The sequence below is a fragment of the Cetorhinus maximus genome, chromosome 27 (assembly GCF_964194155.1).
Source record: "Cetorhinus maximus chromosome 27, sCetMax3.hap1.1, whole genome shotgun sequence".
NCBI lineage: Eukaryota > Metazoa > Chordata > Chondrichthyes > Lamniformes > Cetorhinidae > Cetorhinus > Cetorhinus maximus.
In genome coordinates, this window is record NC_135905.1 from 2,082,829 (window position 1) to 2,152,664 (window position 69,836).

The 69,836-nt window shown below is 46.8% G+C and overlaps 1 protein-coding gene across 2 annotated transcripts; it reads left to right on the forward strand.

Moving 5' to 3' along the window:
* Positions 1 to 28,528: 28,528 nt before the first annotated feature.
* LOC144668503 (leucine-rich repeat-containing protein 20-like) lies at positions 28,529 to 59,884 on the forward strand. 2 transcript variants are annotated; one of them, XM_078530540.1, is made up of 5 exons: positions 28,529 to 28,570; positions 42,243 to 42,353; positions 49,962 to 50,111; positions 55,592 to 55,759; positions 59,174 to 59,884. In XM_078530540.1, the coding sequence occupies exons 2-5, from the start codon at positions 42,284 to 42,286 to the stop codon at positions 59,305 to 59,307; spliced, it is 522 nt and encodes a 173-aa protein (XP_078386666.1). In that variant the 5' UTR covers positions 28,529 to 28,570; positions 42,243 to 42,283; the 3' UTR covers positions 59,308 to 59,884. The 2 variants fall into 2 exon arrangements, with proteins under 2 accessions (XP_078386666.1, XP_078386665.1); XM_078530539.1 differs by lacking the exon at positions 28,529 to 28,570 and adding an exon at positions 39,917 to 40,061.
* The last annotated feature ends 9,952 nt before the right edge of the window (positions 59,885 to 69,836 follow it).

The window sequence follows — 69,836 nt, forward strand, 5'->3', positions numbered from 1 at the left end:
CGATCTGGGACCAATGTTCTAGCGAAAAGGGTAAATAGGGTGGTCAACAGGACTTTAAACTAGAAAGTCGGGGGGGTTGCAGGGAAGGGTAAAACTCCAAGAAATATGACTAATGGGAAACAAAGCAGCAGGTTAGCGTGTGGGGGGGGTGGATTCAACTTCATGGAAAATTATGAAAAACCTGAAAAGAAAGGAGAGCCCAGGAGAGGCTATTAAATTCTCCAGAACACAGAATAGGACAGAGTGTTTGGAAAGGGCTAGGAATCTAACTTCAAGCACATCAGATAAAGGGACGACAATGAGAAAGGGGACGGGAAATACAGGACTGAAGGTGTTGTATCTGAATGCACGCAGTATACGAAATAAGGTAAATGAGCTTGTGGCGCTGATTGAAATTGGCAGGTATGATGTTGTGGGCATCACGGAGACATGGCTGCAAGGAGATCAGGACTGGGAGCTAAATATCCAAGGATATACATCCTATCGAAAAGATAGGCAGGTTGGCAGAGGGGGTGGGGTTACTTTGTTAGTAAGAAATGCAATTAAATCGATAGCAAGAAATGACGTAGGGTCAGATAATGTAGAATCTGTGTGGGTAGAGTTGAGGAACCGCAAAGGTAAAAAAACCATAATGGGAGTTATGTACAGGCCTCCGAACAGTAGTCAGGATGTGGGGCACAAGATACACCAGGAGATAGAAAAGGCGTGTAAGAAAGGCAAGGTTACAGTGATCATGGGGGATTTCAATATGCAGGTAGACTGGGAAAATCAGGTTGGTAGTGGATCCCAAGAAAAGGAATTTGTGAAATGTCTACGAGATAGCTTTTTGGAGCAGCTTGTGGTGGAGCCCACTAGGGAACAGGCAATTCTAGATTTAGTGATGTGTAATGAGGCAGATTTGATAAGGGAGCTTAAGGTGAAGGAACCCTTAGGAGGAAGTGACCATAATATGATAGAATTTACCCTGCAATTTGAGAGGAAAAAGCTGGAATCAGATGTAACTGTATTACAGTTGAATAAAGGTAACTACAGAGGCAATGAGGGAGGAGCTGGCCAGAATTGACTGGGAGATGAACCTAGCAGGAAAGACAGTGGAACAGCAATGGCAGGAGTTTCTGGGAGTAATTTGGGAGACACAGCAAAAATTCATCCCTAGGAAGAAGAAGCATATTAAAGGGAGGACGAGGCAACCATGGCTGACAAGGGAAGTCAGGGACAGCATAAAAGCTAACGAGAAAGCATACAATGCGGCGAAGAGCAGTGGGAAACCAGGGGATTGGGAAGCCTACAAAGACCAACAGAGGACAACTAAAAAAGAAATAAGGAGGGAGAAGATTAAATATGTGGGTAAACTAGCCAGTAATATAAAAGAAGATTGCAAGAGTTTTTTTACAAAAGGAGAGGAGAGGAAAGGCAAAAGTGGACATTGGGTCGCTGGAAAATGACACTGGAGAAGTTGTAGTGGGGAACAAAGAAATGGCGGAGGAACTGAATAGGTACTTTGCGTCAGTCTTCACGGTGGAAGACACGAGTAACATCCCCAAAGTTCAAGAGAGTCGGGGTGCAGAGGTGAGTATGGTGGCCATTACCAAGGAGAAGGTGTTAGGAAAGCTGAAAGGTCTGAAGGTGGATAAATCACCTGGACCAGATGGATTACACCCCAGAGTTCTGAAGGAGATAGCTGAAGAAATAGTGGAGGCGTTAGTGGTGATCTTTCAGGAATCACTGGAGTCAGGGAGGGTCCCAGAGGACTGGAAAATTGCTAATGTAACCCCCCTGTTTAAGAAGGGAGTGAGGCAAAAGATGAGAAATTACAGGCCAATTAGCCTGACCTCAGTCGTTGGTAAGATTTTAGAGTCCATTATTAAGGATGAGATTTCAGAATACTTGGAAGTGCATGATAAAATCGGGCAAAGTCAGCATGGTTTCATCAAGGGGAGGTCATGCCTGAAAAATCTGTTAGAATTCTTTGAGGAGGTAACGAGTAGGTTAGACAAAGGCGAGCCAATGGATGTTATCTACTTGGACTTCCAGAAGGCCTTTGACAAATTGCCACACAGGAGGCTGCTCAGTAAGATAAGAGCCCATGGTTTTAGAGGCAAGGTACTAGCATGGATAGAAGATTGGCTCTCTGGCAGGAGGCAGAGAGTGGGGATAAGGGGGTCCTTCTCAGGATGGCGGCCGGTGACTAGTGGAGTTCGGCAGGGGTCAGTGTTGGGACTACAACTTTTCACTTTATCCATTAATAATCTAGATGAAGGAACTGAGGGCATCCTGGCTAAGTTTGCAGGTGATACAAAGATAGATGGAGGGACAGGTAGTATTGAGGAGGCGGGGAGGCTGCAGAAGGATTTGGACAGGTTAGGAGAATGGGCAAAGAAGTGGCAGATGGAATACAACGTGGGGAAGTGTGAGGTCATGCACTTTGGTAGGAAGAATAGAGGCATAGACTATTTTCTAAATGGGGAGAGAATTCAGAAATGTGGAGTGCAAAGAGACTTGGGAGTCCTAGTCCAGGATTCTCTTAAGGTTAACTTGCAGGTTGAGTCGGTAGTTAGGAAGGCAAATGCAATGTTGGCATTTATTTCAAGAGGACTAGAGTATAAAAGCAGGGATGTGCTGCTGAGGCTTTATAAGGCTCTGGTCAGACCACATTTAGAATATTGTGAGCAATTTTGGGCCCCGTATCTCAGGGAGGATGTTCTGGCCCTGGAGAGGGTCCAGAGGAGGTTCACGAGAACGATCCCAGGAATGAAAGGCTTAACATATGAGGAACGTTTGAGGACTCTGGGTCTATACTTGATGGAGTTTCGAAGGATGAGGGGGGATCTGATTGAAACTTACAGAATACTGAAAGGCCTGGATAGAGTGGACGTGGGGAAGATGTTTCCATTAGTAGGAGAGACTAGGACCCGAGGGCACAGCCTCAGAATAAAGGGAAAACCTTTTAGAACAGAGATGAGGAGAAACTTCTTTAGCCAGAGAGTGGTGAATCTATGGAATTCATTGCCACAGAAGGCTGTGGAGGCCAGGTCATTGAGCGTATTTAAGACGGAGATAGATAGGTTCTTGATTGGTAAGGGGATCAAAGGTTACGGGGAGAAGGCGGGAGAATGGGGTTGAGAAACTTATCAGCCATGATTGAATGGTGGAGCAGACTCGATGGGCCGAATGGCCTAATTTCTGCTCCTATGTCTTATGGTCTTATGGCAATAAATGCTGGCCCAGCCAACGATACCCACACCCCATGAATGGGTAAGAAGAAAATCTCATCCACACCAGCCCTCCAGTCAACAGGCCCACCAAGCAGTCTGAGTTGGTGTGGAAATTTGCACTTTTTCATGCATGTTGTAATCTGGAGCTATGGATAGTGATGGTATTTCCATCACATGGCTGACCAGGTACCTCCCTTGTTGGGCCTTGCCATGAATGCACTTTCCTTGGCCATCAAGTCCTGGAGTGAGACTTGATGCCGCAGCTTCTGGGTGATAGGCAGTGATGCTACCCACTGCACTACAAGACTTCCATACACAGAACATGCGGCACAGAAACAGGCCATTCGGCACAACCAGTCCATGGCGATGTTTATGCTCCAGCTGAGCCTCCTCCCATCTTTCCTCCTCTGGGTGCCCTGGCACATGAATCACAAAAAGTTAGTATGTAGGTACAGCAAGTGGTTAGGAAAGCGAATGAAATGTTCTTGTTTATTGCAAGGGGAATGGATTATCAAAGCAGGGAAGTTTTGCTAAAGTTGTTCAGGGCACTGGTGAGACCAAATCTGGAGTATTGTGTGCAGTTTTGGTCTCCTTTTTTAAGAAAGTACATAATTGCATAAGAAGCCGTTCAGAGAAGAATTGACTGATTCCTGGGATGAGGGGGTTATCCTATGAGGAAAGGATGGACAGGTTGGGCCTGTACACTTTGGAGTTGAGAAGATTGAGGGGTGATCTTGTTGAAATATATAAGATCATCAGGGGACTTGACAGGGTGGATGTAGAAAGGATGTTGCCCCTTGTGGGAGAGACTAGGTGGTTAAGGGGTCTCCCATTGAAGACAGAGATGAGAAGGACTTTTAAAAAAAATCTTTGGAGCTCTCTTCTGCACAGCGGTGGAGGAAGAGATATTGAATATTTTTAAGACAGCGTTAGATAGATTCTTGTCAAAAGTTATTGGGAGTAGGCGGAATGTGGAGTTGAGGCCACAACCAGAGAAGCCAGGATCTTATTGAATGGCGGAGCAGGCTCGAGAGGCTGAATGCATTCTGAGTTTTGAATTTCTCCACAAAAGGTCAAAGTGTTGTGGTTGGTATAGACTGTGGTCTCTCTGTTTCCATGTCGGACATATATCTCAAAGTGTTTGATGGCCAATAATAAACCTAGGGTTTCTTTTTCTACTGTGGAATACCATTTCCAATGTTTGTTCAGTTTTTTGGAGAAGTACCGGATTGGTCTCTCTATTCCTGATTCATTGCCCTGGAGAAGGACAGCCCCTACCCTGAGGTCACTAGCATCGATGGCTACGTTAAATGCTTGGTTAAAGCCTGGAGCAGCTGGCACTAATTCGTCTATTATAATGGCTTTCAGTTTCTTGAAAGCTGTTTAGCATTTCTTGGTCCATCCTACTTTTGCTTTTTACTGTAGTAGGTGTGTCAGCGGGACAGCTGCTGTGCTGAAGTTTGGGACCAACATGTGGTGGAACCCACACATCCCCAAGAATCTCGTGATTTCCTATTCTGCTTTGGGAATGGGAAACTGTACTGCTGCTTGTAGCTTTGCAGCTCTGGGCAGTACTTGCTCTTCATCCACCACAGGTCGTAGGTAGGTCACCTGAGCCTTAACAGACTTGCACTTTGTGAGATTGACCACAAGGTCAGCTGACTAATTTCTGGAAGAGGGTGAAAGGTCTGAGGAACACTCTGGTACAAAATTTCAACACTCGGAGTCCAGATGCAATATTCAAGTGGTTCCTTTATTACATAGGCGGAGAGCAAACACTGGGCAATCCAGGCGCTTCTCCACCAAGGTTCAAATGAGCACAGTTTATATATTTTTTTACTATCAGTTACAACTTAATGGTACTAGTTAGACAAAGGCCACAGCACAATGACCCTCACCCCGGTGGGCTGATAATTGTGTCGTTGTACAGTAATTGCAGTGCAGAGACTAAGCATTGTCCTTTTGAAGATGGAGATCAGATGGTGTGAAATGGGCTTCCCCATTTCTTGATTGAGTTATCCCATGTCCCCGCCCGTGTGTCTCCCATTTCTTAATTGCAAATTTACAGCTGAGCCCTTTGTACAAGTTTTTAGCTTTCGTGTGTAAGGCTGTGATTGTCTGTGTATGCTTTGGCGCCCTAGATTCTGGTCCTGGCTGGCACTTTAAAATAAATCCACATTTTCTGCACCTTCAGTGCCCCCTTTTGGGTGTGTAGCCGTTAGGTTAAACTAGCCAATTAATCTGTGTCTGATGGTTCTGCCATGGCTCCGGTGGTACCGGTCTGAGCAAGTCCTACGGGCCATGGCATCACCCGGACCTCTCTCCAAGTTTTTAAGCGTCCTAATGTCTGACACTCCTGTCTTTCCGGTGGTGTGTGGCCATCAAGACAGGAGGCTGGGACCCTACTACATTAATATTGTGTCCTGTCCCAGCAGCCGTTGTTGCTCCTTTAACATTATTTTTGTCCTGTGTCTAAGGGCTTTCTTCGTACAGGTGCGAGATGCTGCAATTCCCCACGCCAATGCTAACACTAGCTGCACTGCGGCGAGTATATGAGAGATTATTCTTATCCAGGGGTGTATATCCACACAGCCCCCAGACCCACACTTGCTCCCACCATGTCCGATTTCTCAATTGCTATTGTGTATCATTGATTAACCTTTTAAAAACCACCTGTAACACTAATACTGTTTCATCACCTTTCGTAAGTCACCTTTAATCTTTGTCAGAATTTCGGGAAGGTGGGAAATTGGGGCCTGTTTAGGTTCCTCATAGTGTTCCAGGGTATGGTGGAGTGTGTTGGAGGCATTGACTGAGACCTGACCCCTTTGTTGGATGTACAGCATTCGCGTGTGTCCTGTAGTAACTGGGAGCCGGGGTTTAAAGCAGGGGACCTAGCACAAAGGAAGATGGTTGTGAGTGTTGGAGGTCAATCATTTCAGTTCTAGGACATCACTGCAGGAGTTCCTCAGGGTAGTGTCCTAGGCCCAACCATCTTCAACTGCTTCATCAATGACCTTCTTTCCATCATAAGATCAGAAGTGGGAAGGTTCGCTGATGATTGCACAATGTTCAACACCATTCGCTATTCCTCAGATACTGAAGCAGTCCATGTCCAAGTTGGGGGTGGCGATGTTGCAATGTAGGCCCCTGTACGTGTATGACTGTTCAGTAGTTGTCACACAGTATTTCCCCTTTCCCTTGTATCCTGAGCGGGTGTGATGGTTTTCTCTGTGGGTCATTTCTAACATACACCCCTCCGTTCGGTTGTACCCGCCCCGTTCTGACTGGATGGGGGCAAATTGTGAGGCTACCTTCCCTCCTGCACCCGCTCAGTGATACCCTGTGTATGCCCTCATTCTTGTGTATGGCATGAATGACTGTGGGGGAGTACCGGAGGGAGTCATTGTCTTGGATTAACCCAAAGTTGGTACTGAGGGTGTGGGCCCATGTCTGCTGTGACTGAGGGTATTGCCCATTCCATGCCTATCACGTTCATTTGGTTTGAGGTGCACTTCTGAATCACCGCATACACCCTGGTCATTCCTTTCAATGTACAGGCGTCAATGACACCTGGATTCTTGGCCATCCCCCACAACCGGGCACTGTTGATCCAGCCCGGTACCTCCCCCCTTTGGATCTGGCCCAGATTGTGTCTTAACTGCCCGATCATCCACTGGCCGTAAGTGTGGCACAGCTGGCTTTTTTTTTGTGTGCTGTCCTCTTGTCGTTCCTCCCTTTCTATTAATTGATTGGTGGTTTTAGCATGGGTCTCTATAACGTGTACACTTTCCAATACAGATGCCACACTCTTGCCCCCTAGGGCCGCTGCTGTTTCTCTGCCACTTGTTGCTCTTATGAGCAGCTGCCTCTTGATCCCTTTAAGATTCGTGACCTCGGAGTTGATTTTTTGAATGTTGAGAGAGTTTACCAGGGAAGTCCCTGTGTTCACCCCTGTCAGTACATTGTTAACTAACTCTCTTCTGGCGGTGGAAAGCAGGATGTCCCCTGAATCTAGTGGCTCCCGTGGCGTCGGCCGCCTGATTAATCACAGCCTTACTCAGTCATTTGTATAGTTTTCGTCGGGGCGCTTGGTTACTGCAATACTCAGGCAGTCGCATACCTGCCAGGTTCACAATTACCTGTACAATTTCATGTTTAACATTATCATACAATAGTTCACCGTCCGTATACAGTACCAGTCCATTCTGTGGTCCAGTGGTCATGTCTGGGCAAGATAGTCTCTGTGGTGTCGTCGTGTCCTGTGATAGCGGGGTGGTGTCGGTCCGGGGGTCCGCCGTTGCAGTCAACTCTCCGTGTTTGGCCCTCAAGATCCAATGCCAGGTATCTGTCATTCCCAAGTCCTCCTCCCCGGGACAGTGACCCCTGTTGTTGTTGTCCTGGGGTGTGAAGGTAAATTGCGAAATCTCTCACACACTGTATCTGGACCTGTGCCCCCTTCGCGCATGTCCAGGGTCCGTCCGAACCATCGCTGATCTGGAAGCATAGTGGGCCCTCATTTTTCCATCGGAGTTCCGTTCCCGAATGCGAGCTCTGCCCTAGGCTCTCACCATCGCTCATTCCAATGGATAGTTGCATAAGCCCCGGTGCCACACTTGAAGAGCATTGACCTTTCCGTTGTGATATTCACACCTCCTTTCACCCCCTGTCACTGACATTCTTGTAGTATAAGCCCATACCGGCCACTGCTTCACGGTTTACATTCTGTATGCTGGTGGCTGTGATAGCCAGGGCCCTGGTAACGATCATCGACACCCAGCTTTTTCCATCTTGGCGTGGAGGTTACCCGGTTATTGTTATTTCTGGAATGAAGCACACTGCTGGTGATCACCAGGGTTTATAAGAGGCAGCTTTCTCCTTTTCACCCCTCCTTGTGCACAGCCCACGGTGACCCTCCCCGTAGTTGAGGATTCCCCCTTTTGTCTTTCAGATGGCCAGTCCTCCAGATCGGGGATGAATCCACTTGGCTGACACAGTATGGACTGCTCATTGCCCGTTTTCCCTCCACTGCCTGGTAATTCACTCTTTCTTATTTACATCATTTACATCCACCTTTTCAGTTGTGACCTGTGTTTCCACCTACCTTCTCCCTTCATATTGACGCAGGCACATGAATTGCTGGTCAAAATAATTTTGAACAGTCCAGTCCATTTTGGGGCAAGACCTGGTTGGCTAGGGGTGATTTGAACAAACACCATGTCTCCGACCTCAGCCAGTGGTGATGGGGTCCTCCTTTTGTCCTCTCTTCTAAATCCCTGATAGTCTGTTGGTCCTTCACTTCCTGTTGTAATTCCTTTAGCTGTCAATCCAATTGCTTGATATAGTTTTTAATTTTATCTCTGATGGGTCCCATATCCTCGCAAAAACAGAATTACCTGGAAAAACTCAGCAGGTCTGGCAGCATCGGTGGAGAAGAAAAGAGTTGACGTTTCGAGTCCAACATGACCCTTCAACAGAACTGAGTATAGTTAGGAGAGGGGTGAAATATAAGCTGGTTTAAGGTGGGGGGCGGGGGGAGAGAAGTTGAGGGTGGGGTGGTTGTGGGGACAAGCAAGCAGTGATAGGAGCAGATAATCAAAAGATGTCACAGACAAAAGGATCAAAGAGGTGTTGAAGGTGGTGATATTATCTAAGAAAAGTCCAGTTTCACAGTGAAGCCCAACGCAAACTGGAGGAACAGCACCTCATCTTCCGACTAGGCACTTTACAGCCTTCCGGGCTGAATATTGAATTCAACAACTTTAGATCTTAAACTCCCCCTCCCCCCATCCCCACCCCGTTTCTTCCCCCTCCCTTTTGTTTTTTTTTGTTTGTTTTTTTTTCAATAATTTATATAGATTCTTCTTTTCCCACCTACTTCCATTATTTTTAAATCTACAACTAATACCTTGTCAGTCTTTCCACCCCACCCCCACTAGAGCTGTACCTTGAGTGTCCTGCCATCCATTCTTAATTAGCACTTTTCTTAGATAATATCACCACCTTCAACACCTCTTTGATCCTTTTGTCTGTGACATCGTTTGATTATCTGCTCCTATCACTGCTTGCTTGTCCCTACAACCACCCCACCCTCAACTTCTCTCCCCCCGCCCCCCCACCTTAAACCAGCTTATATTTCACCCCTCTCCTAACTATACTTCAGTTCTGTTGAAGGGTCATGTTGGACTCGAAACGTCAACTCTTTTCTTCTCCACCGATGCTGCCAGACCTGCTGAGTTTTTCCAGGTAATTCTGTTTTTATTTTGGATTTCCAGCATCCGCAGTAGCTTTTTGTTTTTACCCATATCCTCGCTTCCGGTGGCTATGCCCCCCCTGGCAAGTGCATAGCCCTCCCGGTCATCAACTCATAAAGGGGTTTATCTTAAATCTAGCATTTTTCAGTGTCCTTAAGGCTATCAGGAGAGCTCCAATGTGGCCCCTTTCTGATTGTGACGATATTAGGATATCATCTACATGTTATAAGATTGTACTGTTGTAAGAATCTACGTCGCACTGACTCAGCTTCTCACTCGTGACCAGATGGAAGATGTTGGGGCTGTTGTAGAATCCCTGTGGGAACCTCGCCCAGGTATACTGTCTCCCTCCCACTGTGAAAGCGAATTTATCTTCGGATTCCTGGTCCAGTGGTATTGACCAAAATCCATTGGATACATCTAAAGCTGTAAGTATTTTATGTTTGGGTTTTTACAATTAAAGCACGCCTCGGGTTTAGGAATGGCTGTCGCAGTGGCCACTGTTTCAGTGGGGTCTGTAACCCCCACTGCCGACACTTTATCTTAGTTTTCCCTATGTGGTTATTTACCCCGGTGGCCCATCTTTCTAGCTCATCATATGTGTTCTTGTCTACTAGCCCGGTGTCTAGGATTGCCTGGTGGGCCCAGGTCCGGTGTCTAGGATTGCCTGGTGGGCCTGGGCCTGGTGTCTAGGATTGCCTGACAGGCCTGGGCCTGGTGTCTAGGATTGCCTGGTGGGCCTGGGCCTGGTGTCTAGGATTGCCTGGTGGGCCCGGGTCTGGTGTCTAGGATCACCTGGTGGGCCTGGGCCCGGTGTCTAGGATTGCCTGGTGGGCCCGGGCCCGGTGTCTAGGATTGCCTGGTGGGCCCGGGCCTGGTGTCTAGGATCGCCTGGTGGGCCTGGTGTCTAGGATTGCCTGGTGGGCGCGGGCCTGGTGTCTAGGATTGCCTGGTGGGCCCGGGCCTGGTGTCTAGGATCGCCTGGTGGGCCCGGGCCTGGTGTCTAGGATTGCCTGGTGGGCCCGGGCCTGGTGTCTAGGATCGCCTGGTGGGCCTGGTGTCTAGGATTGCCTGGTGGGCCCGGGCCTGGTGTCTAGGATCGCCTGATGGGCCCGGTGTCTAGGATCGCCTGGTGGGCCGGGCTAAGGCCATCCTTGTACAATTGCGTAAACTGTACATCGTCTTGGTTCAGCGCAGCACCTACACCCCCGTAGTTACAATATGCCTCAAACTTCCAATTGCCATATTCATGGGCACCCTCACCCTTTTCTTGTTTTACTCCTGTCACTCTGTTCCGATTAACTGGGGCTTGCCCTAAGACTTGTGCTGTTTCTGCTCTAAAGGCTCGGAAATCGGCTTGCTGCTGTGCCTGGTCTGCCTGGTTGTCCGGGCACCTACTCTATCTTAATTGGGGCCACGGGTTATGGGGGTGGTGATTCCCAACCCGCTTCCCGTTGTTCCTCATATCCTGCTGTCTGTTCCACCAGCCCGTTCCAATCTGTGTATTGTGGAGCTGCTGGTGACTGTGTTACAGCTGGCGAAACTGACACGAGATTTTTTGGCTGTACTCGCTCTTCATTTTGGGATTTGTTGGCCAACATTCTATTTACTTTCTTATTTAACTCTGCGTGTTGCCTTAACATTAGGATCCAGGCTTTATCATCTTTGTCTTTTTTTTAGATTATCCCACCATTTTCTCTGATCAGTGGGTGAGTCAGATGGGTTCCAATTGTCCTTTATCATTTTGCCTATCAGTTTCTTATTTTGTAGCTAAACGCTGTGTCAGGGATCCCTCTGGTCCCCACTCGAGTTTGTCACTAATGGCCATCTCTGGGTCAGACAGTTGGGGTATAGTTGTCGTCCGCGGTACGGTTCTTACCTGGGTCCTTTCTGACTGAGCTCGTTACTTACAACTAATACCGGATGTGATTATAACGATCTATAATACAAGCGTTTCTACTCCACCCTTACCACCCCTTGAACCATTGCCTAGAGCCCAGGTTTCGGATACGTGGGGCGCCTGACACTTCCTGGGTCTGGACAGAGTCAGATTTAGTATGAATAAAAATGTACTCACACTGTGACTCATCCCGATTCCCCATCGGAGTCCTGTGTCCTTTGTACCCTGCTTGTAGCGCCAGTTGAAAGGTCCAAGGAATACTCTGGTACAAAATTTCAACTCTCGGAGTTGCAATTGCAATTGCATCTCCAGATGCAATATTCAAGTAGTTTCTTTATTACACATGTGGAGAGCAAACACTGGGCAATCCAGGCGCTTCTCCACCGAGGTTCAAATGAGCAGAGTTTATCTATTTTTTACTATCAGTTACAACTTAATGGTATTAGTTAGACAAAGGCCACAGCACAATGACCCCCTGGTGGGCTGATAATTGTGTCCTTGTACAGTAATTGCAGTGCGGAGACTAAACATTGTCCTTTTGAAGATGGCGATCAGATGGTGTGAAATGGGCTTCCCAATTTCTTGATTGAGTTATCCCATGTCCCCGCCCATGTGTCTCCCATTTCTTAATTGCAAATTTACAGCTGAGCCCTTTGTACAAGTTTTTAGCTTTTGTGTGTAAGGCTGTGATTGTCTGTGTATGCTTTGGTGCCCTAGATTCTGGTCCTGGCTGGCACTTTAAAATAAATTCACATTTTCTGCATCTTTAAGGGCTTCTAGTTGCTCTAAGTGAGTTTCCCAGGTGTCGTTGTACACTGGGAGGTCATCTAGGTACACTACACAATTGGATAAGCCGCCACTACCTTCTTCATCAGCCTTTGAAAGGTGGCTGAGGCATTTCTGGGTCCAAATGCCATTGGCATAATCTGGAGTCACAAAGGTGGCATTTTCCTTCACACGGGCAGGCAGGGGAACCTGCCAGTATCCCTTGAGTAAATCTATGTTTGTAATGTCGGTTGCTTTACCTACCCTATCTATGCAGTCTTCCAGGCAGGGTATTGGGTAGGAGGCGACTCTAGTCACTGAATTAACTTTTTGGTAGTTAATGCAGAACCTGGCTTGGGTAGGAGCACGACTAGGGAGCTCCAGCTGGGCTCTGTTAGTTAGTGCTCCAGCATGTAGTTAATCTCCTCCTGTGCCTGGGCCAGCTTTTCTGGGCTGAGACAGTAGGAATGTTGCCTTATGGAAGGGGACTCTCCCACATCCACATCATGTAGAGTGTGAGTGGCGCAGCCTGGCTTGTCTCTACAGATGCAGTGCAGTGAGCAGCCTTGTCAGGTCTCTTTGCTGTTCTGTATTAAGATGGGAGAATTGGGTGTCCAAATTCATTAGAATTTCTGTGTTCACTAACTGAACAGACGGGGTTAAATTTGGCATCTCCCACGTCTCCCTCCAATTCATTCTCACTGTTCCTCTTGCCTCCAGGTCTATTGTTATTGAACAGACCATTACCCATTTGACCCCATCTTGGCTGTGATATTGCTTTATCATGTTGACACAGCCTTTGATTTTTTTCCCCCCGGTCTGGGGTGTCAATTAAATAGTTCACCTCCCTGAGCTTCTTTGCTACTCTGTACAGGCCACTGAACAGGGCTTTTAAGGGTTCACCTGGAATTGGTAGGAGCACTAACACGTCGTCTCCTGGCTGAAAGGTTGGGGCTCTGGCATGTTTGTCTGCTTGTTTTTACATAGCTGTCTGGAAGATTTTTAGTTGTTCTTGAGCTACATCACAGGCTCTGGTGAGTTGCTCATGGAACACAGTTATGTAGTCTAACATGGAGACTACCTCCTTCTGTTCTCAAAATTTCTCCTTGATAAGTTTCAGGAGAACTCTCACTTGGTGTCTGTGAGCCAAATCAAATGGGGTAAAACTGGTGGACTGATTGGGCGAGTCCCTGGCAGCGAACAGAAGAAAACCTGGTCCTTTACCCCAGTCGTGGGGGTACCTGCGGCAGTGTGCATGATCATTGTTTTTAGGGTCTGATGGCAGTTTTGCAGTTGGTTTGGAGACACTTGGTTCTGCAGGGTATTTGAAGAAGCTGCCCTATATCCTTTTTGATTGTGGCTTCTGCTAAGCCTTGCCTCCAGCAACAGAGCGAGAGAGGGAGAGAGACTCCGCCTGGAACTGCTGGGGTGGCTAGTTGATCTTCCTGTTGCTGTCACATACACAGCGCACACTGAACTGCTCGGTTTCTAGCTATTAAACCCATTTTCCCTGTGTATTCCTATCAGCGAAGAAACCCATGTCCTGTGCCCAGAGTCTGTTTTCTTTCATCTCCAACCATTTTACAGATTCTGAGATAAATCAACAAGAGATGGATTTTAGATGCCGACTGAGAATGGTAATCAGTCTTTGTCTCCACAACCACAGGAGATTAAAGTTCAGTCTTTTGCATCTTTCCTAACTCTCTTTCAAGTGTCTGTTTGAAGAAGGCCACGACACCTTCTCAGGTGCGACATTCCATTTCCTCTCAGGGCAGGCCTGTCAGTATAATCCACATAGGAATTTTCCGGAAAGTGGTCACTTTACATTATCAGCCATCTTTTGCTGCCTGTCTTCCCTTGTACGTCTTTAAAAACAAACACACATCTTCCTTAAAATGTTCAGTATGCCTCTAGGTGGTGGTGATCAGCTCTCCATGACAATTACCCTGCACCACAAATGAAATAAGATTCATTCTCATTTCATTATAAAGGTAAAAAATAAATAGAACGCACACACTCACTCTCATTCTCTGAGCCTTGGTCGATATTATCTCTTCAGTTCTAACCGGGACTTTAAGTTCTGGACAGGATGTCTCCAATCACATTTGATTTTTCAGCAATGTGGGTGGTTTTTAGGTGGTATGGTCAGAGAAACAAACTCCAACAGGATAATCTTGCATTCTGTGTTTCAAACTTTTTTCACAAAGGTTACATTCATTTACAGTTTAGCTTGGGATCAAGGTTTCAAAATTTCTGTGTTCCTTGTGGTCATCCCTATGGTCAGTGACCCTGTGTTTATCTCTTGCTGTAACGCTGGGTTAAGTATCATCAATGGGGTTTGGGTGTTTTGCCTGACTCTTCACTCCCAAATTGCTAACAATAGCCAAGCTGTTCACTCTGTGCTTTTCCCTGTCCCCGGGCCATCTTCTACAAAGGCTGCTTCTATGCAAATTTGTTTGGCTGCCATGCTGAGCTGCTCTTGTCAGGTTTAACTCTTTGCCTAGCTCTGTAACCCATGAATTTACTGGCTCAAACCCAGGCCCTGTTACAGGCCTAATTGCCAGGAGGTTAGTGGGTTGTGTTTTGACTTTTACTCCCTGTAGGGATTCGGGTTCAGGTCCTTCACTTTTAATGAGTTTTTCACCAACACCGAACTGGTTGAGGTCTTCACCTGGCTGATCAGGATTTACCCTTGCGTGGGCTTCCCTGCTATTCTCCTTGTGATCTCCACAAGTATGACCTCTTTTGGAAACAAAAACAGAATTACCTGGAAAAACTCAGCAGGTCTGGCAGCATCGGTGGAGAAGAAAAGAGTTGACGTTTTGAGTCCACATGACCCTTCAACAGAACTGAGTGTAGTTAGGAGAGGGGTGAAATATAAGCTGGTTTAAGGTGGGGGGCGGGGGGGAGAGAAGTTGAGGGTGGGGTGGTTGTAGGGACAAGCAAGCAGTGATAGGAGCAGATAATCAAAAGATGTAAATGGAAAGCAATGAAGGTGAACAAGGCAGAAGAGACAGGCGGAAATCCTGTCGGAGAACAGAGCAATACTTCTTCAAGGAAGGCATTTCTTGAAGAGAAGTGGCAGTCAATTAAACACAGAGATAAAAACAAAAAACTACTGCGGATGCTGGAAATCCAAAACAAAAACAGAATTACCTGGAAAAACTCAGCAGGTCTGGCAGCATCGGTGGAGAAGAAAAGAGTCGACGTTTCGAGTCCAACATGACCCTTCAACAGAACTGAGTGTAGTTAGGAGAGGGGTGAAATATAACCTCTTTTGGAGTTGGTCACCTTCCCTTTCTCCTGTACCTGATTCCTATGGCCCTTTATGCTGCACTTATCTCAGGCAAGAGGCTGTAAAACCTGTGAGAGCTTTTCCTGTCTGCTTACTCTGTAACAGCAGGGAGCAGTGTTGGATTGGTCACTTGAACTGTTGAGCTAACCTTTCCAAAAGATAAAGAGGACATCAGCCTCTTCTTCATCAAACCTCGGGATTAAATGGACGAACTTGAATACCTCAGCCCTTAACTCTGAGCTAGGGGTTGTTCCCTTACCAGGGGTGTCTTCAATCAGCACAATGGGTTCCTTCTTTCTCAGCCCAAGCTGTTTTAATTTAAACTCCCTTTCCCTTTCTCATTCCTTTTCCTGAAATTCTCTCTCCTCCTTCTGTGCCTGACTCTCTCTCTCTCTTCCCTTTCCTCAAATTCCAGTTCCAATTCCTGCTGCTCTAATCTTAATTTCTCTGCTGCTAATTTATCTGTTTCAGTGCCTCAATTTCCAATCCTAGATGTTTCAGCCCACTTTAAAAGTTCAGTTTCTCTGGCTTTCAGGTCTCTAAGTGCCGAGGTACACTTTCTAATTCTTCCAAGGACAGTGCCCTTAACTTCTCGCCAGTTATCTCACCCTGTTCTATGCAGGCATTGACATCAAATGCGGACATTTTAGCATTTTAGTATTACCGGCCCAAGAAAACCTTTTGCAGTTTTTAAATTACTTTTGAAGGGACAATTTACTTTCCAACTCCAATTCTTTCATCAGTCCGTGGGAACAATCTGGACACGAGCTCCCAATGTTGTTACGACCAGGTGAGAAGGAGTGAACTGGCTCCCCTCTATTCAACCTCCCCGGTCGGTTGCAACAAAGGTTTAAGTTTCATTTTGGTGCCTTTTCCAAATCAGGGTGCATTTAACTATTTAAGCTATTAGCAATAAGGAGCCAATGAAACAAGGTTTTCTTGAGTCAAAGAAAGAGCAAATTTATTAACCGCTAAACCCGTGGTCCTTCTCTGCCTTTCGCTTCCCTGACGTATCTGTTTCCACTTCTGGGGTAGGCTGTGGACTGCTACTCACGAATAACCCACGGACTCCCACTGCTACCTCAGCTACATTTTCTCAGACCCTGCTTCTTGTCGAGGCTTCATTCCATTCTCTCCGATTCTCTGTCTCTTTGGCTCCCGTTCTGGTGATGCAACTTTCCTTATCAGTGCTTCCGACAGGTCTTCGTTTTCCCTCAACTAAGGATTCCCCCAACCAATGGGTGACAGAGCCCTCGACTGTGTACATTCTATTTCACGTACTTCTCTCACCCCCATCCCCTCCCTCCCAGGACCATCCCCTCCTCACCTTCGACTCACCACCCCAGCAGACGGGTAGTGCCAAATTTTGAGGTGCCGGAACACTAAGAAAATGTGTTGGCCACATCATTTCGAAATCTACTATTACATTGTTTTCTTATGTATTAATCAGTTGAGTCCCCAAAAGTTTTTATTTATTCATCTACAGCATTTGGTCTTCGCTGGCTGGGCCACTATTTATTGCCCATCCCTAATTGCCTTTGAGAAGGTGGTGGTGAGCTGCCTTCTTGAACCGCTGCAGCCCCTGTGGTGTAGGTACACCCACAGTGCTGTTAGGGAGGGAGTTCCAGGATTTTGACCCAGTGACAGTGAAGGGACGGTGATATATTTCCAAGTCAGGATGGTGATTGGCTTGGAGGGGAACTTCCAGGTGGTGGTGTTCCCATCTATCTGCTGCCCTTGTCCTTCTAGATGGTAGTGGTCGTGGGTTTGGAAGGTGTTGTCTAAGGAGCCTTGGTGAATTCCTGCAGTGCATCTTGTAGATGGTACACACTGCTGCTACTGTGCATCGGTGGAGGAGGGAGTGAATGTTTGTGGATGGGGTGCCAATCAAGCGGGCTGCTTAGTCCTGGACAGTGTCAAGCTTCTCGAGTGTTGTTGGAGCTGCACTCATCCAGGCAAGTGGGGAGTATTCCATCACACTCCTGACTTGTGCCTTGTAGATGGTGGACATGCTTTGGGGAGTCAGGAGGTGAGTTACTTGCCACAGTATTCCTAGCCTCTGACCTGCTCTTGTAGCCACAGTATTTATATGGCTAGTGCAGTTCAGTTCCTGGTCAATGGTAACCCCCAGGATGTTGATAGTGGGGGATTCAGTGATGGATTCAGTGACTTAATGTCAAGGGGTGATGGTTAGATTCTCTCTTGTTGGGGATGGTCATTACCTGGCACTTTTGTGGTGTGAATGTTACTTGCCACTTGAAGCCCAAGCCTGGATATTGTCCAGGTCTTGCTGCATTAGGACATGGACTGTCTCAGTACCTGAAGAGTTGTGAATGGTGCTGAACATTGTGCAATCATCAGCGAACATCCCCACTTCTGACCTTATGATGGAAGGAAGGTCATTGATGAAGCAGCTGAAGATGGTTGGGCCGAGGACACTACCCTGAGGAACTCCTGCAGTGATGTCCTGGAGCTGAGATGATTGACCTCCAACAACCACAACCACCTTCCTTTGTGCTAGGTATGACTCCAACCAGCGGAGAGCTTTCCCCTGATTCCCATTGACTCCAGTTTTGCTAGGGCTCCTTGATACCACACTCGGTCAAATGCTGCCTCGATGTCAAAGGCAGTCACTCTCACCTCACCTCTGGAGTTCAGCTCTTTTGGTCCATGTTTGAACCAAGGCTGTAATGAGGCCAGAAGCTGAGTGGCCCCGAACTGAGCGTCAATGAGCAGGCTATTGCTAAGTAAGTGCTGCTTGATAGCACTGTTGATGACTCCTCCTATCACTTTACTGATGATCAAGAGTGGACTGAATGGGTAGTAATTCGTCTGACATACCACCCTAGTGACAATACCACTACGCCACTATGCTTTTTAAGTGAAAAATATTAGTGCCCCCACTGCTACCAACCTCTTTCTCACCCTGCCTCCAACAACCTCCCCCACCCACAACCTCCGCCAACCCCTCCCCCAGCTTCCAACTCCATCCCAACCCCAAAACCTTCTCCCAGCCCCTCCCCTCAATGTCCCACATGCCCCCCTCTCTACCCACTCTCCAACCTCTCCACCCCTGCCATGACATCTCCGCCCTCCAACTCCCCCTCTCCACCCCCCAACAACCCCCGTCCTCACTCCCACAACCCCCCAACCTCCCTGGCAGCAGCACAACAACGAGTGAAACTGACCTGGGCTTCAACAAGTCGGGACCCTCAGCCTGAACGCTCCGAGCACTTTAAAGCCAGTCTGGCAGGTTCTCAGCTCTGGCTGTGATAAACACCCGGTTTAAAACGAGCTTGTCCAACCTTTTCGCTTGGGGAGTGGGGGCGGTGGGGGGGGCACATTTCCATTTTCGCTTGGGGAGGGGAGGCACATTTCCATTTTCGCTTGGGGAGGGGAGGCACATTTCCATTTTTGCTTGGGGAGAGGGGGGCACATTTCCATTTTCTTCTCCCTCCAGCGGGGCTGAATGAGCAAATTTCACAAAGGGAAGGTTCGGCACAACTTTAAACTGAATTTCAAAAGAAAAGTTGAGGTATTAAGAAAAGAAACAGTTGCTGAGCAAAAATAAAGCAATGTCATAGCAATAAAGTTGTTAAGTTTAAAAAAGAGCATTGCTGCAAAAAGACGTTTCGAATCTCGACATTTTCAAATTTTGAACAAAGACATATTGAATTTCTGCACGCCTATTAAACCCAAGACTGTGCCCATTTTCATTTCCAAACATATCGATAATGCTGAAGGGAAACACAGTCCCAAGACCGGGCAAGTGTTTATGTGAGATGGGATTGAACAGATTGGTATTAGGGCTACTAATTTACACCATGCCCTACACTGCACTTATTCTGAGGTGCGCAAATTTCTTTCATTTTTTGATTCTATCCGTTTACATCGCTATATTGCTTCAATAGGTGACTGCACCATAAACAGTTCCCTTTTCAAACACATTCGCATCATAAACTCACTTAACTGGAAGTGGTTTGGCATTGCAATTAACGATGCCACTAACCACTTAACAAATCTCTCTGACCGTGTACTCTCAGAAAGTGAGGAGTTTGTTGTTGCGCATGGATTAAATTTTGGTGTGCCTTCATCACAAATCAAATGGGAAGCGCTATTTGGGAAGAGCTTCCCACTGTCAGCATCGCGGTGAAGGAGTCCGGGAAGAGTGTCCCGCAGTCAGCATCGCGGTGAAGGAGTCCGGGAAGAGTGTCCCGCAGTCAGAATCACGGTGAAGGAGTCCGGGAAGAGTGTCCCGCAGTCAGCATCGGGATGAAGGAGTCCAGGAAGAGTGTTCCGCAGTCAGCATCGCGGTGAAGGAGTCCGGGAAGAGTGTCATGCAGTCAGCATCGCGGTGAAGGAGTCCGCGAAGAGTGTCCCGCAGTCAGCATCGCGGTGAAGGAGTACGGGAAGAGTGTCCCGCAGTCAGCATCGCGGTGAAGGAGTCCGGGAAGAGTGTCCCGCAGTCAGCATCGGGATGAAGGAGTCCAGGAAGAGTGTTCCGCAGTCAGCATCGCGGTGAAGGAGTCCGGGAAGAGTGTCCCGCAGTCAGCATCGCGGTGAAGGAGTCCGGGAAAAGTGTCCCGCAGTCAGCATCGCGGTGAAGGAGTCCGGGAAGAGTGTCCCGCAGTCAGCATCGCGGTGAAGGAGTCCGGGAAGAGTGTCCCGCGGTCAGCATCGGGGTGAAGGAGTCCGGGAAGAGTGTCCCGCAGTCAGCATCGGGGTGAAGGAGTCCGGGAAGAGTGTCCCGCGGTCAGCATCGTGGTGAAGGAGTCCGGGAAGAGTGTCCCGCAGTCAGCATCGGGGTGAAGTGGTCACTTCAAAAAGTGATGTCAGCACAAAGGTGAGAGCTGATTGGTGAGGAGTAAATGTTTTTATCCAGTTTTTTCCCCAGTTTAAAATAGATTAAGCTGGAAAGGTAAGGGTTCTAGTTTTTATTTAAAGTACATAAATAATTTAACTTTTTTTTACTGTATTTAACTTAGAGTAAGGGTTTTTTTTTTAACTAGAGGCATGGCAGGGCAGCTTAGTCCCGTGTCATGTGCCGCCTGCAACATGTGGGAAGTCCTAGATGCTCCTTGCGCCCTGACCAACCACGTGTGCAGGAAGTGCCACCAGCTTCAGCTACTTGTGCTCCGAGTTTCAGAGCTTGAGTGGCAGCTGGAGACACTGAGGTACATCCGTGAGGCTGAGAGTTTTGTGGATAGCACATTTTTAGACTTGGTCACCCCACAGCTTACGGAAGTGCAGACAAAGAGGGAATGGGTGACCATCAGTCAGAAGAAAGGTGTCAGGCAGATAGTCAGGAAATCCTGAGGGTGCATCTCGCTCGAGAACCGTTTTTCTGTGTTGGAAAACGGTGAGAGTGATGGTTCCTCTGGGGAGAGCAGCCACGCTCATGGCACTGTGAGTAGCTCAGCTGCACAGGGAGGGGGTAAAAAGAGGGGAAGAGCAATATGGTAGGAGACTCGATAGTAAGGGGAACAGACAGGTGTTTCTGCGGCCGTAGGCGTGACTCCAGGATGGTATGTTGCCTCCCTGGTGCCAGGGTCAAGGATGTCACTGAACGGCTGCAGGGCATTCTAAAGAGGGAGGGCAAACAGACAGAGATCGTGGTACATGTTGGTACCAACGACATAGGTAGAAAGAGGGATGAGGTCCTGCAAGCAGAATTTAGGGAGCTAGGAAACAGATTAAAAAACAGGACCTCAAAGGCAGTAATCTCTGGATTACTCCTGGTGCCACTCGCTAATGAGTATAGAAATAGGAGGTTTGTCCAGATGAATGCGTGGCTGGAGAGATGGTGCAGGAGGGAGGGCTTTAGATTTCTGGGACATTGGGACCATTTCTGGAGGCGGTGGGACCTGTACAAGGCGGACAGGTTGCACCTGAACTGGAATGGGACCAACATCCTTGTGGGGAGGTTTGCTAGTGCTGTTGGGGAGGGTTTAAACTCACTTGGCAGAGGGATGGGATCCTGAGAGGAGGTTCAGCAAGGGGAGATGCACAGCCAAAATTAGAAGAGCAAGTGAGTCTGGAAGGCATAGAAATTATAGGCCAGTTAAGGCACAAGGGAGCTTGGCAAGGTTGGATGGTATTTATTTTAATGCAAGGAGTCTGACGAATAAGGCAGGTGAGTTGAGGGCACAAATTAACATATGGAAGTATGATGTCATTGCTGTCACTGAGATACGGTTGAGACAGGGGCAGGATTGGCAGCTCAATATTCCAGGATATAGGGTCTTCAGGTGAGACAGGGGAGGAGGTAAAAGAGGAGGGGGTATCACAATATTGATCAAGGAATCAATTCCAGCAGTAAGGAGAGATGACATCTTTGAAGGCTCCTCAAATGAAGCCATATGGGTAGAACTTAAAAACAAAAACGGAGCAATCACATTGCTGGGAGTGTACTATAGACCCCCAAACAGTCAGAGAGAAATAGATGAGCAGATATGTAGGCAAATTTCAGAGAAGCATAAAAATAATAAGGTAGTAATAGTGGGAGATTTCAACTTCCCCAACATTAACTGGGTTAGTCATAGTGTGATAGGTTTAGAGGCAGCGGAATTCTTAAAATGCATCCAGGAGAGTTTTTTAAGCCAGTACATAGAAGGTCCTACAAGGTCCTGGACTTAACTTTAGGGAATGAAGCCAGGCAAGTGGTAGAGGTGTCACTGGGGGAGCATTTTGCAGTTAGTGGTCATAACTCTGTTAGATTCAAGGTTGTTATGGAAAAGGACAAGGATGGGCCAGAAATCAGAGTTCTAAATTGGGGAAAGGCCAATTTTAATAAGATCAGGTTTGGTTTGGCCAGAGTGGACTGGGAGCAGCTACTTTTAGGTAAATCTGTGTCAGAGCAATGGGACTCATTCAAGATGGAAGTAGGGAGAGTACAGGGCCAACATATTTCAATAATGATAAAGGGTGGGACCAATAAATCCAGGGAACCCTGGATGTCGAGGGATATACAGGATTGGATAAAGAGAAAAGGGGGGGCTTATGGCAGATACCGAGGGCTCAAAACAGCAGAAGCCCTAGAGGAGTATAGAATGTGTAGGGGGGAACTTAAAAAGGAAATTAGGAGAGCAAAAAGGGGGCATGAAAAAACATTGGCAGGTAAAATAAAGGAAAATCCAAAGTTATTTTACAAGTACATTAAGAGTAAGAGGATAATTAGGGAAAGAGTAGGGCCCATTAAGGACCATAGTGGTAATTTGTGTGTGGAGCCAGAAGACGTAGGTAGGGTTGTAAATGAATACTTTATGTCGGTGTTCGCAAGTGAGAGGGACGATGTGGGTATGGAAATCAGGCAGAAGGACTGATATAATTAAAGAAGTTAGCATAGAAGGGGAGGAAGTTCTAAGAGGTCTGGCAGGCTTAAAAGTAGATAAATCTCCAAGTCTGGATGAAATGTATCCCAGGCTGTTGAGTGAGGCAAGGGAGGAGATAACAGGGGCGCTGGCAATAACTTTAAATACCTCTCTGGCCACAGGAGAGGTGCCAGAGGACTGGAGGACAGCCAATGTGGTACAGTTATTCAAGAAGGGGGGAAGGGATAAACCAGGGAACTACAGGCCAGTCAGTCTAACCTCAATGGTGGGGAAACTATTGGAAGCAATTCTGAGGGACAGAATTAATCTACACTTGGAGCGGCAGGGATTAATCAAGGACAGTCAGCATGGTTTTGTTAAGTGGAGGCCATGTCTGACCAATTTGATTGAATTTTTTGAAGAGGTGACCAGGTGTGTAGATGAGGGCAATGCATTTGATGTAGTCTACTTGGACTTCAGCAAGGTTTTTGATAAGGTCCCGCATGGGAGACTGATAATGAAGTGGATCCAAGGCAATTTGGCAAATTGGATCCAGAATTGGCTGAGTAACTGGAAGCAGAGGGTGATGGACGAGGGGTGTTTTTATGACTGGATGCCTGTGTCCAGTGGGGTTCCACAGGGATTGGTAAAAGCTGGATACTGGAAATCTGAAACAAAAACAAAAATTGCTGGAAAAACTCAGCAGGTCTGACAGCATCAGTGGAGAGGAAGGCAGAGTTAACGTTTCGAGTCCGTATGACTCTTCATCAGAACAGGGATCAGTGTTGGGTCCCTTGCTGTTTGTGGTATATATAGACGATTTAGACTTGAATGTAGGAGGGTTGATCAGTAAGTTCACGGATGACACGAAAATTGGTGGGGTGGTAAATAGTGAGGAGGATAGCCTTAGATTACAGGAGGATATAGACGGGCTGGTCAGATGGGCTGATCAGTGGCGAATGGAATTTAATCCGGATAAGTGTGAGGTGATGCACTTGGGCAGGACAAACAAGGAATACACGATAAATGTTAGGATCCTGGGAAGTACCGAGGATCAGAGGGACCTTGGTGTGCATGTCCACCGGTCCCTTAAGGTAGTGGGACAGGTAGATAAGGTGGTTAAGAAGGCATATGGGATACTTGCCTTTATTAGCCAAGGCAAAGAATGTAAGAGCAGGGAGGTTATGCTGGATATCACACAAACTCTTAAACAGGCCTGAGGCCATCACTTTCAGCCCTGAAAAGTGCCCAGTCTACCTCAGATTATCCTGGAAGGGCAAGGTATTGCAAAAATTTGAGCAACTGGTGAAGCTATCAGTTTCACGTTGCTATTATGCAGTAGCAACACGAGTGGTATTCACCACTAACAGGATGCTGCTGTCAAGGCAAAAAGATGTTCTGCCTATCACACAAATGAGTAATGTGGTGTGTGAATTTTAGTGCCGGTGTGATGCGAGGTATGTAGGCCGTACATCACAGAGACTGGTGGATCGTATCAAACAGCATGTCCCAGCCACTGTTCGAAACGGGCAGAGTACAGACTGGACCCAACCAGCCCGTGCTTACAAAATTCAAAACACAGTGTCCAACATTAGATTTGATTCCACGATCGGACAACATTTAAATAATCATCAGGGTGCTAAGAATTATGTACTGGGAGCTACATATATTAACACACAGGGGCCTGTTCTTTGCAGACAGAAAGAACATGTACATACATTACGTCTGTTTCAGCTAAACAAAACAAGTGACAGCCATTCGCTGACCCATTTCTCAGGGTACTGCCTTGACCAATCTGAGTCAAGCTGCCTGGTTTAAATTTCAAACAATGCTAGGCAGTTAACTGTCAGTCACCATCAACTGGTGCATTCTCCATGGCAATGCCTCTATCAATTAGAGTCCACTTGCCAACCAATCAGCGCACTCCTCTCACACGGTATAAATTGTTGTTCCCTTTATATTTAATATTCTTGTCAATTGTCCTGAGTGCAAAACGAAAGCTTTGACAAAAAAGTCTTTTTTTCAGCAAGTTCTGTACAATCAAACAACAAAAAAGAGTAATTAATAAATATGACCAGACTGTGAGAGGGTCAGAGTGTGTGTGTGCCAGGCTCACTCCCAGTCTCAGGGTGCTCACTCACTGTGAGGGTGAATGTGTACGTAGTAAATACTAATTGTATTATAATTATATTGAAGCACCACAGAGTGCAACATGATGTGTGTCGATAACTCCAATAACATTACAGTCTGACTGTCTGTGACGACCACACTGAAATGTCTGTAATATTCACTGATTATATTGAAGCACCTCGTGATCCATGTGTAAAAGCTGAATCTGATTGCACTCTGATGGCCATTTAGAAATGTTTTGTAATGTTCTTTCAGATATTTTATGAATAAAGTATATTTTTCCAAAAGAAAAAGAGAGTGTATGAGTTGGTGTGTGTTGTTGAGGGTAAGTTAGAAACCTGAAACAGATAGTAAGACAGATAACAATCACTCTCACTCACTCCCACACACACACTCTCACTCACATACTCTCACTCCCATGCACTCACTCACACACACACGCTCATTCACTCGCTCCCAGACACTCACTCCGACACACAAACCACACACTCCGACACACACACACACATATACTCTCTCTCATTCCCACACATGGGAGTCAGCCTCTTCCCCCCCCCCTCTTGACCTGAGGCTCTGCAGTCATTCCCTGACCTCCTCCCCGAGACCCTGACACTCTGCTCCCCAGGCCACACTTCCCAGGGCCTGGTTGGAGGTGCCCCAGCATTGCTCAGGTGCACTGTGCAGCATTACACCCCTGCCCCACAGCCTCTGTGTTGAAGGGCTCATTTTCTGCTACATTCCAGTATTCTGCAGGGACCATTTGCTGGCCTGTTCCTCAGTCACTCCAAACACCCCTTCCTTACAGCACCGAACCATGCAAATGCAGGAGATGCAATATCAGCCCTTTTACCTCCTCCCTTCTCAGCATCAAAGGCCCCAAATATTCCTGAGTGAATAAACAATTCACTCTCCTGACCAGTCTGACTCTCTCACACCCAGTCTCTCATTCTCCCCATCTCCTCCATAGTCTCTCTCTCCCCCCCCCACCGTCCCAGTCTCTCTCTCTGTCTCTCCCCCCCCCACCGTCCCAGTCTCTCTCTCTGTCTCTCTACCCCCCAGTTTCTCTCTCTGTCTCTCTACCCCCCAGTCTCTCTCTCTCTCTCTCTACCCCCCAGTTTCTCTCTCTGTCTCTCTACCCCCCCCAGTTTCTCTCTCTGTCTCTCTACCCCCCCCAGTCTCTCTCTCTGTCTCTCTACCCCCCCAGTCTCTCTCTCTGTCTCTCTACCCCCCCAGTCTCTCTCTCTGTCTCTCTCCCCCCCAGTCTCTCTCTCTGTCTCTCTACCCCCCCAGTCTCTCTCTCTGTCTCTCTCCCCCCCAGTCTCTCTCTCTGTCTCTCTACCCCCCAGTCTCTCTCTCTACCCCCCAGTTTCTCTCTCTGTCTCTCTACCCCCCCCAGTTTCTCTCTCTGTCTCTCTACCCCCCCCAGTCTCTCTCTCTGTCTCTCTACCCCCCCAGTCTCTCTCTCTGTCTCTCTACCCCCCCAGTCTCTCTCTCTGTCTCTCTCCCCCCCAGTCTCTCTCTCTGTCTCTCTCCCCCTCAGTCTCTCTCTCTGTCTCTCTACGCCCCCCCAGTCTCTCTCTCTGTCTCTCTCCCCCCCAGTCTCTCTCTCTGTCTCTCTCCCCCCCAGTCTCTCTCTCTGTCTCTCTCCCCCCCAGTCTCTCTCTCTGTCTCTCTCCCCCCCAGTCTCTCTCTCTGTCTCTCTACCCCCCCAGTCTCTCTCTCTGTCTCTCTACCCACCACCCCCAGTCTCTCTCTCTGTCTCTCTCCCCCCCAGTCTCTCTCTCTGTCTCTCTCCCCCCCAGTCTCTCTCTCTCTCTCTCCCCCCCCAGTCTCTCTCTCTGTCTCTCTCCCCCCCCAGTCTCTCTCTCTCTCTCTCCCCCCCCAGTCTCTCTCTCTGTCTCTCTCTCTGTCTCTCTCCCCCCCAGTCTCTCTGTCTGTGTCTCTACCCCCCAGTCTCTCTCTCTGTCTCTCTCCCCCCCAGTCTCTCTCTCTGTCTCTCTCCCCCCCAGTCTCTCTGTCTGTGTCTCTACCCCCCAGTCTCTCTCTCTGTCTCTCTACCCCCCAGTCTCTCTCTCTGTCTCTCTCCCCCCCAGTCTCTCTCTCTGTCTCTCTCCCCCCCAGTCTCTCTCTCTGTCTCTCTCCCCCCCAGTCTCTCTCTCTGTCTCTCTACCCCCCCAGTCTCTCTCTCTGTCTCTCTACCCCCCCAGTCTCTCTCTCTGTCTCTCTACCCACCCCCCCAGTCTCTCTCTCTGTCTCTCTCCCCCCCAGTCTCTCTCTCTGTCTCTCTCCCCCCCAGTCTCTCTGTCTGTGTCTCTACCCCCCAGTCTCTCTCTCTCTCTCTCTCTCTCCCCCCCCAGTCTCTCTCTCTGTCTCTCTCCCCCCCAGTCTCTCTCTCTGTCTCTCTCCCCCCCAGTCTCTCTCTCTGTCTCTCTCCCCCCCAGTCTCTCTGTCTGTGTCTCTACCATACCCATGACCAGTCTCTCTCTCTCTCTCTCTCTCTCCCCCCCAGTCTCTCTCTCTCTCTCTCTCTCTCTCTCCCCCCCAGTCTCTCTCTCTGTCTCTCTCCCCCCCCAGTCTCTCTCTCTCTCTCTCCCCCCCAGTCTCTCTCTCTGTCTCTCTCCCCCCCAGTCTCTCTCTCTGTCTCTCTCCCCCCCAGTCTCTCTCTCTGTGTCTCTCTCCCCCCCAGTCTCTCTCTCTGTCTCTCTCCCCCCCAGTCTCTCTCTCTGTCTCTCTCCCCCCAGTCTCTCTGTCTCTACCCCCCAGTCTCTCTCTCTGTCTCTCTACCCCCCAGTCTCTCTCTCTGTCTCTCTCCCCCCCAGTCTCTCTCTCTGTCTCTCTCCCCCCCAGTCTCTCTCTCTGTCTCTCTCCCCCCCAGTCTCTCTCTCTGTCTCTCTACCCCCCCAGTCTCTCTTTCTGTCTCTCTACCCCCCCAGTCTCTCTCTCTGTCTCTCTACCCACCCCCCCAGTCTCTCTCTCTGTCTCTCTCCCCCCCAGTCTCTCTGTCTGTGTCTCTACCCCCCAGTCTCTCTCTCTCTCTCTCTCTCCCCCCCCAGTCTCTCTCTCTGTCTCTCTACCCCCCCAGTCTCTCTCTCTCTCTCTCTCTCCCCCCCCAGTCTCTCTCTCTGTCTCTCTACCCCCCAGTCTCTCTCTCTCTCTCTCTCTCCCCCCCCCAGTCTCTCTCTCTGTCTCTCTACCCCCCAGTCTCTCTCTCTCTCTCTCTCTCCCCCCCCAGTCTCTCTCTCTGTCTCTCTACCCCCCAGTCTCTCTCTCTCTCTCTCTCTCCCCCCCCAGTCTCTCTCTCTGTCTCTCTCCCCCCCAGTCTCTCTCTCTGTCTCTCTCCCCCCCAGTCTCTCTCTCTGTCTCTCTCCCCCCCAGTCTCTCTCTCTGTCTCTCTCCCCCCCAGTCTCTCTGTCTGTGTCTCTACCCCCCAGTCTCTCTCTCTGTCTCTCTACCCCCCCCTCAGTCTCTCTCTCTGTCTCTCTACCCCCCCCCCAGTCTCTCTCTCTGTCTCTCTCCCCCCCAGTCTCTCTCTCTCTCCCCCCCCAGTCTCTCTCTCTGTCTCTCTCCCCCCCAGTCTCTCTCTCTCTCCCCCCCCAGTCTCTCTCTCTGTCTCTCTCCCCCCCCAGTCTCTCTGTCTGTGTCTCTGTCTCGGTTCCGGGTTCCGCCTCTTCCTCTCCGGGTGTCTCAGTTTCCGCCATCAGGTAAGAGCCGGGGCGCCGGGCGGGGAAACAAAGTGTCTGATTCCCGGGAACCGCAACATTGTTTCCGACTGAACCGGGAGCGGAGACTGTATCCGACTGACCCCGGAATACACACTGTATCCGACTGACCCCGGGATATACACTGTATCCGACTGACCCCGGAATACACACTGTATCCGACTGACCCCGGAATACACACTGTATCCGACTGACCCCGGAATACACACTGTATCCGACTGACCCCGGGATACACACTGTATCCGACTGACCCCGGAATACACACTGTATCCGACTGACCCCGGGATACACACTGTATCCGACTGACCCCGGGATACACACTGTATCCGACTGACCCCGGGATACACACTGTATCCGACTGACCCCGGGATACACACTGTATCCGACTGACCCCGGGATATACACTGTATCCGACTGACCCCGGGATATACACTGTATCCGACTGTCCCCGGAATACACACTGTATCCGACTGAACCCGGAATACACACTGTATCCGACTGAACCCGGAATACACACTGTATCCGACTGAACCCGGGATACACACTGTATCCGACTGTCCCCGGGATACACACTGTATCCGACTGTCCCCGGAATACACACTGTATCCGACTGAACCCGGAATACACACTGTATCCGACTGTCCCCGGAATACACACTGTATCCGACTGTCCCCGGAATACACACTGTATCCGACTGTCCCCGGAATACACACTGTATCCGACTGTCCCCGGAATACACACTGTATCCGACTGTCCCCGGAATACACACTGTATCCGACTGTCCCCGGGATACACACTGTATCCGACTGTCCCCGGAATACACACTGTATCCGACTGTCCCCGGAATACACACTGTATCCGACTGTCCCCGGAATACACACTGTATCCGACTGTCCCCGGGATACACACTGTATCCGACTGACCCCGGAATACACACTGTATCCGACTGTCCCCCGGCATACACACTGTATCCGACTGACCCCGGAATACACACTGTATCTGACTGTCCCCGGAATACACACTGTATCCGACTGTCCCCGGAATACACACTGTATCCGACTGTCCCCGGAATATACACTGTATCCGACTGTCCCCGGAATACACACTGTATCCGACTGTCCCCGGAATACACACTGTATCCGACTGTCCCCGGAATACACACTGTATCCGACTGACCCCGGAATACACACTGTATCCGACTGACCCCGGGATACACACTGTAACCGACTGACCCCGGAATACACACTGTATCCGACTGACCCCGGAATATACACTGTACCCGACTGACCCCGGAATATACACTGTACCCGACTGACCCCGGAATATACACTGTACCCGACTGACCCCGGAATATACACTGTACCCGACTGACCCCGGAATATACACTGTACCCGACTGAACCCGGAATATACACTGTACCCGACTGAACCCGGAATACACACTGTATCCACCCTCATCCGGAGCGCACACTGTATCCGACTGAACCCAGAATATACACTGTATCCGACTGAACCCGGAATACACACAGTATCCACCCTCACCCGGAGCGCACACTGTATCCGACTGAACCCGGAGCGCACACTGTATCCACCCTCACCTGGTGCGCACACTGTATCCACCCTCACCCGGAGCACACACTGTATCCACCCTCACCGGGAGCACACAATGTATCCACCCTCACCCGGAGCGCACACTGTATCCGACTTCACCCGGAGATCACACTGTATCCGACTTCACCCGGAGCACACACTGTAACCTACTTCACCCGGAGCACACACTGTAACCACCCTCACCCGGAGCGCACACTGTATCCACCCTCACACGGAGCGCACACTGTATCCGACTTCACCCGGAGTACACACTGTTTCCACCCTCACCTGGAATATTCACTGTATCCATCCTCACCCGCAATATACACTGTATATTTCTTCACCTGGAATATACACTGTATCCACCCTCACCCGGAGTATACACTGTATCCACCCTCACCTGGAATATACACTGTATCCTTCTTCACCCGGAATATACACTGTATCCACCCTCACCTGGAATATACACTGTATCCACCCTCACCTGGAATATTCACTGTATCCACCCTCACCCGGAGTATACACTGTATCCACCGTCACCCGGAATATACACTGTATCCACCCTCACCCGGAGTATACACCCCGGCTGAACCTTCACTCACACTCACTGTATGCACTCACTCCAGCTCAACTTGCACTTACACTCACTGCACTCCCCCTCAGTAAACTCATTGGTTTTAATTTTCAAAAATTCCCTGGATTCTGGAAAAGTCCCATCAGCATGGAAAATAGCAAATGTGACTCCTCTGTTCAAGAATGGAGCGGGACAGAATGCAGGAAATTACAGGCCAGTTAGCTTAATATCTGTCACTTAGAAAATCTCATTCCAATTGGCCAGAGTCAACATGGTTTTGTGAAAGGGAAATCATGTTTGACTAATTTATTGGAGTTCTTTGTGGAAGTAACAAGCGATGTGGATAAAGGGGAAACTGTAGGTGTGGTGTACCTGGATTTCCAGTAGGCATTTGATCAGATGCCACCTCAAAGGTTATTATGGAAAATAAAAGCTCATGGAGTAAGGGGCAATATATTAGCATGAATAGAGGATTGGTTAGTTAACAGGAAACAGAGAGTTGGCATAAATGAGTCATTTCTGGATGGCAGGATGTAACGAGGAGTGTGCCACAGGGACCAGTGTTGAGGCCTCAACTATTTATAATTTATATAAATGACTTGGGTGAAGGGATCAAATGTATGGTTTCTAAATTTGCTGATTACACAAAGATAGGTAGGAGAGTAAGTTGTGAAGAGGACTTAAGGAGTCTGCAAAGGGATACGGAACAGGTTAAGTGATTGGACAAAAAATTGGCAGATGGAGTATAATGTGGGAAAATGTGAACTTGGCCACTTTGGCAGGAAGAATAGAAAAACAGCAAATTATTTAAATGGAGAGAGATTGCAGAACTCTGAGGTACAGAGGGATCTGGGTGTCCTGGTGCATGAATCAGGAAAAGTTAGAAAGCAGGTACAGCAAGTGGTTAGGAAGGCAAATGAAATGTTGTCGTTTATTGCAAGGGGAATGGAATATAAAACAAGGGATATTTTACTACAGGTGTACAGGACATTGGTGAGATCATGTCTAGGAGTATTGTGTAGAATTTTGGTCTCCTTATTTTAAAAAGGATATAAATGTGTTAGAAGCAGTTCAGAGAAGGTTGATTAGACTGATATCTGCGGTTATCTTACAAGGAAAGAGTGGACAGGTTGGGCCTGTATCCATTGGAGTTTAGAAGAATGAGAGGTGATCTTATTGAAACATATAAGATCGTGAGGGGACCTGACAGGGTGGATGCTGAGAGGATGTTTCCCTTCACAGGAGGTGCTAGAACTAGGGGGACACAGTTTAAAAATAAGGGGTCTTCCCATTAAGGCGGAGATGAGGAGAATTCTTTTCTCTGAGGGTCAGGAGTCTGTGGAACTCCCTTCTGCAGAGAGCAGTGCAGGCAGTCATTGAATGTTTTTAAGGCAGATTTGGATAGATCCTTGACCAACAAGGGAGGCAACGGCTATTTGGTGTAGGCAGGAAAGTGGATTTGAGGCCACAATCAGATCAGCCATTACCTTATTGAATAGCAGGCGGGATGGGGCTGAATGGCCTCCTGCTGCTGTTCCTAACTCCTATGTTCGTTTGTACACTGGCTTAACCTGCACTTTTAGCTTTTCAATTCTGTCCTTTTAGAAATAAATCCCAGGGCTTAGTTTGCTCAGTCAGGGCCTTGCTAACCCGCGTCGCTATTTTGAGTGATTTATATATGTTGAGTTTTTTCGATGGATGGATTTTCAGTTGAGCTGGGCAGGATTCTCCACCTGGGACCTGCCCAACCACCGGGATCGCCGCGTCCCACCGAAAATCAATGGACTTCTGGCTGGGCTGCTGTATCCCCCACAGCGGGTCCGGAACATTCCGGCCAGTCTAAGCAATGCAGCTGGGATTTGTGTCGTTTTTCTTAAATCATTGAAACAAGTAAAAGCAGGAATTTTTATTCATTATGTTCAAGGCAAATTCGTCAAGAGAATCGGTAATTATTTTGGAAGGTTGTTTGTCTCCACAGCAAAACTGTCAGTGAGAGTGAGAGAGCAGAAGGTGGTGTGAAGGAGAGAGACAGAAGGAGAGGGATAGAGAGAGAGAGAGAGATTGAGAGATGGGGGAGACTAAAGGACAGTGAGACGGTGAGGGAGAGATAGACACTGAGAGGGAGTGAGAGTGCAAAAGACAGACTGAAGGATAGGGAGACCTTGTGAAAGAGAAAAGGGCTGAAGGACAGAGAGACAGAGAAGAAAAGACTATGAAAAGGAGTGAGAGAGAGAGGGAGAGAGACTGTCATGAGGGAGACGCTGAGTGAGAGACTGAAGGTGATGTTGATGCTGCACTGAGTGAGTTTAGGGTGGGTATCAGCAGGCAGTGTGTATGGGTGGGAGTGGACATTTGTTGGGTTTGGGTATGAGGGGGCAATGGGTGTGGGGACAGTGGTATAGGGGTGTGAGGGCAGTGGGAATGGGGGCGTGGGGGCAGTTAGTATGGGAGCAGTAGGTATGGGGAGCAGTAGGTGACAGTGGAGCTTGCTGGCAGTAATAATGTACTGTGAGCAATGCTCAGGGAGTTTTCTGGCAGTAATAATTCACGGTGAGCGATGCTAAGGGAGTTTGCCCGCAGTAATAATTCACTGTGAGCAATGCTAGGGGAGTTTTCCCGCAGTAATAATTCACTGTGAGCAATGGTAGGGGAGTTTGCCACTGTAATAATTCACTGTGAGCAATGCTAGGGGAGTTTTCCCGCAGTAATAATTCACTGTGAGCAATGCTAGGGGAGTTTGCCCGCAGTAATATTTCACTGTGAGCAATGGTAGGGGAGTTTGCCGCTGTAATAATTCACTGTGAGCAATGCTAAGGGAGTTTGCCCGCATTAATAATTCACTGTGAGCAATGCTAGGGGAGTTTGCCCGCAGTAATAATTCACTGTGAGCAATGCTAGGGGAGTTTTCCCGCAGTAATAATTCACTGTGAGCAATGCTAAGGGAGTTTGCCCGCAGTAATAATTCACTGTGAGTAATGCTAGGGGAGTTTGCCCGCAGTAATAATTCACTGTGAGCAATGCCAGGGGAGTTTGCCGGCATTAATAATTCACTGTGAGCAATGCTAGGGGAGTTTGCCCACAGTAATAATTCACTGTGAGCAGTGCTAAGGGAGTTTGCCCGCAGTAATAATTCACTGTGAGCAATGCTAAGGGAGTTCGCCGGCATTAATAATTCACTGTGAACAATGCTAGGGGAGTTTGCCGCAGTAATAATTCACTGTGAGCAATGCTAAGGGAGTTTGCCCACAGTAATAATTCACTGTGAGCAGTGCTAAGGGAGTTTGCCCGCAGTAATAATTCACTGTGAGCAATGCTAGGGGAGTTTGCCCACAGTAATAACTCACTGTGAGCAATGCTAAGGGAGTTTGCCCACAGTAATAATTCACTGTGAGCAATGTTATGGGAATTTGCCCGCAGTAATAATTCACTGTGAGCAGTGCTAAGGGAGTTTGCCCGCAGTAATAATTCACTGTGAGTAGTGCTAAGGGAGTTTGCCTGCAGTAATAATTCACTGTGAGCAGTGCTAAGGGAGTTTGCCCACAGTAATAATTCACTGTGAGCAATGCTAAGGGAGTTTGCCCACAGTAATAATTCACTGTGAGCAGTGCTAAGGGAGTTTGCCCGCAGTAATAATTCACTGTGAGTAGTGCTAAGGGAGTTTGCCCGCAGTAATAATTCACTGTGAGTAGTGCTAAGGGAGTTTGCCTGCAGTAATAATTCACTGTGAGCAGTGCTAAGGGAGTTTGCCCACAGTAATAATTCACTGTGAGCAATGCTAAGGGAGTTTGCCCACAGTAATAATTCACTGTGAGCAGTGCTAAGGGAGTTTGCCCACAGTAATAAGGCTGTCGGGTTTCTCTACTCTCCTTTCTGCCCTCCACATACCAGGTGATGCTGAGGCTCCATCGAACAACCTGCATCACTTTCTCCTAAACTGTCCCCGCTTCATGGGAACACAGGAATTAGGAGCAGGAGTAGGCCATTAAGCTCTTTGAACCAGCTCTGCTATTCAGCCCTTTGACAGCGTTGTCTCTGGCCTGTTCCTGTCACTTTTGACTAACCATGTGGGATTTCGGTTACCCGGTAAGGAGACTCCTACCCCTAACCTGATCCCTGAAGCTCATCTGCTTCCATTTCTGCCTGAGAGGGAGAGTGGGAATGGGGCGAAATTGGGTAAGGGGGTGTGGAGGCAGTAGGTATGGGAGCTGTGGGTATGTGGAGAGTGGGTATGGAGGTGTGGGTGTGGCAGCATGGATATCGGGGGTTGTTCAAATTCAGCTGGCATTGCACAGAGTGAATTATTACTGCCAGCAAACTCACCTGGCAGTATTCAGTGAATTATTGCTGCCAGTAGCATCGCCTGGCATTACTCAGGGAATTATTATTGCCAACAAACACCCCTGGCATTGCTCACAGTCAATTATTACTGCCAGTAAACTCCCCTATCATTGCTCGCAGTGAATTATTACTGCCAGCAAACTCCCCTGGCATTGCTCACAGGGAATTATTATTGCCAGTAAACTCCCCTGGCATTGCTCACAGGGAATTATTACTGCCAGCAAACTCACCTGGCATTGCTTAAAGTGAATTATTACTGCCAACAAAACTCACTTTGCATTGTTCACAGGGAATTATTACTGCCAGCAAACTCACCCGGCATTGCTTGCAGTGAATTATTACTGCCAGCAAACTCATCTGGCATTGCTCACAGTCAATTATTACTGCCAGCAAACTCCACTGGCATTGCTCGCAGTGAATTATTACTGCTAGCAAACTCCCCTGACATTGCTTACAGGGAATTATTACTGCCAGCAAACTCACCTGGCATTGCTTGAAGTGAATTATTACTGCCAACAAAACTCACTTTGCATTGTTCACAGGGAATTATTACTGCCAGCAAACTCATCTGGCATTGCTCACAGGGAATTATCACTGCCAGCAAACTCACCTGGCATTGCTCAAAGTGAATTATTACTGCCAGGCAAACTCAACTGGCATTACTCACAGTGAATTATTACTGCCAGAATACACACCTGGCATTGTTCTCAGTGAATTAAAACTGCCAACAAAACTCACCTCGCATTGTTCACAGGGAATTATTACTGCCAGCAAACTCACCTGGTATTGCTCACAGGGAATTATTACTGCCAGCAAACTCACCTGGCATTACTCACAGGGAATTATTACTGCCAGCAAACTCGCCCTGCATTGCTCACAGGGAATTATTACTGCCAGGCAAACTCACCTGGCATTACTCACAGGGAATTATTACTGCCAGCAAACTCGCCTGGCATTGCTCACAGGGAATTATTACTGCCAGGCAAACTCACCTGGCATTACTCACAGGGAATTATTACTGCCAGCAAACTCGCCTGGCATTGCTCACAGTGAATTATTACAACCAGCAAACTCACCTGGCATTGCTCACAGGGAATTATTACTGCCAGGCAAACTCAGCTGGCATTACTCACAGGGAATTATTACTGCCAGGCAAACTCACCTGGCATTACTCACAGGGATTTATTACTGCCAGCAAACTCACCTGGCATTGCTCACAGTGAATTATTACTACCAGCAAACCCACCTGGCATTGCTCACAGGGAATTATTACAACCAGCAAACTCACCTGGCATTGCTCACAGTGAATTATTATTGCCAGTAGCATCACCTGGTATTGCTCACAGTGAATTATTACCGCCAGTAGCATTGCCCTGCATTGCTCGCAGTGAATGCCAACAACCTGCCTTGCATTGCTCACAGGGAATTATTACTGCCAGCAAACTCGCCTGGTATTGCTCATTGTGAATTATTACTGCCGGGAATCTCACCTGGCATTGTTTATAGTGAGGTATTACTGCCAGCAAACTCCTCTGGCATTGCTCACTGTGAATTATCACTGTTGGTAAACTCCCCTGGCATTGCTCACAAGGAATTATTATTGCCAGTAAACTCCCCTGGCATTGCTCACAGGGAATTATTACTGCCAGCAAACTCCCCTGGCATTGCTCACAGGGAATTATTACTGCCAGTAAGCTCCCCTGGCATTGCTCACAGTGAAGTATTACTGCCAGTAAACTCCCCTATCATTGCTCACAGTGAAGTATTACTGCCAGTAAACTCCCCTGGCATTGCTCACAGGGAATTATTACTGCCAGTAAACTCCCCTGGCATTGCTCACAGTGAATTATTACTGCCAGTAAACACCCCTGGCATTGCTCACAGTGAATTATCACTGCCAGTAAACACCCCTGGCATTGCTCGCAGTGAATTATTACTGCCAGTAAACACCCCTGGCATTGCTCACAGTGAATTATTACTGCCAGTAAACACCCCTGGCATTGCTCAAAGTGAAGTATTACTGTCAGTAAACTCCCCTGGCATTGCTCACAGGGAATTATTACTGGCAGTAAACACCCCTGGCATTGCTCACAGTGAATTATTACTGCCAGAAAACAACCCTGGCATTGGTCACAGTGAATTATTACTGTCAGTAAACACCCCTGGCATTGCTCAAAGTGAAATATTACTGTCAGTAAACTCCCCTGGCATTGCTCACAGTGAATTATTACTGCCAGTAAACACCCCTGGCATTGCTCAAAGTGAAGTATTACTGTCAGTAAACTCCCCTGGCATTGCTCACAGTGAATTATTACTGCCAGTAAACACCCCTGGCATTGCTCACAGTGAATTATTACTGCCAGAAAACAACCCTGGCATTGGTCACAGTGAATTATTACTGTCAGTAAACACCCCTGGCATTGCTCAAAGTGAAATATTACTGTCAGTAAACTCCCCTGGCATTGCTCACAGTGAATTATTACTGCCAGTAAACACCCCTGGCATTGCTCACAGTGAATTATTACTGGCAGTAAACACCCCTGGCATTGCTCACAGTGAATTATTACTGCCAGTAAACACCCCTGGCATTGCTCACGGGGAATCAGAGGTTTTCAGGGATAATTGACATCAGTAATGAGAGAAGCTAACAGCCAGTCGGAATGGGATGATGCATTCTGAACCCAACACTGGTCATTGGGAGGAGTGCTATGGTTCTGGAATTACTTTGGAGGGAGGATGAAATCCTGGAGGATTGAGAGCTTTGCTGAGATGAGGAAATATAGGAATGCAGTAAGTGATTGTGAGAGGTCTCGGGGTATGGTGGGGAGAGGGTGTTCTGATATCTAGCTGGCCTGTGAGAGGTAACCGGAACTTTGGAGAAGCAGAACTGGGAGTGATGGAATCCAAAAGTATTTTGGGGGCGTGGGGGGGAGGGGTTGTGCAGAGGGAGATGTGAGGCAGAATCTAAGCAGCATTGTGGCACAGGCCAGGAGAACAGGGCAAAAACTTCCTTTGGTTTCTTTCAGTCGTGCCTCAGTTGGTAGCACTCACACCTCCAGGTCAGAGGGCTCTAGGTTCCTGTCCCTCTCCAGCACTTGATCACATCTATCAGGGTTAGTAGTTGAGTGCAGTACTGAGATAGTGATGCACTGTCTCTCGGTTGAGATATTAAACAGGCCCCATCTGCCTGGATGAGTGCAAACGATTCCATCGCACTAATTTGAAGCGAAGCAGATGAATGATACTGTTGTCCTGGATATTAGTTATTCCTCAATCAACATCAAAGAGCAGATTATCTGCTCATGGCCACAGTGTTGTTTGTGGGAGTTTGCTGTGTGTAAATTGGCTGCCTCGCTTCCTGCATTACAACAGCAACTACTTTTCAAAAGTATTCATTGGTTGTAAAATGCTTCCAGACGTCTGGTGGTCACAGAAGGTGCTATATAAATACAGGTCTTTTTGAAGCAGTGAGGCATTCACATCCCACTGCTCCACCCCTGCCCTCCGGCCGCCTCCCCTGACCTGTCCACTGCAGCCCTGTCCTCCGGCCACTTCCCCTGACCTGTCCACTGCTGTCCTGTCCTCCGGCCGCTTCCCCTGACCTGTCCACTGCTGCCCCGTACTCCAGCCGCCTCCCCTGACCTGTCCACTGCTGTCCTGTTCTCCGGCCACCTCCCCTGACCTGTCCACTGCTGCCCCGTACTCCGGCCGCCTCCCCCCGACCTGTCCACTGCTGTCCTGTCCTCCAGCCGTTTCCCCTGACCTGTCCACTGCTGTCCTGTCCTCCAGCCGCTTCCCCTGACCTGTCCACTGCTGTCCCGTACTCCGGCCGCCTCCCCTGACCTGTCCACTGCTGTCCTGTCCTCCAGCCGCTTCCCTGACCTGTCCACTGCTGTCCTGTCCTCCAGCCACCCCGCCTGACTTGTCCACTGCTGTCCTGTCCTCCAGCCGCATTCCCCTGACCTGTCCACTGCTGCCCCGTACTCCGGCCGCCTCCCCTGACCTGTCCACTGCTGTCCTGTCCTCCGGCCGCTTTCCCTGACCTGTCCACTGCTGTCCTGTCCTCCAGCCGCATTCCCCTGACCTGTCCACTGCTGCCCCGTACTCCGGCCACCTCCCCTGACCTGTCCACTGCTGTCCTGTACTCCAGCCGCTTCCCCTGACCTGTCCACTGCTGTCCTGTTCTCCGGCCGCCTCCCCTGACCTGTCCACTGCTGTCCTCCAGCCGCTTCCCTGACCTGTCCACTGCTGCCCTGTCCTCCAGCCACCTCCCCTGACCTGTCCACTGCTGTCCTGTCCTCCAGCCGCATTCCCCTGACCTGTCCACTGCTGTCCTGTCCTCCAGCCACCTCGCCTGACCTGTCCACTGCTGTCCTGTCCTCCAGCCGCATTCCCCTGACCTGTCCACTGCTGCCCCGTACTCCGGCCGCCTCCCCTGACCTGTCCACCGCTGCCTCGTACTCCGGCCGCCTCCCCTGACCTGTCCACTGCTGTCCTGTCCTCCGGCCGCTTCCCCTGACCTGTCCACTGCTGTCCCGTTCTCCGGCTGCCTCCCCTGACCTGTCCACTGCTGTCCTGTTCTCCGGCCGCCTCCCCTGACCTGTCCACTGCTGTCCTGTCCTCCGGCCACCTCCCCTGACCTTTCCACAATCCTGTGTGGTGAGGCTGTGAAATGGAGCTGCCCACAGTAGAGCAGATACAAATGTCATTGCTACACACACAGCGTCAGCTACAGTAACTGTGGGAGTGTGAATGTTTTGTGCTGTATATTCTGTTTGGTGGAGTGATCCCACGTGACTGAAAGCTGGTTTGACTGGTTCAGCAAGTTTACCCTGTAAAGTATGTGCTAGCAGATGAGAAACATCAGCTGTGTGGTTTGCTCTCCTGTCATTTCAGTGTAGGAGGTCACTTTGTGTTACGTGTTTCACTGTTTTAAGAAACCTGTCGTTAATTTCCTTTGGATTTCAAACCGGTAAGTACAGAATTGAACAGATTTTACTATTCATATTATCTTGAGGTGCTTTATATCAATTCTGCAGCAATGGGGAAAGTCAGACCATTATTTCATAAAACACCTGACACTCTTGGGCTGCTTGGAGAGGCAGGTGGAAGGGGGTCTCTGCTGAAGGGTCGTGAGGACTCGAAACGTCAACTCTTTTCTTCTCCGCCGATGCTGCCAGACCTGCTGAGTTTTTCCAGGTAATTCTGTTTTTGTTTTGGATTTCCAGCATCCGCAGTAGTTTTTTGTTTTTATTGAAGGGGGTCTGTGTTCAGCAAGGTCCCTGATAGTTGCTGTCAGGGATTGTGAGACAAGCACCATTGACTATCAGCTCCGTCCCCCTTGGTTTAATTGGTAAACCTGTGGCCCAGTGTGTGAGTCACGCAGACCATTTATTCCAGGGTCCTGAGAGAGACCAGGGAAGAGATTTGTGAGGCAAGGAGGGAGTCACTGGACATTCGGAGTTACCAGTTTACTCAGTACAATAATGGACAATGTCGTGCCACACTCACATTCAGCAACAAATCAGATACAGGCTGAGTCCAAACACCCTCCCCGCTTGTGTAATAATGGGATTGATTATTAGGGAAAAAGAAAGACTTGCATTTTTATAGCGCCTTTCACAATCTCAGGCCATCCCAAAGCAATTTAAAGCCAATGAAGTACTTTTTGAAGTATGGTCACTTGTAGGAAACAAGACAGGCAATTTGTGCACAGCAAGCTCCCAGAAACAGTAACGAGGTAGAAAACCAGATCATTTGTTTTAGTGCTGTTTAGTTGAGGGATTAAAAATTGACCAGGACATTGGAGATACCTCCCTACTCTCCTTTGAAATAGTGTTTAATAATGGGATCTTTTATGTCTTATCTTGACACGACTTCAGAGATCCTGCTTTCTCTGAGGGAGTAACAATCCCAGTGGATTGTAGGAAGCCCTGTAGTGACCCAGATTCCCCAAAGGTATTGGGAAAGGTCCATGTGAAAGGCTGTTAGCTGAGCTCAAAGCTGGGGCACCATGCGGGAGTGTGTCAGAGATTGGCTGAAGGGCAGAGAGCAGCAAGGACCTGTTAGAGGAGTTGTTTCTGGGTGGGGGGCGAACTGAATGGACTGCCTCAAATTTACACTGAGCTAGGAGGGGCTGAGAATTAAGAGAAGGCCATTGGAGAAGCTGGATAAGTGAGCAGATCAATAGTAGATGGAATTTTATCCAGGCAGTTGTAAAATACTGACTATACAAGCGAAAATGGACCACACACAATCCCCAGCGTCTGCACTTCAGAAGGTATTTCACTGGCTGTGAGACATCCTGAGAAGGATGCTATATAAATGCAAGACTTTTTTCCTGTAAATCGATTCCGTGGTGCTGAAAAAAACGACTGACATGTACACTAAACGCTCCAATGTGCAGAAAGATTAGGGAAAGTGGAAACCCTGTAATCAGTAACAATTGGAAACTGCCATGGAGGGGCTTCAGGGATGATCGACAAAGACAGCCTGAATGCCCCTTCTCGCAGTTAATAATCTTAACCCCTAGGTTACATTTAGTTAGCTAATCTCAGACAGCATGACCAGCTTTCATGTCCCTGGAATGAGGAGGGAAAAGTCAGTCAGGATCCGGTGATGCTAACTAGGTATGGTTGGGTGAACTTAACTGAAATGTATTTCCATATACCACCAGTCAGTGTGTGGAGTCTCACGTGACAGCAAGTGGTAATGGCTTGGAACTCTGTGCCAAAGAGCTGCAAGTGGAGATGATCAATGATTTTAAAAGGAAATTGGATGGGAACTTGAGGGAATTAAACTTGTGGGACCACAGGGATAGAGCAGGAGGATCAGACAGACGGATTGCTCTGCAGAGGGCTGGTATGGATTCGATGGGCAGAATGGCCTTGTTCTGTGCAGTAATGACTCTCTGACTACCTGTGTAAAGTGGAAGGGGGCCCCAGAAAGATAGAGGGCAGTTTAAATCCTTTTACAACACTGGGACAGAGGAAAGCAGACATAGTGTCTAACTGTACCTCTGGGCTTGGTCTGACACTGGGTGCCACACACACAGGGAGTGCCTGATTCCCAGCACAAACACCCTAACGCTGCTCTACACAGAAAGTCACTGATAGCATTCTGGTTTGTTTAAGGTGATGATTTTATGTTTCAGTTTTGCTGCTGACCCTTTGAAGTCTGTGTGTCGTGGAGACAATGGCAAAAGATGCAGCGAGAGTCGCTCGGATAGTCAATGAGGCGGTGGAGGAGGGCAGGAGCTCGTTGGGTAAGCTCCCTGGAGGTGGGCCTAACAGTGCTGAGTTCAGGGTTGCTGCGGACTTGGGGAACTCCCAGTGAGTGGAAGCTGGGGCTGGAATCTCACCTTCTGTTCGAGATCCAGTTAAGATCAGTTTCCTTTTTACAACTTATTAATTCTCAAAACAGAAGGGTTAAGTTTTGGGCATTGTGGGGTAACGGTGAATGAAGGGTGCCAAGCTCTGGGTGGTTGGAGCAGTGTCGACACTCCCTTGCCACAGTGGGAGAGATCACAGGCCCAGCACCAGCCTCAGAGAGGCAGATAGCACTGAGGGTAAATCTACATGGAAAATCCCACAAGGTTATTCGCTGTATCGTGTTGTCTGGTGCCAACCACAATGTGCAATGAGGAACTCAGGAAGAAAGTTCCCATATCCTACTCTGCAATATGGGCTATGGTCACATAGAGGTTACTGTAATTCCGAGGCTTGGGCTAAGGAAAGTCCCACTATGGCAGCTAGGCTGTTTAACTCAGTTCATTAACTCTGGAATATAAAGCTAGCCTCAGTAATGATGACCTAGAAACTACAAATTGTTTTAAAAACCTATCTGGTTCACTAATGCCCTCCGGGGTTCCTCTGGCTCCAGCCCCGTTCCCCTGGTCCCTCTCGCTTTCCCCTGGTTCCTCCCCTCGGCGGGCGCCGCTAGGCCTCAGGCCTCACCCCAGGCCTCTCATCACACCTGCCCTGTCCCCACAGCTGATTTGGTGAGTGAGGGTAAGTGAGTGAGTGTGAGGGTGGGTGAGTGGATCAGTAGGTGAATGAGTGAGGGTGAGTCAGTGGGTTAGGGTGGGTGGGTGAGTGAGTGAGAGTGGGTATATGGATGTCTGTGATGAGAGAGAGGGTGAGCGTGTGAGAGAGTGAGAATGTGTGTGAGAGAGAGCGAATGAGGGTGTGTGAGAGAGGATGAGGGTGTGAGAGAGAGAGCGAATGAGTCTGTGTGAGACAGAGTGTGAGTGTGTGTGAGAGAGAGGGTGTGAGCGTGTGGGAGAGGGAGAGGGTGAGTGTGAGTGAGCGAGAGCGAATGAGGGTGTGTGGGAGAGGGTGAGTGTGAGTGAGAGAGAGAGAGCAAATGAGGGAGTGTGAGAGAGGGAGAGTGTGTGTGAGACAGGAAGAAAATATGTGAGAGAGAGAGAGGGTGAGTATGTGTGAGAGAGACAGAGGGTGAGTGTGTGTTTGTGAGAGAGAGGGTGAGTGTATGTGTGAGAGGGAGCGAATGAGGGTGTGTGAGAGAGGGTGAGTGTGTGTGAGGGTGAGAGTGTGTGAGACAGACAGAGGGTGAGTGTGTGTTTGTGAGAGAGAGAGAGGGTGAGTTTGCGTGTGTGTGTGAGAGAGAGGGTGAGTGTATGTGTGAGAGGGAGCGAATGAGGGTGTGTGAGAGAGGGAGAGAGAGGGTGAGCGTGTGTGTGTGAGAGAGAGGGTGAGTTTGCGTGTGTGAGAAAGAGAGTGTGTGTGTGTGTCTCGGGGGGTGTGTGTGAGAGGGAGAGGGTGAGTTTGTGTGTGTGAGTATGAGAGGGTGTGTGTGTGTGCGTGTGTGAGTATGAGAGGGTGTGTGTGTGTGTGTGTGAGTATGAGAGGGTGTGTGTGTGTGTGTGTGTGTGAGTATGAGAGGGGGTGTGTGTGTGTGTGTGAGTATGAGAGGGTGTGTGTGTGTGTGTGTGTGTGTGTGAGTATGAGAGGGTGTGTGTGTGTGTGTGTGTGTGAGTATGAGAGGGTGTGTGTGTGTGTGTGTGAGTATGAGAGGGTGTGTGTGTGTGTGTGTGTGTGTGAGTATGAGAGGGTGTGTGTGTGTGTGTGTGTGTGAGTATGAGAGGGTGTGTGTGTGTGAGTATGAGAGGGTGTGTGTGTGTGTGTGTGTGAGTATGAGAGGGTGTGTGTGTGTGTGTGTGTGTGTGAGTATGAGAGGGGGTGTGTGTGTGTGTGTGTGTGAGTATGAGAGGGTGTGTGTGTGAGTATGAGAGGGTGTGTGTGTGTGTGTGAGTATGAGAGGGTGTGTGTGTGTGAGTATGAGAGGGTGTATGTGTGTGTGTGTGTGTGTGTGTGTGTGTATGAGAGGGTGTGTGTGTGTGTGAGTATGAGAGGGTGTGTGTGTGTGTGTGTGAGTATGAGAGGGTGTGTGTGTGTATGTATGAGAGGGTGTGTGTGTGTGTGTGTGTGAGTATGAGAGGGTGTGTGTGTGTGTGAGTATGAGAGGGTGTGTGTGTGTGTGTGTGTGTGTGTGAGTATGAGAGGGTGTGTGTGTGTGTGTGTGTGTGTGTGTGTGTGAGTATGAGAGGGTGTGTGTGTGTGTGTGTGTGTGTGTGTGTGAGTATGAGAGGGTGTGTGTGTGTGTGTGTGTGTGAGTATGAGAGGGTGTGTGTGTGTGTGTGTGTGAGTATGAGAGGGTGTGTGTGTGTGTGTGAGTATGAGTGGGTGTGTGTGTGTGTGTGTGTGTGAGTATGTATGAGAGGGTGTGTGTGTGTGTGTGTGTGTGAGTATGAGAGGGTGTGTGTGTGTGTGTGTGTGTGTGTGAGTATGAGAGGGTGTGTGTGTGTGTGTGTGAGTATGAGAGGGTGTGTGTGTGTCTCGGGTGGGGGGTGTGTGTGAGAGGGAGGGGAGAATGTGTCTGGCTCACTCCCAGTTTCAGGGTTCTCATTCAGCCTCACCCTCACACACCAACAGGCGCTCTCAGTGCTGAGGGTCAGTAAGGTGCACGCTGAGACTGGGTGTCAGCTGGACACACACACTCTCACCCTTTCACACTCAAAGGTGTCTTCACTTTTAAAAAATGAGGAATAAATAATCAATTTATTGTTGGGATTTTTTTTCTCAGCAAAGTGTTTATTTTCATACGTCAGGTTTATTTAAATTCATGTTTCATGTTGTGCCAAACCTTATCTTTCTGCAATTCGTTCTTTGGCCCCCGCTGAGCGAGCGAGTGAGAAATTGAAATGTGGCCCCTGGTTGGATAAGCCTGGTCTACAGAGGAACTGTTTTGACTGCTCTCCCTCTGTGTGTAAGACTTGGACTGTGTACCAGGATCACACCAAGGAGCTCAACCACTTTCACCTGAGCTGCCTTTGGAAACTTCTGCAGATTAGATGGCAGGACAAAATCCCAGGCACTGAGGTGCCCACCTGGGCTGGCATTCCAAATATCATCACCAGATTGAGACAGTCACAACTGAGTTGGGCTGGTCACATGGCCAGGATGCCTGGCACCCGCTTACCAAAGCAAATTTTCTCTGGCGAGCCTGAGTCTGGGGTACACTGTCACGCTGGTCAAAGGACGTGCTACAAGGACGTTCTGAAGACTTCACTTAGGAACTTTGACATCGACTTTGAATCCTGGGAGAAGCTCACCCAGGATCGCTGCACCTGGCACAACCAAATAAAAAATGGTGCAGCCTCCTTCAAAAGCAAGTGCATGTGCGAGGCTGAGAGAAAACAGAAGGAGAGGAAATGCTGAGCTAGCAACTTGTCCGAAACCCGATTGCCTGGAATCCTGCCCTATTTGCAGCAAACCTTTTGGGTGCTGATTGGCCTTATCTGTCACCCACATGGCCATGGGAATATACCAAACACTCCAGATAATGAACATCAAGGAGGGGTTCAGTACTGGTGGGTACAGGGTTATTGGTGCTGACTTTGATGGTGTCAATCTATCACCTCACAGAGAAGTGTGCTGACCCCAGGTGCTAATTTCTACGGTGTTTTAGTACATTGATCATGCCTAGTGTCAACACCCAAGTTGCTAAGAGACCTTGGAGTGGCTCAATGCCCAATTGAAACTGATCCTCTCTCTCTCTTCTCTCTCTCTCTTACTTTCTCTCTTACTCTCTCTTTCTCCTTATCTTTTTTTGCTGGAGAGTCCGGGTGGGATGCCTCTCCACGGTATCAAAGACATGAATATTGGTGCAGTAGTGACAGAATCCATGGTGCTTGGTGAATGGGAACTCAGTACCTACATTCTCAATGGTTTAAACCACATGGTGTTTCTATTCTTTCCAGTTTTCATTATGGACTTCTCCTCCCTCGCCCTCCCCCAGTATTTTGCATTGGTTTTTGTCCCACAATCTGTTTTATTTCAGTTGTTTTTGAATTTCCCGTTGAGCTTTTCTCTCTCACTCCTGTTGTTATCACTCTTTCTCTTTTCTGTTCCCATTGTTCCCTCCCCTGACCCAAACCAGTCATCCTACCCGGAGAGCCTGCTGACTGGAAATAGAAGTGTAAAGTGACTTCGGCCTCCAGTTGTCGTGACTGTATGTCAAATCTAGGGACTCTGTTCTATTTTCAGCAAGTTAAGTTTCAAGTTCATGTTCCGAAAAAACCGTTTCCTACCAGGAAAGCAAAGTGAAGGGCCAAGGTTCAAAGTGCAGGGCAGGATCATGGGTCAAAGTGTAGCAGAGAGAAAGTAATGCTGGGCTTTGTGATGAGGCAACTCCAGGCATGTGCCCTGTAAGTTATAGAGTCAAAGGAAGTTCATGAGATGGAGATATTGGGAAAGAATGAGTCAGGATAGGAAATGCTGCCTTGGGGGATGGAGTGACCATAACTTAGCTTTCGCTCGTTGGCCAACACTGACTCCTGGGCCACCAGCACAGCAATTGTAAAATTCTCCAGTTCTGCTGAAAGATCATTGACCTGAAACGTTAACTCTGTTTCTGTCTCTGCAGCTGCTGCCAGACCTGCTCAATGTTTCCAACATTTTCCATTTGTGTTTAAAATGTTTATTCTTGTTTTCAAATCCCTCCATGGTCTCATCCCTTCCTCTCTCAGTAACCTCCTCTGGTGCTACAACCCTCTGCAATATCTGTGTAAAAGTACAGTATATACTGTAGCATATGTTCGAAAAGGGCCTTCGATAGGCCAGGTGACTATAGACTGGTCAACCTAACATCATTAGTGAGTGAGCTTCTAAACGCGTTAATACAGTGTACAATTAATATTCAGCAAGAAAGACACAGACCAATGAGGATTTGTAGAAAGGTGAGTTGGGGCTGAGAAATTTTATGAAATTCTTTGAGGAGATTACACTGTTACTAAAGGAAACGCAGTGGATGTTGTCTGTATAGATTTTCAAAAAGGTGCTTGATGAAGTTCCAAATAAAAACATGGAAAGATTTATGATACAGAAGGAGGTTAGTCAGCCCATCGTTCCTGTGCCAGAAAAAAATAGTCGGCTGAAGCACAAAACTGAAATACTGTACATCGATTATCAGACAAACGAAATAGCAGTGTTGACCAAGTTAGGGGGTTGAACACACACTCACAGGTAGTAGTTAACACCATCTCCTAACTACCTGAGTTAAAACAGTGAGCACTGAGAGGCTTGTTGATAAAATGAAGAAACATGGTGTCAAAGGAAATAAACAGCAAGGTTAGAACATTAGTTAAAGGATATAAAACAGAGAGTAGTGGTCAATGGATGTTTTTTTTTGGACTGGAGGTGTCAATGGTCCACCAGGGTTATTGTGAAGACCAGCGTTCCGATTAAGCTGCATATCTGTGGGCCACACAGTAACCTGGAAGGTAGTGACCAGGCCTTGTTCCGTGTCAGATACTACACGGGTGTGGCCGTGTGAACATTTAAAGGTACCAAGCATTGAAAAAAACTGGCTTCTCACAACAATGACATTTTAAAGAAAACTTTGATTGGGACCATTGCACATCTCAACAGATCAATGATCTAGATTTGGACATGGGAGCACAGTGTCAAAATGTGAAGGTGATATAACAATAGAGAGTGTGCATAAGTGTGAAAAGGATTGTGTGAGACCTCAGGAGCATAGTGAGCTCAGTAGTTGTGTAAAGAGAATATAATTGTTTCCAATGTTGCTGTGGGAGACTATGAAGCAGGCTTGTGGGGGCTGTGTGCATGTTGTGTGTGTGTGTGTGTCTGTGTGTGTCTAATTTAATTAAACTGAAGACAGACTGCAAGGTTTAAATCATCAAAGGGGTTAGTGGTTTTTGAAGTGGAGATGGACAAGATAAAATGGGATCCTGGTAGATACAACCTGAATTTACATTAGGTAGTAAATGAGGAGTGAATTTTTAGCTGTTGAATTTCAAAGAGACATAAAGGAAGTTTTACAACTGGCAAAGATCATAAATAAAGCAAAGTTATTAAGTTCATTTCTCCTGAAAGTGGTGGCCACAATGACAATATGAAAGACTTTTACATTCTTGGAAAGGTAACTTTCAAAAGAAGGTTAAGAACAATGGGGTTTAAAAGATGAAAGGGGAAAATGTCTTTAACGAAAGATTGAAAGCTGTATGAGGGGTGTGGCCATGTGATCTTGAAGAGTGTGCTGTGCGAGCACAGTCTTGTGAAGGAAGCAGCTTCTAGCCACCCCAGAGAAGTGTCTAGTTGGTCCAGAAAGCAAAATTTTGTTACAAGCCTTGGATTTCCATTGTCGAGTGAGATGGAGAGAGAGGCTTGTGAAATATCTCCCTCATAGCAACAGTGGGTGCCTTGCATTAATATTACTGGATCTTTTATAGATTAAGAATCTATAGGGACTGTTGCCTGAAAAGGGCTGTTTATTTGTGAGCCTAGCTAAGTAGAAATCTTTTGTGAAATGTTATAAGACTAACTTTAACTGTGTAACTGTAATCTTGTGTGTTTAAGTTTTCTTTTCTTTTGTTAATAAATGTTTTAACTTAATATTTAAAATCATCAAAAGTGGTAGTGAAATCTTTACTTCTGACTTCAATACACGTACCTTTTTGTAATAAATACAAATTGCAAAATCGGTGTGATAGCCTGACCAACTTTCCCTTTGGAATTTGGTCAGTCCAGCAAATACCACCTGTCATATAACAAATGGCAGAGAGATGTTCAAATACATTTAGTTCAGAGAAAAATGAGGTTATACATTTCAGGAGGAACAATAAAGAGAGACCACATAGACTAAATGATAGAACTAAGAGGCGTACAAGAGCAGAGAGACTTAAAGACATAGATAAACATATCTAAAAATAGGAGGACAAATTGATCAAGCACATGGAATCCAAAGTTTATAAATAGGGGTGTAGAATGACCATCATTGACAGGCCACACTTCAAGTAATTATATCCCATTTTGGATGCTCCAAGTTAATAAGGATGTTAAGGCCATGGGGAGAAATTTCACTAAATGAGGAGAGTTTAGTTATCAGAATAGAAACTAGGGGACTTTTTATTCAGAGAGATTAAGAGATTTGTTAAAGGTATCCAAATATTATGAGAGGTTTTCAATGAGGCAAGCATGAAAAATCTATTTCTACTAGTTAGTGAGTCATTAACTAGAGAATATATTTTAGATCTTCAACAAAAAAACGGAGAGAGTTGAGGGGAACTTATTTACAGAGAACATTTTGAGGATGAACATGTCCAATCTGAAGCAGAGGGAGGAAGCAGAATGCAGAGTATCTTGTAAAAAGGGAAGTGGATAAGAGGAAGGTTAAAAAGCCACAGGGAAAGGGTGAAGGAATTGGGACTAAGGGGAGAGCCCTATCAGAGTGACAGCTCTCATATGTTAGGCTGAATGGTCTCCTGTGCTGTAAAATTCTCTGATTCTTTGTTTTCTGTCTGACGATATTTATTTGTTATTTTTCCTAGACCTGTCGAACTGCAAACTAACCAGTTTTCCAGTTGCACTCTTCAAGGTTATGAGGGATGTAGTGGCGAACATTCAGTTCATTTCACTGGAAAACAATGAACTGAAATTCATCGCCAGTGATTTTATGACCAACTTTAACCAGCTCCGGGGTAAGGGTTCCCCATGTTGTCTCTGTGCTAACAGTAATTCCCAGAGAGCCAATCACTGGGCAATGAGTAATGTTACAGTCCCACTCTGACAATGGGTGCAGCATTCATTTGGCAACTAACGTTATAAGATAGTATTTTAACTACAGCTTTTAATTTAATTTATTTTAACCCAGAAGCCCAGTTACTGGGGCTATATAAAACATTATCTGCAAGAAAAATGTTCTTAATTGTCATGTGGTGATTGGGTGACTGGATTAATAATTAATAGTTAATGGTGAATATGAGTTCAGAACACCATGACAGTTTGAAAATTTGAATTCAGTTTAAAGCAAATAAGCAGGTGTGAGCATAAAGTGGCTGTGGAGCAATGGGATTGTTGTAAAAAGCCATCTGGTTCATGAATGTCCTTTGGGGAAATCTGCCATCCTTACCTGGTCTGGCCTATATGTGACCTCAAATCCACACCAGTGTGGTTGACTCTTAACTGTCCTCTAAAGATGCTCAGTTGTACTTCCGCCTTCTTAGGGCGTTAAGGGATGGGTAATAATTGGCAGCCTTGCCAGCCATGCCTACATTTTTAAGAAGATTCATTAACTTCGCCCCCTCCTTCCTCTCCTGAAGGTGGTGACTGCCCAGTTCCACTGACAGCCTGAGAGCCTCATCCAAAGGACCAATCTTTATGTGAGAGCTCATGTGGTTATACTCCTCGTGCATGCATCATCACACCCCAAGCTTGGTCCAACCCTCCTCTATTTGTGCTTTTAGATCATCTACCTTGTTGCGAATGTTGTGCACAATTTAAAAAAATAAATGTCCCTAAGGGTTAGGGATTACGGAAACATGGCTGCATGGTGACCAAGATTGAGAACTGAATATTCGAGGATATTCCACATTTAGGATGGACAGACAAGAAGGGAAAGGAGGTGGAGTTGCGCTGATAATAAGGGCTGGGATCAGTGCATCACTAAGGGAGGATCTGAGATTGGAAGAACAATGTGCGGAATCTGTTTGGGTCAAGCTAAGAAACAACAAAGTGCAGCAGAGTTTGATTGGAGTTGTTTATAGGCCACCAAACAGTAATGATAATGTGGGGCATGGTATTAATCAAGAGATGACAGAAGCATGTAGCATGGGTGACTTCAAACTGTATATAGGCTGGGTAAACCAATCCAACACTAATGCTGTAGAAGAGGAGTTTCCCTATTTTGTTAGGGATGGTTTTCTAGAGCAGTATGTTGAGGAGCCAACTAGAGGACAGGCTATTTTAGATCTAATATTATGTAGTGGAAAAGGGGTGATTAATAATCTTGTTGTAAAAGAATCTTTAGGGATAAGTGACCACAGTATGATAGAATTTTACATTATGTTTGAAAGTGAGGTAGTTCACTCTGAAGCAAGGGTGTTATAGTTGAATAAAGGAAATTATGAAGGCATGGGGGACAAATTGGCTGAGGTGGATTGGGAAAATACATGAAAAGGTAAGACTGTACATAGGCAATGGATAGTATTCAAAGAACAATTATATAGCTCACAGCACCTATACATTCCTGGATAGTATTCAAAGAACAATTACATAGCTCACAGCACCTATACATTCCTTCAAGGTGCAAAAACCCAAAAAAAGGTCAGTTAACCATGGCCGGCAAAGGAAGTTAAGGATTGTATAAGATTAAAAGAAAAGGCTTATAAAGTTGCCAGAAGTAGTAAACCTGAGGATTGAGAGGTTTTAAGAATACAGCAAAGGAAGAGCAAGAAACTGGTAAAGGGAGAATAGAATATGAATGCAATCTAGCAAAAAACATAAAAACAGACTGTAAAAGTTTCAATAGGTATATAAAAAGGAAGCACTTGTCTAAGACAAATGTGGGTCCATTGCAGGTTAAGTCAGGAGAATTCATAATGGGGAAGAGAGAAATAGCAGAGAAGCTAAATGATTACTCTGTGGCTGTTTTCACTGAGGAAGGTATGGGAAATCTCCCAGATTTAGAGATCCGAAGGACTAGGGAGAATGAGGAGTTGAAGGAAATTAGTATAAGTAAGAAGGTTGTATTGGAGAGATTAATGGGACTGAAAGTTGATAAGTCCCCGGGACCTGATATTCTGCATCCCAGAGTGTTGAAAGAGGTTGCTATGGAGAGGCATTGGTGATCATTTTCCAAAATTCTATAGATTCTGGACTGGTTCCTGAAGATTGGAAAGTAGCAAATGTCACCCCACTATCTAAGAAGGGAGGGAGAGAGAAAACAGGGAACTACAGACCTGTTAGCCTGACATCAGTAGAAGGGAAAATGCTAGAATCTTTTACAAAGGATGTGATAAATGGACACTTAGATAATAATGATCTGACTGGGCATAGTCAGCATGGATTTGCAAATGGGAAATCATGTTTGATGAACCTGTTAGAGTGTTTTGAGGATGTTACTAACAGAATTGATAAAGGAGAGTCGATGGACGTATTATACTTGGATTTTCAGAAGGCTTTTGATAAAGTCCCCCACAGGAGGTTGATTAGAAAAATTAAAGCACATGGGAGAGGGGGCAATATACTGGCATGGATTAAGGATTGGCTAACAGGCAGAAAAAAGAGAGAGTAGGAATAAATAGATCATTCTCGCATTGGCAGCCGGTGACTAGTGGGGTACCACAGGGATCAGTCCTCGGGCCCCAACTGTTCACAATATATATCAATGATTTGGATGTGGGGACCAAATGCAATATTTCCAAGCTCACGGATGATACAAAGCTCGGTGAGAATGTGTGTTGTGAGGAAGATGTAAAGAGGCTTCAAGGGGATTTGAACAGACTTAGTGAGTGGGCAAGAACATGGGAGATGGAATATAATGTGGAAAAATGTGAGGCTATCCACTTTGGCAGGAGGAACAGATGTGCAGAGTATTTCCTAAATGGTAAGAGATTAGAAAGTGTAGATGTCCAAAGGGACCTGGGTGTCCTCATCAATAACTCACTGGAAGCTAACATGCAGGTGCAGCAGGAAATTAGGAAGCTAATGGAATGTTAGCCTTTGTCACAAGAGGATTTGAGTACAGGAGTAGTGAAGTCTTGTTTTAATTGTATTGAACCTTGGTTAGACTGCACCCGGAGTAGTGTGTGCAGTTTTGGTCCCCTTACCTCAGAAAGGATATCATCGCCATAGTGGGAGTGCAACGAAGGCTTGTTCCAGGGATGGTGGGACTATCTTATGAAGAGAGATTGGGGAAACTGGGCCTGCGTTCTCTAGAGTTTCGAAGAATGAGAGGTGATCTCATTGAAACAAAATACTTAAAGAAGTAGACAGGGTAGATGCAGGTAAGATGTTTCCCCTGGTTAGGGAGTCTAGAACCAGGGGACACAATTTCAAAATAAGGGGGAAGCCACTTAGGACCAAGATGAGGAGAAATTTCTTTACTCAGGCAGGAATTATACAGTAAATGGCAGCACCCTTAAGTGCATTGACGGGCAGAGGGATCTAGGTGTACAGGTCCACAGGCCACTGAAAGTGGCAACGCAGGTGGATAAAGTAGTCAGGAAGGCATATGGCATGCTTGCCTTCATCGGCAGGGGTATTGAGTATAAAAGCTGGGAAGTCATGCTGCAGCTGTATAGAACCTTGGTTAGGCCACACTTGGAATATTGCGTGCAATTCTGGTCACCACATTACCAGAAGGATATGGAGGCGTTGGAGAGGGTGCAGAGGAGGTTTACCAGGATGCTGCCTGGTCTGGAGGTTATTAGCTATGAGGAGAGGTTGGAGAAACTCGGATTGTTCTCACTAGAGCGACGGAGATTGAGGGGCGACTTGATAAAAGTTTACAAAATTATGAGTGGCATGGACAGAGTAGATAGTCAGAAGCTTTTTTCCAGGGTGGAAGAGTCAATTACTAGGGGACATAGATTTAAGGTGAGAGGAGAAAAGTATAGAGGAGATGTGCGGGGCAAGTTTTTTACGCAGAGGGTAGTGAGTGTCTGGAATTCGCTGCCAGAGGAGGTGGTGGAAGCAGGTATGATAGTGGTGTTTAAGAGGCAGCTTGACAAATACATGAATAGGATGGGAATAGAGGGATACGGACCCTGGAAATGCAAAATGTTTTAGTTGACGGGCAATATGATCGGCGCAGGCTTGGAGGGCTGAAGGGCCTGTTCCTGTGCTGTACTTTTCTTTATTCTTTGTTCAGAGGGCTGTGAATCTTTGGAATTCCCCACCCCAGAGGGCTGTGGAGGCTCAGTCACTGAGTGTGTCTAAAGCAGAGATTGATAGATTTCTGATTAACAATAACATAAAGGGTTATGGGGATAGTGTGGGCAAAAGGCATTGAAGTGTTCGATCAACCATGATCACATTGAATGGCGGAGCAGGCTCGATGGGCTGAATGGCTTTCTCCTGTTCCTATGACAAATATTCACACTCAGAGGAGAGGATCACTGGAGAGCAATTAAAAGTGTACACACTGACGGATTGTCGCCTCAGGCACTGAGGCCAATTATAATGCTCCAGTGACTGCTCTGAGATCAATGAACACAGTACAGATTGAATCAGATTCTGATGACCTGTGTCCCAGTAGCACAATGAGGGGTTGCATCTACCATCGGGAGAGCTGTGTTGATTTTTTAAACTGGTCGACTTTTAGAAGGCGGCCAGTGAGAAAGCTCCCACTCTCACTTGACTTGTGATATTTGGTAAAATTGGGTTGTAAAGGAGTACCGTTCTGGGGTTTGACTCACATTGGCGATTCCTTGCTCCCTGTGACTCAGTGTGCTTTCACCTTCCCAGTTAAAATTAATGAACAAAACAAACCCTCCTTACTGTACTTGGACTCCTGGTTACAAGAAAGAACTTCCACTTATGTAGTATCTCCCACAAACTCCTGAAGCACTCGTCAACCAGTGAAGTATCTTTGAAAAATAGTCACTGCTGTAAGGTAGGAAATGCAGCAGCAAAATTGTGCACAGCAAGCTCCCACAAACAGCTAGGTGAATGATTTCTGTTATACTTGATCAGATCTCTATCAGATTATCTGTTTTTAGTGATGTCGGTTGAGGGATAAATACTGGTCAGAATTCCCCTGTTCCTCTTCAAAGAGTGCCATGGGATCTTTTCCATCTACCTGATAGGGTAGAGCCCCAGTAGTGCTATAATTTGCTCTTGAACTGTTCTGAAATAGTTGAAACCCTTTAGCTCTGGGTTATGGGCAAAGTACACATGGAAGCCCTGCTGAGAATTGGTACAATTGTGGAATTTCTAACCTCTGATGTCTATATTCTGGGATCACTGTATTAAAAGCGCGACCATGTTCAGTCAGTGAACCTGGATTTTAATCCCACATGGACCATGATAAAGTATGAAGCCAATACTAGGATAGATAAAAATGCTTCGTTTTTGTCTCAGGGAGCTCTTGTCATAAATGGAAGGTTTAGTTACGTTCAATTTTTGTCTTTAGATTGCTTTTGTGACTTACTGTATTTCAACAACTCTATCTCCTCAGAATTAAACCTTGCAGGGAATAACCTGAAACAGCTCCCAGATGAAGTCAAAGCTTTGGCACACTTGGCAACTATTAATCTAGCAAGGAATAAATTCTCTGTCTTCCCACACCAACTAACTGAACTGAGAACACTGCAAGTGATTAATCTGGAGGCGAATGAGATTGCTGGTGAGTATTTTAGGTCAATGGTACAAGCTAAATGAATCCAGGATTGTCTGGTTGTATCAACACTTATACTTCTCCTCAACATTGTCAACATTGCCTTTTGCAATATTTTGAGGGAGTAACTGGACTCTTTTCCTCTTTCTCTCTCTCAATACTTGCTTGATTTCATTCTGGGTCACAAACCAGATTGCAAAACAGACCCTCAAGGGGCTAATCTCTTGGTTATATTCTGTGCCATGCGCTGGGCAAATTAAGGAGAGGAAGATTATGAACGTTAATGTGTGGGCTTTGTGCAGGGGGAAAGGATTGATGTAAAAATTTTCTCACCAAGATTTCTTCACTGCTTTCCTCACTCAGCCTCTGCACAGACCGATCTCTCATCCACGATGATTTCAAACTCCATCTCAACTCATCATGTTCTCTTTCCTCTGAGTTCGCTGCCTTCCTATCCTCCCTGAATCTCTCTCTCCATGTAAACACCCCAACCCATATTCACACCACCCCCTTGACCTTGCCATCTGACATGGTCTTGTCAGTCCCATCCAATTAATTACAGGTAAGACATCTCTGGTCACTTCCTTATATTGCTCACCACCTATATCCCCTTTCTTCATCCCAATCCCACGTTCTTCTGTATCCATCCCTGTAAAAAAAAACTATCCCCCAATTTACAGCCACACTTTCAAAATCCCAACTGTCTAGCCTGTTCTCCACAACATTTCTGTAGTTACCTTTGATGCCCAAGTTCCCCATAAAACCATTATCCAAGGGCTGTTCCCCTTGGTACGGCTTCATCTCCACTTCCTCAAGACTAAGGGATGAAGATTTGAAAGGATAGAGCAGACACCAGATCTGGCTGGACCACATTAAGAGCTGTCAGGTTCTGCTCATGACTCCAGGATCATCCTGAAATAAGATAGCTTGTGGCTTGTTTTTTTTTTGGCTGAAAACCACCATCTTAAACTCCTGTCCTCCTCCTCTCCACCTTCACTTCCAACGATAAGTCCGAGGAGCTCTCAGACATCTTTGTCACTAAGATTGAACTACCTCAGCCATGTCCCTCCCTTCCCCTAACCCACTGGGCCAAACTTCCTCTGAAGTTCCCTCTGCCCTGGCCCTGAGCTCACAACTTTCTCTAGTTTCTCTTCTATCTTCCCTCGTGCCCTCTTCAAGCTCATTATGTCCATGAGGCCCACTTCCTCCTCCCTTGACCACCCAACTTCTCCACTTGACCCCCATGTTAGCCAGTGTTGTTAATGGTTCTCTTTCTTCAGGTGTTGTCTCTCTCTCGCCTTTAAATCTGCTGTCATCACCTCTCTCCTCAAAAAAACAACTCTTGACCCCACTGTCCTTGCAACTACTGTTCCATCCCCAACCTCCCATTCCTCTCCAAAGTCCTTGAATGTGTTGTTGTCTCCAAAATTCATGCTGATCTTTCCCGGAGTTTGAATCCCTCCAATCAGTTTTCCACCCTGACCACATTACCCAAATGGTTAGCAAAGTCACAAATGACATCCAATGTGACAGTGACAAAGGTAAACTATTCCCCCTTGTATTTTTCAGCCTGTTTGCATGTAGCCTTTGATACATGTTGACCGCATCCTCCTCCAACACTTCTCCACTGTCATCAATCAGATGCGACTACTCTTGCCTGGTTCTGTTCCCATCTACCTAATCATAGCCAGAGTATCACTTGCAATGGATTCTCTTTCTACGCTTACACTTTTACTTCTGATTGTTCCCCCAAGGACCTTGGCCCCCACATATTTTTCATCTACATACTGCCCTGCGGTGACATCACCTGTTATAATTCCCAGTGACATATGCAGAGAATTGCATGGCAAGATTTCACGTTTTAAGACTTTTACTGTAACAAATTAAAATCAACATCGACTAAACATTACTAAGTAGGCAACTAATGCACAAAGCTACAGAAGAGGTATTCCTTGGTAACTTCTTAACACAACTGAAAATCCCATGTCGCATTTATACATGACACCTCATTCTCAGTACGCATGAAGTCTTGAGTTTAACATCCAAAGCTCCAGCCTGCTCTAACAGGATCTCTTCTCCCTGCTTCACAACGGTGAATCTTCTAGTGTCTTTTTAAACAAAGTCACCTTCACTTAACTCTTTGAGGGTAATGGAACGAATTTCCCATTGCAAGGTTTCCTGTGGTGATTCCATGGTCTCTAACCCTTCAGGTTCTTTGTTTTGTTGGAATTGGGTTCCGTCCTCATCAGCCCTTCACTTGGTGGTTACCTCAAAAGCAATCCTTTTCTTCTGCCTGGCATTGCAGCACCTGTTTTGGGTCATCTTTCCCTAAATCCTTTGGTTTGACTGACTCTGAGAGTCAGTGTATCTGGTAGCAGTAAGGCCTAATGTTTCCTCCTTTGTGTCCAGGTCACTCATGATTTTCAATAGGACTTAACCTGGGTCTTCTGTCCCCATGGCACCCAGATCACATGGGCCTGTTCCTGGACAGAGTTCAGTACAACTTCACACCATCCCAAATTCCAGGACATTGTTTTACCTTAAATTAAAAGAGACAGTTTAAAACATAATTATTTTATAAGGTCTAGTGGTCATAACAAAGCACAGTGTTAGTTTTCATATGTACGCTGATGACATCCGGCTCTACCTCTCCACAGCCTCTCTTGACTCCTCCACTGTCTCTAAGTTATCAGGCTGCTTATCTGACATCCAGTACTGGATGAGCAGGAATTTTCTTCAATTAAATATTGAGAAGACTGAAGCCATTGTTTTTGGTTCCTGCTTCAAACTCCATTCCCTAGTTAGTGACTCCATCTCTCTCCCTGGAACCAGTTTCTACTAAATCAGTGTGTTCGTAACCTTGGTGTCACATTTGACCCTAGATGGCTTTCTGACCTCATATTTGCACCATCAATAAGACCTCCTATTTCCACCTCCATAACACTGACCAACTCCACCCTGGTCTCAGCCGAACTCCTGCTGAACTCCTCATTCATGCTTTTATTACCTCTAGACGTGACTAACTCACACACTGCTGGCTGGTCTTTCACGTTGTACCCTCTGTAAACATGACATCATTGAAAACTTTGCTGCTCGTGTCTCCACACCAAGTCCTGATCCCTTACCACCCCTGTGCTCGCTGACTGACATTGGCTCCCGTTCAAGCAATGTCTTGATTTAAAAATTCTCACCCTTGTTTTCAATTCCCTCCATTGCCCTGCCCCTCTGTATCTGATTAATCTCTTCCAGCCCCACAACCCTCGGAGATATCTGCGCTCCTTTAATTCTGGCCTTCTGTGTAGCCTCAGTTTTAATCGATCTACCATTGATGGCCATGCCTTCAGTTACCTAGCAGCCTTGGGCTGTGAATCATTGTGTGTTTCTTACAAGTTAAGGTTTAGATGATCTATTTCTGCTTTTCAGAGATACCGGTTCAGAGCCTTGCGTCTCTGCCCTTCCTCAAGGTGCTGAATATGAAATCAAACCCTTTGAGGAGTGAAACCCAGACAACTCAGCAGACAGTATTACCATTTGAATTACTGACAGCAGATGAATAAACAGTTATGTGGATTAGACATCAGAGCTTGTTTGGAGTTAGCAATGCCACTAGTTCAAGGGTACGTTCCTGAAATACAGGATTGTGTGTGGGGCAAAATGTGGCTTTTCACGAAAAGAGGAAATCCCGCTTTGCCAGTCCAGAAATAATTGATTGGATGGTTCAAATAAATCAGTGTGAATGGAGTAGTGGCTGCACTAAAGTCGATTGGAGCCTTGTATTTATTTATAGTGGCAGCTTTGAGTTTTCTTCTGAAATGAAGCAATTAGATTGTAAACTATTCTGATTTACGACGATGTGATCATAAAGTACTTGGATTTGACATTATTTTGAAGTAACTGTAGTAAAGGTAAAAGGGATTTGCTTTCTCTCCTCACTGGCTGTCACTCTGAAGAGTTTATTATTTAAATACCTTTTCCAGTGTAAAATGGGGAGCACTTAACAAGTATTGGCTCAGAGTTTCTCCTTTAAACTGTTGATGTAAAATTGTTATTGCATGATGGTTAATAGTTATGGTTTTACAGTAAAATTATAATTAAGCATTGTGCTGATTGAATTAAAGAGCTGATGTGTTTGTTTATCGTGGATCTGTATATTTGTTCCAGTGATTCACCAGCAGTGTCCAATGCATCAATTGTAACCTGTTAATACAATACACTGTGGATCTGACACAGCACAATGGATAAAATACCCTGTAACTGATAGTTACAATACAGTGAGTAACCTATGCAATACGCTGTATAACTGATAGGTACTTATAATTAACAGAAGGCAAGACTGGAGGGAAGGATGCAGCAGAGTCCTCCTGTGGAATAATGTCAAAGCCCTGGCGAGATTACGTTTACTGGGATGATAGCAGGTCTGAGGGGGTTCCACTGTGTGGAGAGATTGGTGAGGCTGGGATTATCCTTCTTAGAGCAGAGAAAGTTCAAGGGAGACCTAGTGAAGGTATTCAAAATTACAAAGGGCTTTGATAGATCAAGAAAGGAGAAACAATTTCCTCTGGCATGTGGGTCAGTGGATCACAGGTTTAAATTTATTATAAAAAGAACTAGAGAGGAAATTAGGAGAAGTTTCTTTACACAGATGGTTTAAGATTTGGAACGCATTACTTAATTTCCCTCCCTAACAGCACTGTGGGTGTACCTACACCACATGGACTGCAGCGGTTCAAGAAAGCAGCTCACCACCACCTTCTCAAGGGCAACTAGAGATGGGCAATAAATGCTGGCCCAGCCAGTGACACCCACATCCTGTGAATAAAAAAAATTCCATCGAAACTTTCAAAAGGACATGTACTTGTGAGAACTAATTTGCATAATTAATTAGGGGAGGAGCAGGGGTATGGGATTAAATTGGGTGGGTCTTTCAACAAGCATGATGGGCTGAATGGTCTCCCTCAGGCTGGAGGATTCCAGGATAGATTAGAGTGTGGAGAAATACTGAAAGACAGAAGCCAAGTTTACCAGCCAGCAACAGCACACATTATAATCGGGCCCGTTTACAGTTTCAGTTTCAAACAGAAACTGTCATAAAAGCAGAGGCCTGTCATGTGATGTGGGTCATTGGTGAGGAGAAAGGCTGGAATATTCCGGTGCCCAGAATCAGCTGGGCTAAAGTCAGCAGAAATCAAACTCTGGCTGCAAGAGCTAAACAACAGGTTATCTGCATGTAAACCCATTGTATCACTTTGTTTACTTACACAGTACAACCTACTGCATTGGCATATTGTGTAACTCATCATTACAGTAATGTGTAACTCACCAAGATGGTAATTTCACCAATACAGTAACGCATAACTCACCGATCGGGTAACGTGTAACTCACCGATCAGGTAATCACCGATAGGGTAATCACCGATAGGGTAATGTGTAACTCACCGATCAGGTAATCACTGATCGGGTAATCACCGATAGGGTAATCACCGATAGGGTAATGTGTATCTTGCCATTGGATAATTGTGATAACAGTGATGTTGAGTGTCTTGGGCTACAGGAAGATATAGCGGGATGGTCAAATGGGCAGATAAGTGGCAGATGGAATTTAACCCTGAAAAGTGTGAGGTGATACACTTTGGAAGGAGTAATTTGACAAGGAAGTATTCAATGAATGGCATGACACTAGGAAGTTCTGAGGAACAAAGGGACCTTGGCGTGTGTGTCCATAGATCTCTGAAGGCAGACGGGCATGTAGTGGGGTGGTGAAAAAGGCATATGGAACACTTGCCTTTATCAATCGAGGCATAGATTACAAAAGTAGGGAGGTCATGTTGGAGTTGTATAGAACCTTGTTGAGGCCACAGCTGGAGTACTGTGTGCAGTTCTGGTCGCCACATTATAGGAAGGATGTGATTGCACTGGAGGGGGTGCAGAGGAGATTCACCAGGATGTTGTCTGGGGTGAAACATTTAAGTTATGAAGAGAGGTTGGATAGTCTTGGGTTGTTTTCGTTGGAGCAGGGAAGACTGAGGGGCGACCTGATCGAGGTGTACAAGATTATGAGGGGCATAGACAGGGTGGATAGGGAGCAGGTGTTCCCCTTAGTTGAAGGGTCAGTCACGAGGGGACACAAGTTCAAGGTGAGGGACAGGACGTTTAGGGGGGATGTGAGGAAAAACGTTTTGACCCAGAGGGTGGTGTCGGTCTGGAATGCGCTGCCTGGGAGTGTGGTGGAGGCGGGTTGCCTCACACCCTTTAAAAAGTACCTGGATGAGCACTTGGCACGTCATAACATTCAAGGCTATGGGCCAAGTGCTGGTAAATGGGATTAAGACCATAAGACCATAAGACATAGGAGCAGAAATTAGGCCATTCGGCCCATCGAGTCTGCTCCGCCATTCAATCATGGCTGATAAGTTTCTCAACCCCATTCTCCCCATAACCTTTGATCCCCTTACTAATCAAGAACCCATCTATCTCGGTCTTAAATACACTCAATGACCTGGCCTCCACAGCCTTCTGTGGCAATGAATTCCATAGATTCACCACTTTCTGGCTAAAGAAGTTTCTCCTCATCTCTGTTCTAAAAGGTCTTCCCTTTGCTCTGAGGCTGTGCCCTCGGGTCCTAGTCTCTCCTACTAATGGAAACATCTTCCCTACATCCACTCTATCCAGGCCTTTCAGTATTCTGTAAGTTTCAATCAGATCCCCCCTCATCCTTCTAAACTCCAACGAGTATAGACCCAGAGTCCTCAAACATTCCTCATATGCTAAGCCTTTCATTCCTGGGATCATTCTTGTGAACCTCCTCTGGACCCTCTCCAGGGCCAGCACATCCTTCCTGAGATACCGGGCCCAAAATTGCTCACAATATTCTAAATGTGGTCTGACCAGAGCCTTATAAAGCCTCAGCAGCACATCCCTGCTTTTATATTCTAGTCCTCTCGAAATAAATGCCAACATTGCATTTGCCTTCCTAACTACCGACTCAACCTGCAAGTTAACCTTAAGAGAATCCTGGACTAGGCCTCCAAAGACCCTTTGCACTCCTGAATTCTCTCCCCATTTAGAAAATAGTCTATGCCTCTATTCTTCCTACCAAAGTGCATGACCTCACACTTCCCCACGTTGTATTCCATCTGCCACTTCTTTGCCCATTCTCCTAACCTGTCCAAATCCTTCTGCGGCCTCCCCGCCTCCTCAATACTACCTGTCCCTCCACCTATCTTTGTATCATCTGCAAACTTAGCCAGGATGCCCTCAGTTCCTTCATCTAGATCATTAATGTATAATTAAGTAGGTAGGTCAGGCGTTTCTCACGTGTCGGTGCAGACTCGATGGGCCGAAGGGCTTCTTCTGCACTGTGAGATTCTGTGATTCTAAAGATATCTATCTTAGCATAATCACCGATTGGGTAATCACTGATAGGGTAATATATAACTCACCAATAGGATAATCACCACGATTGGTTAATCCTGATCGTGTATGTGTAACTCACTGATTGAATAATAACCAATCGGATAATCAGCGATAGGGTAACATGTAACTCACCGATAGGGTAACATGTAACTCACCGATCGGATACTCACCGATAGGGTAACATGTAACTCACCGATAGGGTAATATGTAACTCACCGATCGGATACTCACCGATAGGGTAACGTGTAACTCACCGATCGGATATTCACCGATAGGGTAACGTGTAACTCACCGATCGGATACTCACCGATAGGGTAACGTGTAACTCACCGATCGGATATTCACCGATAGGGTAATGTGTAACTCACCGATAGGGTAACGTGTAACTTACCGATCGGATACTCACCGATAGGGTAATGTGTAACTCACCGATCGGATACTCACCGATAGGGTAACGTGTAACTCACCGATCGGATATTCACCGATAGGGTAATGTGTAACTCACTGGATATTCACCGATAGGGTAACGTGTAACTTACCGATCGGATACTCACCGATAGGGTAACGTGTAACTCACCGATAGGGTAACGTGTAACTCACCGATCGGATACTCACCGATAGGGTAATGTGTAACTCACCGATCGGATACTCACCGATAGGGTAATGTGTAACTCACCGATCGGATACTCACCGATAGGGTAACGTGTAACTCACCGATCGGATACTCACCGATAGGGTAATGTGTAACTCACCGATCGGATACTCACCGATAGGGTAACGTGTAACTCACCGATCGGATACTCACCGATAGGGTAACGTGTAACTCACCGATCGGATACTCACCGATAGGGTAACGTGTAACTCACCGATCGGATACTCACCGATAGGGTAACGTGTAACTCACCGATAGGGTAATATGTAACTCACCGATCGGATACTCACCGATAGGGTAACGTGTAACTCACCGATCGGATACTCACCGATAGGGTAATGTGTAACTCACCGATCGGATACTCACCGATAGGGTAATGTGTAACTCACCGATCGGATACTCACCGATAGGGTAACGTGTAACTCACCGATCGGATACTCACCGATAGGGTAACGTGTAACTCACCGATCGGATACTCACCGATAGGGTAACGTGTAACTCACCGATCGGATATTCACCGATAGGGTAATGTGTAACTCACCGATCGGATACTCACCGATAGGGTAACGTGTAACTCACTGGATATTCACCGATAGGGTAACGTGTAACTTACCGATCGGATACTCACCGATAGGGTAATGTGTAACTCACCGATCGGATATTCACCGATAGGGTAATGTGTAACTCACTGGATATTCACCGATAGGGTAACGTGTAACTTACCGATCGGATACTCACCGATAGGGTAATGTGTAACTCACCGATCGGATACTCACCGATAGGGTAACGTGTAACTTACCGATCGGATACTCACCGATAGGGTAATGTGTAACTCACCGATCGGATACTCACCGATAGGGTAACGTGTAACTTACCGATCGGATACTCACCGATAGGGTAACGTGTGTAACAAATGGGGAAGGGTGGGAAGAGGGAGAAAATCCACAGAATAAAAGATAAACATTGGCATTCATGAATGAAGTTCAGGAGCCAGACTCCCTTTCCTGTTAGAAGAATTAACACTCATCACTCATAGGCAAATTTCTGAATGATGGAAGTTCAGACCCACTTGTATTCAGGCATCTTCCTTGTACTGAGTTTACCCGGAGTAAAGCAGCGATTGTCACAGGTTAGCACTTCAGGCAGGAAATTAGCCTTTTGACTCTGGTAAGAACATAGGAACTAGGAGCAGGAGTGGGCCATTCAGCCCCTCGAGCCTGCCCCGCCAATCAATACCATCATGGCTGATCTCATTTCGGCCTCAACTCCAATTTCCCACCCTCTCCCCATAACCTTTCAACCCATTAGTAATTAAAAATCTGTCCATCTCCTCCTCAAATTTATTCAGCGTCCCGGCATCCACTGCACTCTGAGGTAGTGAATTTCACAGATTCACCACCCTTTGAGAAAAGTAATTCCTCCTCATCTCTGCTTTAAATCTACCACCCCTTAGCCTAAAACTATGGCCTCTCATTCTAGAATGCCCCACAAGGGGAAACATCCGCTCCACGTCTACTTTGTCTATCCCCTTTAACATCTTATATACCTCAATTAGATCTCCTCTCATCCTTCTAAACTCTAGCGAGTATAGACCTAAACTGCTCAATCTCTCCTCATAAGACAAGCCCCGCATCTCTGGAATCAATCTAGTGAACCTCCTCTGAACCGTCTCCAATACAACTACATCCTTCCTCAAGTAAGGGGACCAAAACTGTGCACAGTACTCCAGGTGCGGTCTCACCAATGCCTTGTACAGTTGTAACAACACTTCCCTATTTTTATACTAAGATAAAAGCAAAATACTGTGGATGCTGGAAATCTGAAACAAAAACAAAAATTGCTGGAAAAACTCAGCAGGTCTGACAGCATCTGTGGAGAGAAAGACAGAGTTAACGTTTCGAGTCCGTATGACTCTTCATCAGAACTAAAGAGGAATAAGAAATGAGGTGAAATATAAGCTGTTTAAGGCGGGGGGTGGGACTGGTAGAGCTGGATAGGGGGCCAGTGATAGGTGGAGGCCAAGAAGAGACTGCCAAAGATGTCATAGACAAAAGGACAAAGGGGTGTTGATGGTGGTGATATTATCTAAGGAATGTGCTAATGGGGACATTAAGGGTAGAAAGCAGGACAAGCTAGTGGCAGATGGCCCTAGTGGGGGTGGGGTCGGGGGAAGGGATCGAAATAAACTAAAAGGTGGAGATAAAACAATGGGTGGAAATAAATTTTAAAAATAATAATAGAAAAAGGTGGGAAAAGAAAAAAATATATTAAAAAATATATAATGATTATTAGAAAAAAAGGGGATCGGAAAGGGGGTGGGGATGGAGGAGAGAGTTCATGATCTGAAGTTGTTGAACTCAATAGTCAGTCCGGAAGGCTGTAAAGTGCCTAGTCGGAAGATGAGGTGCCGTTCCTCCAGTTTGCGTTGAGCTTCACTGGAACAATGCAGCAAGCCAAGGACGGACATGTGGGCAAGAGCACAGGGTGGAGTGTTAAAATGGCAAGCGACAGGGAGGTCTGGGTTGTGCTTGTGGACAGACCGAAGGTGTTCTGCAAAGCGGTCACCCAGTCTGCGTTTGGTCTCTCCAATGTTGAGGAAACTGCATTGGGAGCAACGAATGCAGGAGACTAAATTGAGGGAAGTGCAAGTGAAATGCTGCTTCACTTGAAAGGAGTGTTTGGGCCCTTGGACGGTGAGGAGGGGGGAAGTAAAGGGGCAGGTGTTGCACCTTCTGCGGTTGCATGGGAAGGTGCCGTGGGAGGGGGTTGAGGTGTAGGGGGCGATAGAGGAGTACATCGATGATTACTTCGGTGCTGCTTCATGCTCTCGTCGGGACCTGGAAAAATTTATTAATTTTGCTTCCAATCTCCACCCCTCCATCATTTTCACATGGTCCATCTCTGACACTTCCCTTCCCTTCCTTGACCTCTCTGTCTCAATTTCTGATGATAGACCGTCCACCAATATTCATTAAAAGCCTACCGACACCCACAGCTACCTCGACTACAGCTCCTCACACCCCGCTTCCTGTAAGGACTCCATCCCATTCTCTCAGTTCCTTTGTCTCTGTTGCATCTGTTCTGATGATGCCACTTTCCAAAACAGTTCTTCTGACATGTCTTCCTTCTTCCTTAACCGAGGTTTTCCACCTATGGTGGTTGACAGGGCCCTCAACTGTGTCCGGCCCATCTCCCGCGCATCCGTCCTCACACCTTCCTCTCCCTCCCAGAAACATGATAGAGTCCCCCTTGTCCTCACTTATCACCCCACCAGCCTCCGCATTCAAAGGATCATCCTCCACCATTTCCAGCATGATGCCACCACCAAACACATCTTCCCTTCACCCCACCTCCCGGCGGCATTCCGCAGGGATCGTTCCCTCCAGGACACCCTGGTCCACTCCTCCATCACCCCCTACACCTCAACCCCATCCCACGGCACCTTCCCATGCAACCGCAGAAGGTGCAACACCTGCCCCTTTACTTCCCCTCTCCTCACCGTCCAAGGGTCCAAACATTCCTTTCAAGTGAAGCAGCATTTCACTTGCACTTCCCTCAATTTAATCTCCTGCATTCGCTGCTCCCAATGCGGTTTCCTCTACATTGGAGAGACCAAACACAGACTGGGTGACCGCTTTGCAGAACACCTTCGGTCTGTCCGCAAGCATGACCCAGACCTCCCTGTCGCTTGCCATTTCAACACTCCACCCTGCTCTCATGCCCACATGTCCGTCCTTGGCTTGCTGCAATGTTCCAGTGAAGCCCAACGCAAACTGGAGGAACAGCACCTCATCTTCCGACTAGGCACTTTACAGCCTTCCGGACTTAATATTGAGTTCAACAACTTCAGACCATGAACTCTCTCCTCCATCCTCACCTCCTTTTTGAACCCCTTTTTTCTAATAATTATTCTATATTTTTTTAGATATATATTTTTCTTTTCCCACCTATATCCATTATTTTTAAATGTATCTCCATCCATTGTTTTATCTCCACCTTTTAGCCCATTTCGATCCCTTCCCCCCACCCCACCCCCACAAGGGCCATCTGTACCTTGCTCATCCTCCTTTCTACCCTTAATGTCCCCATTAACACATCCTTTATCTAATATCACCACCGTCAACACCCTTTGTCCTTTTGTCTATGACATCTTTGGCAATCTCTCCTTTGCCTCCACCTATCACTGGCCCTCTATCCAGCTCTACCTGTCCCGCCGCCCCCCCTTAAACAGCTTATATTTCACCTCATTTCTTATTCCTCTTTAGTTCTGATGAAGAGTCATATGGACTTGAAACACTAACTCTGTCTTCCTTTCCACAGATGCTGTCAGACCTGCTGAGTTTTTCCAGCAATTTTTGTTTGTTTTCCCTATTTTTATACTCTATTCCTTTAGCAATAAATGACAAAATTCCATTCGCCTTCCTTGTTACCTGCTGTACCTGCATACTAACTTTCAGCGATTCATGCATGAGGACACCCAGATCCCTCTGCACTGAAGCATTCGGAAGTTTCTCTCCATTTAAATAATAAGTTGCCTTTTTAATCTTCCGACCAAAATGGATAACCTCACACTCATCCCACGTTAAACTCCATCTGCCACGTTTTGGCCCATTCACCTAACCTGTCCATATCCATTTGTAAATTCCTTATTTCTTCATTGCAACTTACTTTCCCACCTATTTTGGTGTCAAATGCAAATTTAGCTATAGTACCTTATATCCCTGAATCCAAGTCATTAATATAGATCGTAAATAGTTGGGGCCCAAGGACCGAAACCTGTGGCACCCCACTAGTTACAGCTTGCCACCCAGAAAAAGACCCATTTATCCGACTTTCTGCTTTCTGTTGGTTAGCCAATCCTCTATCCAAGCTAATATATTACCCCTAACTCCATGTGATCTTATCTTGTGTATTAATCTTTTGTGTAGCACCTTATCAAAGGCCTTCTGGAAGTCCAGATATACTACACCTACAGGATCCCCATTATCCACTTTGCTTGTCACATCTTCAAAGAACTCTAGCAAATTAGTCAAACACGATTTACTCTTCATAAAACCATGCTGACTCTGATGGATTGTATTTTGACTTTCCAAATGCCCCATTACTACTTCCTTAATAATGGATTCCAACAATTTCCCAATGACAGACGTTAAACTAACTGATCTATAGTTTCCTACTTTCTGCCTCCCCACCTTTTTGAATAAGGGCATAATAAGACAGAGAAGTACACACCTTTGAGTGATTACTGTATTGGAAATATTGAGACACTCCTGAGGACCTGTCCTAATTAATGAAAGACAGTGTCATCTAATAATGAGTCAGATGCAGCCACATTCAAAGTCCTTAAGGGAATCAATAACAGTAACTGATATTTGTATAGCACCTTTAACAGAGTAAAATGTTGCTAGAGGTATCACAGGAAGGTTATCAGACAGAATTTTCCCCTGGTACAGCCCATATCTCTGCTCCCTGAAGTCCAGGGGACACAGGCTTAAATAGGATATGGTGGATAATGCATTTAGTCATTCGCCACCAGAACCGGTTGGACCACATAAAGCACTGTGGAGTTCTACTCTCTACTGTTCACTATTCTAGCATCATCCTGAAATGCAAAGATAACCCCTGGCTTCTTTTCTTGACCGCAAACTGTCTTCTTAAATCCCTCTCCTTCTCTACCTGCTCCCACATTGTAACCTCTGGTACCTCCCAAGGATCTATCCTTGGCCCCCTCCCATTTCTCATCTACTTGGCGATTGCTGCTTGGTGACTTTGTCCGAAGGCAGTGTCCATACGCACACTGATGGTGCCCAGCTTTACTACACTGCCACCTCCCTCGACTCCTCCACTGTTGCTAAACAATCAGATTGCTTATTCGACATCCAGATGAACAGAAATTTCCTCCAGCCTTGGGAAGAATGAAGCTGTTGCTCTCTGTTTGCTGATGCACCCATTTTAAAATTCTCAAATCCCACCAAGGCCTCACCCCCCTCCCTATCTCTGTCACCTCCTCCAGTCCCACAC

Bases quoted from the DNA above. Each gene is read 5' to 3' on its own strand.
- LOC144668503 (XM_078530540.1), top strand. From the start codon at position 42,284: ATGGCAAAAGATGCAGCGAGAGTCGCTCGGATAGTCAATGAGGCGGTG. The intron at 42,354-49,961 runs GTAAGCTCCCTG...TATTTTTCCTAG, and splicing joins GGAGGGCAGGAGCTCGTTGG to ACCTGTCGAACTGCAAACTA. The intron at 50,112-55,591 runs GTAAGGGTTCCC...CTATCTCCTCAG, and splicing joins CAACTTTAACCAGCTCCGGG to AATTAAACCTTGCAGGGAAT.